The sequence below is a fragment of the Aphelocoma coerulescens genome, chromosome 15 (assembly GCF_041296385.1).
Source record: "Aphelocoma coerulescens isolate FSJ_1873_10779 chromosome 15, UR_Acoe_1.0, whole genome shotgun sequence".
Classification (NCBI taxonomy): Eukaryota; Metazoa; Chordata; class Aves; order Passeriformes; family Corvidae; genus Aphelocoma; species Aphelocoma coerulescens.
In genome coordinates, this window is record NC_091029.1 from 7740732 (window position 1) to 7808251 (window position 67520).

The 67520-nt window shown below is 39.6% G+C and overlaps 2 protein-coding genes across 7 annotated transcripts in view; one reads left to right on the forward strand and one right to left on the reverse strand.

The window, feature by feature from the left end:
* The window catches only part of COMT (catechol-O-methyltransferase), a 16600-nt gene extending 2616 nt beyond the window's left edge, over positions 1 to 13984 (reverse strand). Inside the window, exons 1-6 of one of the 5 annotated variants that reach the window (XM_069030542.1) lie at positions 13816 to 13984; positions 13073 to 13131; positions 12422 to 12474; positions 4496 to 4778; positions 2523 to 2716; positions 1159 to 1290 (exon numbers count right to left, since the gene is read on the reverse strand). In XM_069030542.1, coding sequence (XP_068886643.1) covers positions 1159 to 1290; positions 2523 to 2716; positions 4496 to 4778 — 609 coding nt within the window. In that variant the 5' untranslated portion in view covers positions 12422 to 12474; positions 13073 to 13131; positions 13816 to 13984. Of the gene's footprint in view, positions 1 to 1158; positions 1291 to 2522; positions 2717 to 4495; positions 4779 to 6097; positions 6229 to 12421; positions 12475 to 13072; positions 13132 to 13815 lie in introns of those variants that run through there. The other 4 variants (XM_069030543.1, XM_069030545.1, XM_069030541.1 and 1 more) reach the window with 4 other exon arrangements.
* A 5931-nt stretch (positions 13985 to 19915) lies between these two features.
* Positions 19916 to 53298, forward strand: TXNRD2 (thioredoxin reductase 2). Of its 2 annotated transcripts, none has more exons than XM_069030648.1 (17): positions 19916 to 20019; positions 21236 to 21301; positions 22008 to 22064; positions 22657 to 22801; positions 23120 to 23194; positions 24027 to 24105; positions 25043 to 25105; positions 25467 to 25537; positions 29053 to 29072; positions 29431 to 29522; positions 30830 to 31004; positions 39423 to 39559; positions 44865 to 44960; positions 45177 to 45269; positions 46038 to 46109; positions 47891 to 47988; positions 50238 to 53298. In XM_069030648.1, exons 1-17 carry the CDS (start codon positions 19947 to 19949, stop codon positions 50359 to 50361), a joined length of 1536 nt encoding a protein of 511 aa, XP_068886749.1. In that variant the 5' UTR covers positions 19916 to 19946; the 3' UTR covers positions 50362 to 53298. The 2 variants fall into 2 exon arrangements, with proteins under 2 accessions (XP_068886749.1, XP_068886750.1); XM_069030649.1 differs by lacking the exon at positions 19916 to 20019 and adding an exon at positions 20860 to 20874.
* Positions 53299 to 67520: the final 14222 nt, after the last annotated feature.

Genomic DNA, 67520 nt, shown 5'->3' on the forward strand with positions numbered 1-67520 from the left:
CTTACACAGGCAGTTTAAAAGAAAGCATTCTCTGAGTAAAAAATAACTGTAGGGAGTGAACATTTTCTTCAGCTACTGCTGTGTAAATTCAATACTAGCTGTTCGTAACCCCAAACAAATTTCCTTTTCAAACAGCTTTCTGGAGGACAGGGCTTTAAACTAAAAAACCAGGGGGCCTGGATCAGAAAATAATGTTGTAGTCCTCAGGCAGGGGTCAGGAAGTATTTGGCAGGTTCTCAATTTAAGAGGCAGGCTCAAAAAAAGTGGATTTATTTGTGAAAAAAAAAATTTAAAAATGGCACTTCCATAAAAACAGGCAGTTGTAGAAAATTTTATCACCTAGGAGAATATCTGTATGTGCTGTGTTGGTAGGTACAGGTGTTGTCAATCTCAGTTATTTAACACCTGAAAATACCTTCCTATCCAGAAGTCCTGGTAGTTACCTATCACTGCCTACTGCTGTTACAGCCAACTTGGTTTGTAATACATCCAGTAATGGTTAAGGCAGCTTGGGAAGAAATAAGCATAATTTTTCCACATTTGGGACTGGACATAGAGTTGGACAGCATTTCCCTAGGAAGTGCCTGGCTGGGGCAGTCTGCACTCTTCTTATCATTGCTTTGCAGCCAATTAATTAGGGGGAGTGTAAAGACTCCCAGACAAGTCATACTCAGCCATGCTACCAAAATAGTGTTTTATCAAGAGGCTCTGCTGGCACCATAGACCCAGGCAAAAAATGGGGTACTGAGGAAATAAGAGAGGTGGAGCTGGGATATGCAGGTCCCAAGTCTCACCTGCTCCCAGGATCAGGATGGGCTTTGGGTCAAGTGTTCTAGTTAGTGACCATGCAGGCACTCCTAGGGAGTGTAAGACTCAGGCCATGCACTCCTCCAGGTAGGATTTCTACTGCACACCTGTATATTCAGGAAGCAGAATGGTCCAGCAGTACTCACTGAGTCCTGAGCTATGTAGTGTTGGCAGTTGTCCTTAACAAAAGTTTAGGGTCCTGTCCTTCAAATCCTCTTTTCTTATAAGGCTGCTATTTTGGCTGCCAGTCTTCATTTTACAGGAGATGAGGTCCCTCATAAAGAGCGGAGGCCTCACAGACATCAAGGTATTCACTACTTTACTTTTAAGACTGGAATTATGCAAACTGACCTGAAGCAGGATGGTGTCTGGTGTGTATCTGTCTTTCCAGTGGTCCAGGAAGACAAAATCCAGAGTATCCACTTCATATTTTTTTTTTAGCTGGGGAATAATTTCCTCTGAAGGGCCTTCTAGGAGTTTTACCTGAAATACAAATCCATCTGATGAATTGCAAACCATTAAGAAAAATCACATGCTTCCAGCTCATTTTAAATTGTAGCCAGACATCAGAGATCCTGTTTATAGCTCAATATTGTGTCAGTTGAATTATTTGGTAGGGTTAGATGAAATGAACTTTTTTGGTTTTGGCAAACCAACTCAGTTATGTTCCAAAATATGAATTTGGGTGTTTTGGATTTTGTTGATTTTTAAAATAACAGAAAAAGTGGCTTGTTGTTTTTGTTGCATAATGGGTTTCTTTACTGGAAACATGGAAATCTCCTGTTGAAAACAGTGCTTTTAATTACTTTTTTTTTAGTTACATCTCAGTTGAATCTTGAAGTCCAAGGGAAGCAAAAAATGCAGAGAACAGGTTAGGTTAGAATAAAAATGGAGGCTACAGTATGTAAAATTGATATGGCCAGGAGAGGGAAGAAGCAAGACAGAGGTTGTTACATCTTCCTCACAGGTTTATTGGAGTACCTACTGTTAAACTGAAAGCAGCTGCCATACATGGATTTTTGTTAGGCAAGCACCATATAGTGTGAGAGGAGGAAGAAAGTGGTAAAGAAATGTCTGGTTTATGACTCATAGCTGATCAGGACATTAAATCAGATGGGGAAAATGCAGTTTTAGATGTCACTAGTACTTCAGGTTCTCTTCAAGAAGTTAAGAAACATATTAGAAGGTCCCTTGGTGGGACTTATTTCCTCCAGAGTTTCCAGCTCCACTGAAGTGAGATGTCTGCTGAAAGACAGGCACCTCTCAGGCATGAATCCCCCAACCTGAGGCGGGGGGAATATAGACTGGAAACACCTGCATCTTAACCACCTGTAGAGAGTCAGGACACCTCTAACTGCACAAAACTTAATTATATGTACTGTGACCAGCTAGATTTGGGTAAACACTTCTTATCTGAAGTCCACTGCACTTAATACAACTGATTCTTGTGATCTTTTGTAACAAATTGGACTATGGTTCAGTTTTTTGTAGTCAGTCTTGACACAAATTTGAACCTTTTAGTTTATACTGAGAATCCCAGTATTCTTCTGGCTTTTGGGAGGCAACGTAGTGAAGTCCTGCTGTGAGAGGTCAGGCACTGTAACTAAGCATGGAGCTGGTTAAATTTATAAGGCCCATGGGTACAAGGGGGAAAAAAAAGGAATGCCAAGTCTAACCAGTTTTGCTGAAGCGGTAACAGACAAAACGGTATTTACCTTATCTTGTACTCCAGCAAACTCAATCATCTGTTTAGCTACAGCAGCAAATTCTGGGTTGAACTCTACAGTGAGCAGACGAGCTCCTGCCTTCAGTAGCCGAGAAATCCTCACTGCTGAGTAGCCACAGTATGTTCCCAGCTCCAGGGCAACTGATGGATTGGCCTCTTCCACTGTCTTGTCTAGAATTAGACCTGATTAAAATGGGAAAAGGTTAGTTTTTGACAAAATCAAACTGGTTCATATACAGAAGAGCAAGTCAGTGACAAGAAACTTAGAAAATCCATGTACTCAGTTGCTAAGGACATTAAAAAATTAAGAGTTGATGTCAAATTATATACTGTATCCTTTGCAAACTGGTTTATTTGTGATCACGTTAATCATGGACATTTTAAATTTCAGAATTCAAACTTTCAGCTAAAAGAAATATTAGTTTCACAATATACACATTTCTGAGTAAGGAATTCCCTGAATATAACTTATGTAATTCCCTGAATTAACTAATTTATAGTGTTAGAAGGGGAAATGCAGTAATTTTTTCCAAGAACTTATTGCAGTAACTGGCCGTATTTGTGAAATATATAACTACTGGATTTTGAGGGCTCATGTTTGTTGCAAATGTTACATGCTGTGTTCTGATACAAAATTTCTTATCCTAAATATTCATCTTTAAAGGAAAAAGAAAAGTCTACTTACAAAGTTGCAAAATATTTGGTTTCACTACATGAATTTGTGGGATGGAAAGCATTAGTCAATTGTTAACAACAGAAAATGTTCCCAAAAAGAAGTGACAGTGTACTATATTCAGTCCTTTTGAAGAAAAGGATTTATTCGTGAGAAAACTATTTCCTCTTACTTGTATGGCTAGAAACTAGATAACTAAACTGAAAAATTAGTGGAAGGGATTTTATGCTAAGCCATAGTCATTAAGTGATATTTTTCTGGGTGTTGTTTATGAATATGATGATGAGGAGGAGGCACCTTGAGGCTATGTCACTCTTGAAATCTCAGGGCCTAAAGATGCACTAGCTTTGATGGCTCTTATCTGAGGAAAGGCCATCAGAGCAAAACTAGAGTGAAATTATTAAGAATTTAATCACAAATGTTAAAAGTTTAAAGCTTAAAGTATTCCTACTCAGCCACCACCCACTGTTTTGCTGGCCTAAGCACCCCAGCCAGGTATGCTGAGCAGCTACTTTCAAAAACTGTACCCATGTCAGAGGAGCATTTTTATTACAATGCTTACAGTTGTATTTCATTAGCTATGTTAATCCCAGACTAAGCAAATTTCCCCAGAAATTTCCCAGTAAGAGGTACTTTTGTTTATAATTCATAAGGGAACATATTAACATTTTGCCATTATAGTCTTTTGAAAAGATTGCTGCTTTCCTGCAGCTATGAAAAAAGGTTTTTGTTCCCATATTTTTCTTCAGGAGGCAAGAACAAGATGATTTATTTGCTAAATAGCAACAATGTCTGATACTGTATGACATGGATAGGATTTCTCCCTTCAACAGAAACTTCTAATTTATGCTTGCATACACAAAATTCATATAGTTTAACATAATTTGGGTTTTTTTTCAATTTGCTATCTTGTTGTTAAGGACCTGAAAGTATTTAACATAATAAATTATGCCTTAAAGGCACCCTGTGTAAAAAGTGAGGTATAATGCAACCCTAGATTTTTCCCATCAGTTGTCACTCTCTGCTTACACACTTGCAATGTGCACAACACAGAAACCCACATCTGGTCTTGTGACTTTGTGGATGAGTCACTGGATACCCCTCCTCCAAAACATCTGCACGAGCAGGCACCACTGTTCACAGAACTATTCAGCTGACCACAAGGCTGTGTGGGTTGGGTTTTTTGCAGCAGCAGCAGCAGATGGAAGTTGTGATGTGAATACAAATAGATGTCCTATACTGTTCTAGTCTTGAAGGATCTTTCAGATGCTGATCCCTGCTGCAATTACCTTTCTCATTGCCCACATTCATGGCCCACTCTTTCTGGGAGCAGTATTTATCTATAGTGGCCACCACACTACAGGGGTCCCCTCGGACTGCATTCTGCAGCACAAAATTTAAAATCCTCTGTTCTTTGCTCTGATTCATGATGAAATTGGTTACTTTCTCCCGGATTATTTCATTCCAGATAAGGGCAGCAGTGCCATTTCTCCTGATGAGCAACACAATGAGCAGCAAAATGAAGAGCAGGATGAAGACAATGAACAAAGGGACTGAAGAGCTCTCCAGCATCTGGAAGGAAAGAAAAAAACAGCCCGGGGTTAAGGTGGCACGAGAGAGGGCTGTCCTTTTTGTAAATATTGAGCTGAATAACCCACAACCAACCGTACTGAACAGGAACACACAGAATTTAATGATGACTGTGTCTAGAGTAGCTGTAAAAGGCTTCTGTCACTTGGTAATGGATGGTGCTCTATGGCACTTCCTTTAGAAGCCAATTTTACAGGCAGTCAACAAATAGCTTTATTTAATGCTCTGGTCCCTTCCCCCACACAGCTGCTCAGTCCTGGCTCCAAGCATGCCACTGCATGAGGAGCTTCCAGCATCAAATCTATTCTAGCTCAAATAGGAACTACAACATCCTCAAAAATTTTGCCTAAGTTCCCCAAGACCAGCAACAAAGGGATTATCTCATTCTAGGAAACATTCCCCCAGATCTCTTCCTACTTGTTCTTGCTTCTCCTTTTTGTTTCCCCAAAAGTTATCCCAGAAAAATCCTAATTTTTATGGATGGTCTGACCTCCATTCTGTAGTGGGACTCGGCATATACACACAGGAAAAATCTATCCTACTATTTAAATTTTGAATCATCATGCAGAACATTTTGACTTCAGAAGAAGACTGAGTTTCCATGGAGATATACTCAAGACACAGTACAGCTGATTTGGTTCACCCATCCTCTTATCTTAGTTGCAGAACAAGTATGATTGGTTTGGAGCTGTCAAAAGTCTGTTTCTTTTGCTTTTAAGCAGTCACCAATGTTAATAGTTACCTCTAATGCTTTTCTTGCAAAGTCTGACCTGAGACGTTTCCTTTCAGAGCCCGCCAGCGTCATTAGCACATGAAAATCTTGCTTCTTGGACCTTCTGAATATTTTTTCCTAGCTAATATGAGCCTGCTTCATTACTTCAACAGGATCATGAAGACCTGGATGTCAATTTTTCTTCTTATCCTCTGTGCACTAGTAGTTCTACTGACCAGGCCCAATTGTCCTGCACCTTTCAGATGGGACTTCAGCTCTTTCTAGTTTTTCTACATGAAAATGTTTGACATTATCTGTCCACTGAGAACTTCGATAGGGCTCTGAAAATATCATTAGTTTAACATTAAATATCTCTCTAGCTTCACTTGACTAGTCTTTACTTGATATTCATGACAGTTGATTGTATGGTCATTGCTGATGGATTTGGATTACTGACACAGGTAAGAGATAATTATTCTGAACTCCAATGAATGGATGGAGCCCAGAAACCACTTCCTGAGGCCAGCAGGTCTCTAACCTTCCTGCCTCTGGACACATGAAATTGTGACCCTGCACACCCATGACTCACTTGGTGGCAGTCCAGCTGTAGTCAGGTCCCTCTAGAACAGAAGACTGCTGGCATTCAGAATTACTTCACATTACTGCCTCATAATCCTCTGGTTACAATGGATACTTTGGCATTCTCTGAGTAGAGCTTGCTATAAGCTGTTGCTTCAGCACTATGAGATCCTGCCAGCATGTTTGGGGCTGCCCTTCAAAGACCTGTTAGACAGCAAAAGTGGATGAGAGCAGCAGGATGAACTAGGTGGTGTATTTTTGAGGGAACAGCTTTCCTCCTTTATTGCTTAGCATTGATACGAGAGCATTTAATGAGGTTCCTCAAAACAGGGAGAAACAACCTCTGTAGGCTAACTCAACCCTACTCCCTGTCCTGCAGAAAGGCTGAGACTTCTTTTTCAGACTGACTGAAACAAGTACTCGGAGGGATCCACTTTTTACAGTGCCTCAGATCTTTGCACTTGAATCCCACATGAATTCTACCACACATAAGAGGTACCACATGTAGGAGCAGAGCCCACCTGCCTCCATGGATCCTCAGAGGTTGCTCACAGGTAGAAACAACCTACAGAGTACGTGCTGATTTTTCCATTCCTAGATGAGTTTACTTATTTTTGAGGTATCAAGGAATGTTTTTCAACCACTGGGTCTTTTAATTATTATTAATATTTCTGTATAACACCCCACCACCTTCATAAACTGGCAGTGTGGGCTGTTCTTAGCACAGCTCTTTCAGGAGGCAATTATCCTGAAAACCACTTTCCAGAGAAGGTACCTTCTAAAAAGAGAGAAATGGACACATCTTGGTTTTCTTTTCATTTTTTTTTTAAACACAGTTTTTTTCAAAGTTTGTCCCTCTTAATTTCTGTCTTCTTAGGTGTGAAAATAAGTTTAGTGACAGCAGTAGACTGTAAAGGCAGTCTGCCAAGAGCAAGAGGCATTGGTGATGGTCATGCACCGAGAGGGAAAAAAGATCTGTACCAAAATAGGTAATTGCTTTCATATTCTTAGCTGGAAAATATTTGATATGAAAATTAAGTGTGTAATTCAACCAATTTAAAACTACCACTACCTAGGAGACAGTCATGTTATGACAGCTTTAGAAAATGCAACAGTAATTTTAGCTTTATTGTGGATTCATGAGATTCATTAAGTATGCACTAAAACTGAACTTGCACATAGTCAAGTTTCCCATAACCCCTTATTACAAGGCAGTCACTCTTATTATTTAATGTGTACACTGGGGTTCCAAATACACAGGCTAGCACTGCAACCTCTTCTGTTCTTTAGAAGCACCATAATAAAGTGAGCCTTCTCTTTGAAAGCTAAAATTTAAAGTGGAAAATAGGCAAATGAAAAATTCAGCAAGGGAATAAACAGAAAACTGGAGGGACAACATCATGGGAAGGAATGAATAACACGTATCAGTACATCTGTTCTTGAGAAGAGAGAGTTTAAAAGAAAACATATTAAAGTTTCATGCCCAAACCTGTCAAACTACTTATGAGTCTTTCTAAAGCACTGAGTTATTTTCTTATGCATCTAATCTTACTCATTTTGGCAGGTTTCATAAGACCAAATCATAACTTGATAGTGCAGCTCAGCAGTTTTCCCCTGATGCACACCATAATCAAACAATCAGCATTTGAATGGGAGTACCTCTGTTTCAGCCTACAGAGATTTAAAAAGACATTTTCAAGAGAGAAGCAGACACAAAATGTGGGAATCTGCTGCCCCAACTTACCTGCCTGTGGAGATAAAACACCTAAGTCATTCCAATGGCTATAAAAGAAACCTCAAGAGGTTTTTATGGCTCAGACTTAGGGATCTGCTATTATGCCAACAGATGTTAAGTTAGGGGATTCAGTATCCCCTTACTATCACATGATCTTCAGTTTTTCTAAAATCATAAAAATGCCCACATGATGGAGCCCAAACCAATACATCCTGTTCTTTATTCTCATGTGGCTGACTTCAGCCATTTCACCAAAGGTTACAATAAGGATCTTTCAGTAATGCTATTTATCAATCCTCCTGGTACATTTTTCCAACCTCTGCTAAAAAATAGTTGCTTTTAGAATTCCCTGAAGTGAAAAAATAAGGATTAGAACAATTGGTAACATCAATTTTTAAGGTAAGTCCGAGTAACCGGATTGAACTGGGATCTTTTTCAGTGTTTCATAAAAACTGTACAAAGTTTTCATAACATTGTTAGAGGAAGGTGTATGGAAACGTGATGTAAACTACTGATTGCAATTGTCTCTCTGATTCCAAATCAACTCCCTCTGCTAAAAAGTGATGTTTACTGAGAAGAAAAATAAGCATGTGAAAGTAAGCATCTTTAAATGGTCTAAGTTTTAACAAAAGCATATACCTTAGTGAGATTCACACTCAGTGGATTAAACAAGTATCAAATTTGACTATTTAACTATTCTGAAGCTTAGTTCACTACATTATGAGTAATTAAGAAGATGTCATTTCCTACAGATGCAAAAATAAGAGATGACAGATATTGAAATACTTGTGAGGTGGAAAACTGCTGGATAGAACATTTTTCTAATCAAGGTGAATCCTTCTAAGCCTAATTACAGAGCCTCTCATTACAGTTTCAGCTTGGATAAACTGATATTGCTTTGCTTTCTACTGAAAACTAAGTCCTAAACATTATCACAAAAAACTCCACCCTTTTCTAGAAAGACAGCACATACAAGACTGCTGTTCTCCAGGGCTGGAATGAGAGTAAGCTTTGTGACCCTGAGCCAGAGGACTTAGCTGTGAGTCTCATTTTGGCAATGTTTTTCTGATGTGGCCTTGGATGAGCTGTCTTGCCTTCCTCTGTGTTGCCACAAGAGTTAAAGTTACTGCCATGTGTGTAAATTTTCAAGGCATTGTAAAGCTGAATTAACCTTTTTCAGAAAAGTCCCTGCTATGAATATATGGATATATACCAAGACAGCAAATGCCTCTGTGACATTTTTATTCTAGAGTTTATGAACAACTGGGAAAATGTGGAGACAGGCAGTGCTTCAAATGCTTTCCTGAAGTGCTTTCAGCCTGCTGACAATTCAGGCCTTTGAGGAAAGCTGATGGTACATCCAGTCTTGCTATAATTTTTCATGCATTTAATCTAACTGCCAAGTACTGGTTGGTTGTTAAAGAGATTATTAGGAGTCTCCACGCATCCAGACAGTACTTTAGCATTCTGGTGCTAGAGGGTTTAGAATCTAATTTTGACTTTATTAGCTCACATAACTTGGTGAATGGGGAACGCTGGATAAGTTTATGTCATTCAACCTTTTTCAGCTTCTGCTGAAATTAAGCCTTTAGACACTGATGCACTAAAGTATGCAGAGGACTTGCACACTAGTAAGGATACATTAGCTGTTTATGCAGCATTGTGAAAACAATGCAGAAGAGTCAGCACATTTCTACACATATTTTAACAATGTCCTGCACTAGGCCAGAGGAGAACTGTGCTGTGCTGGGACTGAAGTTCCTGACTCTTAGTCCTATGCTGTCTTGAATGAGGCAATCTCTCTTTTGTGGCCTTTTGTTTTTCTTGATGTTTTCCCAGAGCAAGAAAGGCAGAGTATTTTGGTCGAAAGTCTAAACTAACTTCTGCCAAACATATTGTATCCTGTTGCTGTAGGCAACACAATTCAACAGCTTCATAATTTAGTACTTTTAAAGGTCAAAAAATATCTTTTTACCTTCTATTCTTTTGTTACTGTTTATGTATTTTCAAGTGAGTGCAACTGTTCTGTGAAGAATAATCAGCATATTGCCAAATGTGAATAGCTTGTATTTCAATGGAAACTTAGTCTGGGAGCTTGACATTCAGATTTTCCACTGACATCATGAAAACAATCTGAACAGACTTTATATAATTTTTCACTATTTCTTGCCTGAAATCTAGATTTTCCTCTCAGTTTTTTTCAAATTACTATGATTTAGCTTCACTACCATGACTACAAAAATTTCTGTCTTTCATAAATGTAAAGTTCAAATGATTATTTTCTGCCCCCATAGCCTTTTGTCATCTTCTTCACTCTTCTCAGCTTGAAAGGAAACAAATAGAAGTTTCTTCTCACTGAATGAAAGGAAAAGAACAGAAAAGTGCCTATTGCCTACTTGGGAACTCCATCAAATAAGCTTCATAAGGGTGTTTAAATCCATTCTCCCCACATAGATTTCAATTAGGATAATTGCTACCCACTTAAAACTCCCTTCACAGCAGCCATTCTCTAGATGGGATTTGGTGCTATTACCCAAAGCAAAAGGTTTATATAATGGTTATGTGCCCCATAAAGAAGTGCAGTGTTTAGAATGAACTGGCCCCACAGAGAGGCTTCATCTCCACCCAACCATCAGGTCCACAGGAATTTGTAGCAATCCGATCCAGACTGACCTAGTGAACACACTGCATGATTAAAGCCAGAGCTTGGGGTGAGAGAATTCTTCAAGGATAAGAAATGCACTTTACTGGGGCTTAAGCAAAGATAGCTTTTCAGGAATAAGACCTTTTCAGGTACCTCTAGGAAGTGTTTGTTTCTGATAGTCCTTATTCCTACTGGAGCACTCCAGATGTGTTTGTACTATTAGTACCAGTGTTTAAGACCAGTGGTTAGGGTGGCTCAGCAGAACTGTACAAATCCTACCTGGGAGGCAGTGGACTGACAGAAGTAGAAAGCGCTCTGCCCTGACAGCACACTAGGAGCTGGCCTGTGCAAAGTTTTCTAAGCTCATGTTCCCCAGGGGGTAAAATCAAGCTCTCATGGAATGATTTTGCCTCAAATGGAGGTAGGGAGAAAGCACTGGAAGAGGAAAGACCAAAGTGGCTAATGGTCCTCAGAACAGACCTGTTTCAGAGTCTCTTCTTTATATCACAGGGCTGAATCCTTAGTGTCCCAAATCCCCACTGCATGCTCCTGCCCTGCTTCCAAGGCTACCAGCTAATCTACTGTAAATCTGTCTCTCTCCCAGCACAGCTTTCTGCTGTCCACAAGCTGTTCTTCAGGCTAGGGGGAGTGCATGACTGAAACTTGGTAGTAAGGACACCCCCTGAGGGATCTGAAGGATTAGAAAGGAAATCTCTGCTGAAATGATGACCTATTTCTATGGGAACTAACAACTGGAACATGCCAGGCAAGGTGGGATCCACCACAGCACAGCAGGTAACCAAACACCGCGTGGGAAGAGGCAGCGTGAAACAGAGCAGGCTTGAGCACTGGTTTTAAATCCTGAGTGAATGCCCTCCCCAGAAAAGTGCTTGGTGTGGGCACAGAGGGTCTCTGGCTGGAAATTGCTTTCTGAGAGAGCTTTAGAATGGCCTCACACATTAAGATCTGTTTTCAAGAACTGCTGCCAAAATCATGTTTTTTCAAAAAATTCCCAGTCACTTTTAATTCCAGTGATCCTGAAGGAATGCTGAAAGACAGCAGTATGAGACTGGCAGAGATAAACTGGGTACCAGACTGCTGAGAAATATTGCTAAACTTGGGTGGCAAGCAAGTTGCTTGCAGTGTTAATGTGATCAAACTCTTTTCTCACTAATGCAAACTAAAGCTGTAAATCAGGAAGTTTTTCTTTTGCATTTCAATGCTGCAAAGCTGTGCAAATGCATGTGGTTCTGAACCTGAGGGCTTTGTTAGAGAAGTCCATGACTGAGTAAGCAGAAAAAAAGTAAGCTTAAGTGCAGAGACAAAGTAAAGGTTGTTTAAGGTTGTTTACAGAGTTTATCAGTGATGTGGTTGACAGTATTGGTAAATATGAGTTTGTTTTCAAAGGACAGAAGGTAAAAAAAATCCATAATGGGCATCAGAACAATGCTCTATAAGCACCAATATGGCTAGCAAGCAAAAGTACTTGCTTTTTGTCTCTTCTTCAGAAATATTTTGCAGTAGCAGAACTCCTGCTTGAGAATGAAAACCTCCATAAAATGCATCTGCAGCAAAACATTTATAAAAGCAGCTATTCAGTCAAATGTGACTGAACCGAAGCTTGACTTGCATTCAGCTCTTTCTTGAATACAAATGAATACCAAATTCCAGTATACTTATAGCCATAAATTACATTTTCACTTTAGTCAGGGTTATCTCATCTCACTTCTTTCAGCTGTCAAGATTTACAATACAGTACAAATGCACTACACACAAATATGTCCTACTCTTTCTCTGTGAAAGCTGTTGCTGCCCACGGACTGGCTTCCTGACAATGAGTGCCAGTCAGAATGTGGAAAACACCACTTTCAGATGCACTACTGTTTAAAATAGTGACATTATCTAAGATAACAAATCATGTCAAACCTGAGAAATAAGAAATCATAAATATGTACCTTTCTTAGTATAGCAGAAGCTGTTCCCTCCGATCTTTTCCTGTGCTGCTCTCCTGTGGATTTTACAGAATAAGAGTCCAAGAGCCTGCAGTATTCAGTCACATTCGATCACATCACAGGAATAGCTTATCAGTTCTGTTACACAGACTCTAAAAGGAGCAGTGTCCTTTTCCCCAATTCCTCCTTTCACAGATTCTGCACTCCTTAAAGGTGCTCGGTGCTCTAATAACCGTAGAGAAAGCTATTCATCTGTCCCCTAACGACAGTGCGCTTGTTACTTAGTTACAGCACAGTGAATGCTGACAAAGTCAGGTATGAGCCAAATCTGTGCTCAGTGTAAACGCAATGTGTTCAATCAAGCAACTTCAGGAATGAATTTGGCCCAAGGGATTTAGTTCTTTTTTCAGCTCAGATGTGGCATGCTACAGCCAGAGCAGAATTGGTAGGAGCAGGACCTAGGCATGTGGGTTAAATATAGAGTGTTGCTGGAGGCAGGGGAGGTATGTATAGCAAATGGCTTAATAGCAACTACAGGAGGAGCTGCAATCAATACATTATAAATAGCACATTTGAATTTCTGTGGCTTCTAGTTGGGAAAATATTCTGCTACAAACAGCTCTAAGAAAAAAGAAGAGGCTTATTCTGACAAACCTTGTTCTCAGCTTGTCTGTTTATATTGTTTCCTTCGAGGTGGGAACAGTATAATCCAGCTGCAATTAAATTACACCATCAAAGAAAATAAGAAGAAAAACAAAAACCCAAACACAATGTGGTAATAGTTCTCTCCTGTATTCTCACTGCAAAACTCAGACCTAGCCAGCAAGTGTTTGAAGCTCTAGCCTAGAAACTTTTTAAAGACTTAAAGAATGTGTTTGTACCAAATGTGGCAGAAACAGGAGCTGAAGTTCTGAGAATGTCACGCTTTGTCATGTGATAGGGGAGGTCCTTGAAAGAATTAGGGACCACCTGAGAGCATGACAAGAGAAAACCAAATAATTTTAAGCAGATTAATTGAATAAAGAATTGGGGGGAAAAATAGGTAGGTGAAAATTGAAGTGTTTCTAGTAGCTCTAAACAAAACGTAACTAAGACCCTGCAATACAGCACAGTCCCCAAGGTCAATACAGAATAACTTTGAACTATCCCTTCCATGTATAACAGAGCTTTACCTCTATAAATATTTTCTTATAATCCAGAGAGCAAGCAGAACAAAGAATAAGTAAGCAATACTGCACTGCAGCCTCAGTGACAGTAATTTCCTGTCTGGTCAAAAGCTGGTTGTGTCTGCACGATCCCTGATGCCACCCACAATTCAAATTAACAGAGAATTTTTTTTTACTGCCAGGCTGTGGAGAAAGGAGTTTAAAACAGTAAAACATACTCTAAGGACTGACCTTGTGTAAGTAAACAGCTGCTCTTTGGAGAAGTCGTTGCAGTTAACTACAAGTAGTTGTGGGTGGTGTCAGCCCAGCTTCTGCTTAGCAGCATAATTTAGTGCCAAGACGTCCCAGTTTGAGCAACATCCCATGACAACACTTCTAAAAGTCTTTAACTTGGAGCTGAATTGTATTCTTCAGGCTCGAAGCATGGGAGGAGCAAACTTGCTTCTGCCTGCCCACAACTATTGACTTGAGCGATAAAAGCTACGCCTGCAAGTAACCCTTGCTGTTGTCTACATATTTCATTACATAAGTAAAATTGGTGAATGGCAATAACTGCAAATTAGACAAAACTGGAGGTTCAGTTGGTTAAGCCACCCAAACTGTGTGATAATGTCCACAAATTACTTCCAAGTTAATAGAAAGTTGAAATCTTGTAGTATGTTATGGGATATCTTCTTCTGCAAGAAAAGTTTCTTTGGTAGCCTGATAGACATTGGTTTATGCCTTTTTTTAATTTACTTGTTAGCCCATGTCTTGGGGTGACTTTATGATGTGTATCCCATATCGCTGCCCTATGCCCAGAAATTAACTTTGTGCCTTTTTATGCCTCTAAACTAAGCCTGAGAGGGGGAAGGAAAAACTGAGCAAAACTTTTTCAAAGCAGTTTGCAGCTTGTTCAAGGTCACACAGAGATAGCAACTTTTTTTTCCCAGCTGCGGCAGGGGAGGGAGGAAGCACCCGGTTTGCTGCTCCCGGGTCAGCTTTTGGCCAGTTGTTCAGCTTCTTTTTCTCTGGAGAGAGACTGAGAGTTGAATTTTTTTTTTTCTTCCCTGGAATTTCGGATTTTCTCCCTTTTCTACTGGACTGCTTCAATATCAGAACACATCGGGAGGACTTTCCACCGAGCACAGAAGGCCTAGCCCTGGGCCAAGCCCCAGCTCTGAGGAGACCAAAGGGAGGACTCTGACACTTTCCCAGGTTTTTTCTCCACAGCAAGAGATTTTATTATTTAGCATTATTTTCCTTTTCTAGTGTGTTTGTTAAATAAATAGTTTTTACCTCTTTCACTTTCCTTTGAGGAAAATTTATTTCTCCCAAACCTGGTGGGGGAGGGGTGGTGACCTGCCTTCTCTCAGAGGATATATTTCTAAATTTGGCCAAACTGGTACAGCCCAGCACATGGTCTATATAAGTATGGATAATTTTGCAAGTTTTTACTAATGTACTAACAGTGCTACAAACTCCACAGTGCATAAACTTATATACTATTCATATGACTTAACCTTGTCTAGACAGTAAAAATCTGCCCTGATATTAATACATCCAGGTTAGAGAACTGTGGAAAGCTACAAATGTATTGGTGTAATACAATTTTTATATAGGGCCAAGATCCTAAAAGATGGGTTTGGTATTTCAGAATATCAGGTACTGGATTCCCAGGGCACACCTATGGGAAGATGTAGAACCAGGATGCATCAGCCTGGGAGCAACATCACATGAATGGCAGCAGCTCAGGATAACTGGCTGGTTCAGGCTGACTCACCGTGACAGTCGCCACTTTAGCTCTGATGTGGCTGCACAAACTTGAGCAGACTTGCTCATGGACAGAGCTCCCAGCTGCAATCACATGAGGCAGAGTGGCTGGGCTGTTCCCACTTGCTGCGCATAGCATGCTGCTAAAGCTTTTCCCCTAAATCCATGCCTGGCATAACAACAAATGGCATTCCCTTCTTCTAATAATCCTGGACAAAGACTGGTTTTTAAAAGCCTAAACAAAGGGAGACAGGAGAGCTAGCACATTATCATAAACCCCACAGATCATGTGAAACACTGAGTGGAAGAAAATTCTTTTGAGCTTGCATTTTCAGAATAGCAGGAGGGATTTTCTTTTATGTGAATGTGCTGTTTTCCACAATCAAATTAGTCTCTCTTGCTGAGAAACACGCAAAAGAGGAATTTTGAGAAGGGAAGCAACACTCATGTCTGAATCAGGAAACTGCTCGGCGATATCTAAAATAGGAAACAGCTAAAAGAGAAGAAAGGTGGCCAGCAAACTCGTACTCTAAATTTGAACAGATAATACAAGCAGTCAGACTATTTTGTGTTTACAGCACATCTTAAAAGGTTATCAGGCAGCTTGAAAAAACCTTTCAGCTTTCAAAGACTTTATAACTCCTCACGTAAACTTTGAAGCAGTTACGTCTACCATATTTCTCTCTCTTTTCTACCCTCAAGTTTTTTGGCAATATGTGCTGAAGCATTTGAATGAAGCCAAGAACTTGTGTTACTTGAAGCTTCATCTGTTTCTGCTGTTTTTTTCCCTTACTTGCAGTCCATTACTTGTTCAGGACAAACTATGAACAGAAGATCTATCTATGTTAAAGAAGGAAGGAAGAAATAAAAAAGCATAGATTAAATTCTGAATGAGTCCTACTCTGAGACAAATTTCTGAAAATAATTCTTAAATAATCTTTAAAAGAGAGTCCAATCAATCAAGAGAGATGGTAAGAAACCAAAAGGTCCTACCTCATGCAGAAACAGCTTAGTTCAACCAGTGCTCCAGTAGAGTTCACTAACACTTCTGTAAATTATTTATTAGGTCATGCCACAAAATGCAACCTCTGAGAGAACAGATTTCCCACCCCACCCACTAAAAAGGACACAAAGTGATGACTTCCAAAGACAGTATCTACCTGGCACCTCTCTTCTTCCCCCCCATCCTCCCTGGTTGCTGATATGGGAAAGTAAGACATAAAGGAAACTATGCCAGATGTAAAGTAAGACATAAAGGAAAAATGCCAGAAAAACAGGAAAGACAAGAAGATGTGCTTGAAAAGTCAAAATTTCTAAAAGTTTTGGTAGAAAAAGTATTTGGTCCTGGTCATGTTCATGAGGAAGAATTTCAGTAAGCCATTGATAAATGTAATAAAATATATTTCCTACAAAAGAAAAGACAAACAGAATTGCAAGCTGTCTTTACAATAAATTCAAAAGGAGAAAATTTGCCTGCTCACAAAACCAATTTACAACTTACAAAGCATCTTTTTTTTGTTCAATGGATTTATATACATTTCCGATACAGGGTGTCTCCTTTACCCTTTTAATACCACATTGTTTAAAGTATACTGAATAAACATCGCCCCCTGGAAATAACCCAAACCACATCTGGTGTATAAGTTAATTTATTACTTTAAACATGACCAGCTACAACTGACAAAATTCAGTGGAAATATGATGTTTAGCCTGATAGCTATCTTGGAAGAAGTTTTTTCAATCTCAGTTTTGGAAGTGTATACTTTCACTGCAGAAACACAAGGCTTTACCTCAGTGATTCTTGATAATAGAATGTATTTGCTGCTAAAGGACTTAATGCTTGTTTTCTTAAGAGAAATTAAGATATGTAAAAAAAAAAAGTGTATCACTAATTATCTAATCAACATAATTCTAACCACAAAATAATTAAAATAGGAGTAGACAGCTATGTGAGCTGAGCCAAAGATCCAGTAGAAACCACATCTGATAACCAGTATCTGTCTCCGGTCCCTGAAAACGATTTTTGAAGTGCAGCACAGACACACCTGCTCAGTTCTGACAGCAGGAAATACCAGGGGCTGCTGCTCTTACTGATACTGTCACCATGAGCACAACCCACTCCTCGTTGCTGCTATTGGCCTCTATCATTGTCGAGGATCAAGCCTGTGAGAATGAGCAAGAGCAAGTGGAATGGCACAGCACAGACTTTGGACTTTCTTCTGAAGCCGGTGGTCCTGATGAGAAAGCCTGTGGAACTGCACCGTGCTTTACCATGAGCTGTGGGATACAGCCAGAGGGCTGGGGACACCTGTGTCACACAGTCAGACAGTGGCACAGAACCAGCTGTATTTTCTAATACCTAATCTGAATCTCCCTTGGTGTTTTAAGGCCATTTCCTCTCATCCTTTCACTTGGGACACAGCGGAAGAAACCAATGCCCAGCTTCCTTTCATTTGGTTCAATTTAGTTTCACTTTGCCACATTTAAGGCTTTTCCTTATTAGCAGAATGCCATAATGCTGCAGGGACATCTCCTCACATAAACTTGTTCTGTGTTTGGGGAGACTTAATTCTACTCTTGATCCTACATGTCTGAACTAAATCTGTGTGAAGAGCATAACACTGCCTGATTCAACTCAGAATAGAGGCTAAAATGAAAAGCTGAAACGACTTTGCATGCATGTACATGAAAAGCACAAAAGATTATATCTGAATATGCTCGAGATTTCTTTAATTTAAAGGCCTCTCAGTATGCTCTAGTCATGCCTTTCTACTGCTGTTGCAGTGGGTAAGTGTTTCTAGTGATCTACTGATTAGTACTGCAGGAGGTAACGGGGTTTGCCTTCAGTTTTCTTGTATTTTTGCTGGGGTTTTTTTAATAGCAGTGATGCCGGAAAAAAAGTCATCAATCCACTTATTAAAGGGATAATTATTCCTGTTTCGTGTATTTTCAAACATTAATGGGGTGAACAAAAACCGTGAGACTACATTGGAGGTGAAGTCAGTTCAACAAAACTTTTTTTGGAGTATTTTAATTTCCTGCCATTTCTCCTCAGCTGTGGAGCAGAGGATTGACGTTTTCTGAAACAAAATGGTTGGATGCTGCCCCCTTGTGAGCTGGGCCCCTGCTCCAGAGCCTGAACCACAACTGCCTAAAACCTTTTTTCTGTAGAAAAAGCATCTGTTTCTCTCGTCCCAAACTCTGGTTCGGCTGTGGTGGTATTTAACATGTATGACCCACTACCTACAGCAGCAGACAGGGCACCTACTGAGCTTCAGTAAAGGCCAGCAGCCAGCACCTCTGAATGAGGAAGAACTCGTTCCCTTGATTTGTTTTGACCTATGTCAGCTTTGAGGCCTTTTACCTCAGGCTGTCAGAACACATCACAGGCATTAATAACTCTCACAGCTCCCATTCAGGATAGGTCAGCAGCATTGCCCTTCTTTAATCAATAGCTGGCACAGGGATAAGGAATGCTGCCGGAGCCTGAGGCTTTGGAGGTGCTCTGACAGGTTGTCCCAAGCAGATATCTGTCCCACCACAGCCCAGCCATGTGTGAAAGCTGGTGGTGCAGGTTGGGGTCACTGACCCACATTGCCTGAGCCCTGCTCCAGCATTTCAGCAGAGGAACCCCCTTCTCCAGACCCGGGGACTGCTCACAATCCTGAATGTGTCACAGTCACAGGAACATGGAGCAACACTGCGTGTTGCCTCTAACACCTCATGGAAGGGAGAGGCTTTGCTCAAATCATCTCCTCAGAGGTTTCTGACTGTCAGCCCTGCACCTGCACCATGTCTGCTACAGACAGATGGGCAGTTCAGAGGGGAAAAGACAAGTCCTGGATATCGGTGAAGGTTTTGGGCAGTCATCATGATCCTTGTCTTTCCCAAAAGGCCTTCTCCGAACCCTTTCTACAGCAAGATCTGGGGGGAAGCCAGTCAAGAAAACTGTGGGGTTTCTTTTTCTTCCAAATGTCTAATTTTAACACAAATTTTAACTAATTTTAATTGAGGAGCCCAAAACTGGAATACTGTGTCCAATTCTGGGCTCCTAAGTACAACAAAGACAAGGAGCTATTGAAGAGGGTCCAGGCCATGAAGAAGATGAGGGGGCTGGAGCATCTCTTACGAGGAGAGACTGTGAGAGCTGGGCCTGTTTATTCTGAAGAGAAGAATGAACAGGAATCTCATTAATGCATATGACAGGATGAGGAGCAATGGCCATAAACTAAAACACACGAAGTTTTACCTCAAAAGAGCTTTACGTTGGGGATGGCAGAGCACTGGACTGCCCAGAGAGGTCGTGCAATCATCCCCTCTGGAGACATTCCTAACTACCATTCCACCTGCTCCAGCTGGCCCTGCTTTGTACGGGGGGTTGGACTGGGTGATCTCCAGAGGCCCGTTCCAACCCTAGCGATCCTGTGCCGGTGTGTGTGATGCGCCAGAGCCTGTGCCGGCCTCCTCCAGCCCCGTGAGGGCTCCGGGCCGAGCGCTCCCCTCAGGTGGTTTTGGCGCGGGATCCCCACGGGGGCCTGCCGCCCTCCGCTCAGGCGCTGCGCGGCCACCCCGCAGGGTCCTGGCGGGCGCGGGGCCCTGTGCCGTACAGCATGGCGGCGCTGTGGCGGCGGGGGCGTTCTCCGGCAGTGTCGGGGCTGTGCCGTACGCTCCGAGCGCTCTCAGGTACGCGGTACCCGCGGGGCTCGGGCCCGGCAGCGGCCGCGCCTTCGCCACTCCCCACGAGAAGCGGCTGCCTGCGCTTTCCGACGCCCAAAGCGCCCGGGGAAGGTCCCCCCAGCCTTTCCACCACCCGCGGATGCCGGACTCGAGCGGGTGCTGTGGGATCGGGCCGCCTCTCCGCTCTACCACGAGGCGGGGCGGGCGGCGGCCGCCTCCATCCGTGAGGGCTCTGGCAACCACCGCTACTCCTGTCAGAGCCCGTCCCTTGGCCCCTGGCCCTGAGGGAACCCCGGGCTCAGGGCACGCTGCAGCGGAGTGGGGGCTCCGCAGAGGGGCCGGCGCTGTCCCAAAGGCAGCCAAACCTTTCCTCCGGAATTAGCGCCAAAGGGTCGCGGCCCTCCCCGTCCGCTCGGGGCTGCCAGGGGAAGCCCCCCCGCCCGGGGTCGGATGCTGCATGGGCTCAGTGCCCGCGACGCCTCCGAAAGCAGCAGCGACCCCGTGCCCTCGCTAAAACGAGTCATCGCTCACCTGGGCTGCTCCCGCCGCCTCACACCGCGCCGGGAGCCGGGGCTGTCTGTGCCGGGGCTGGGGCCGTCTGTGCCAGGAGCCGGGGCTGTCTGTGCCGGGGCTGGGGCCGTCTGTGCCAGGAGCCGGGGCTGTCTGTGCCGGGGCTGGGGCCGTCTGTGCCGGGAGCCGGGGCTCTCTGTGCCGAGGCCGGGGCTCTCTGTGCTGGGGCCGGGGCTCTCTGTGCCGGGGCCGGGGCTCTCTGTGCCGAGGCCGGTCTCTGCCGAGGCCGAAGTGGCAGCAGGGGCCAGCTTCTCCTCTGACCGCACCCGACGGCCCGGCAAAACACACACGGTACATAAAGCTTTGCGTCCGATAAGGTGATCCGGGGAAAAATATTTGTGTAGAACTGGCTGCTGTAATGCAGAGACCTGAACTGGATTTCGGTTGCATCAGTTATGAGTCTCTTGGGACATTGTGTAAAAATCGAATCTGTTTTCTCACTTCGTTGGAATTACTTTATTTTCTGTATCTTATTTACAAAACCAGAGTGGACAGTTTAATAAAAAAACCCACAGTGCTAGAATAAAGTGAAGAAAACCCAAATCAGCAATAATCAGTTGTAAAAATAGGTGTACTCTGATATTGTCCTTCTTACATACCTCTCCCATCTTCCTTGTCTCTTTCTTTTCCTTCTTTTTTCACGTCTTCACAGGAAAGAATGAGTATGATCTTCTGGTCATTGGCGGAGGGTCTGGAGGCCTTGCTTGTGCAAAAGAAGGTTTGTATGCATAAATAACTAACAGAAGCTTTGGTTTAGCTTCAGTGGGGTTTAGGGAAACTAAGGGAAGTGCTACTGATAATCCTAAAGCTTTTTAAGAAGCATAGTACGCTCCAGTACCTGCACATTAATCATTAACTTAGCTCCATACCTCTAATCTGCAAACTAATTCACACCCTCAGGTGGTGTAATCTTGTTTAGCTTTCCTCTTAGCCTTCTTAAAAATATTTCTTCTTTTGTTATGGAAAAAACTAATAAGCTTCCATTTCACTGTTATAAAAGTGTGCAGAGTACCTCCACAGATACTGTATTTTTTTTTTTAATACTATTTCTCATTTATGTGTTAAAACAACAATCCTTTCAAACTGTTTCCAAGAGCTGTTTAACTGCTGTAGAGAACCTTGCCCCTATGTATGTCAGGGTAACATGTTCGACAACCCACAGTGTTCTTAAACATCTCATTTGAGGTCAGGTTGCATTTTTAGGGTCAGTGGAAGCTGGAGGCCCCTGTCTGGGTTACTAAGTGTCTTCCAGAGAACTTGCTGACTATACAGGCAGGTTGATACCTGGTCTGGTATCTTGAGTTAGACAGAAAAAACACCAGCTGTCATCTCCTGTGTCTTATCTGTATCTATGCTACTAAAAATATTTATGTTTGTGTGTTTCTCCTTCCTCTAAATATCTTACCTTGCTTCTTTGTTTAAAGCTGCTCAGTTTGGAAGAAAAGTGGCTGTTCTGGATTATGTTGAACCTTCCCCACGAGGTATGGAAGAGAAATACTAGGGTAATAATTGGAAATGCATATAATTCAGTTGCTCAGGTGAGCAGGTTGCTCCAGACAGCAAAGTGTCCAAAGCCACACTGCCTGCTTTGCTTGGAGTAAAAGTCCTTAAGTCCCGCTTGTTCTACAGCTCGTTCTCTCCAAGATGAACCAGCTCTGCCTGCTCCCCTGCACATTAAGCTTGTTAGCAGTGTTTGACACTACCATTTGTAGTAGACTTTGGAGTTAAAAAGTGAGAATATTCCCCCTGTCAAAATGTTATTTACAATTTCTAAAAATTACAAATTGTGTCATGTTGAGGCTCCTCATGTACAATATATAAAATGAGATCTGCAAACATGGATGTTTAGTAACTGGATCTCCTGAGCTCTGAGATGGTTTGAATTTCAGAAGAAAAATATACAGAGATGGTTTTTATCAAAGCAAATGACCATAAACAAAGTTAGAAACTGATCTGTAGGAGATAGTAAACGGTCTTGTTACAGAACATTTTACCTACCATGTACCCAACTGCATTGTTACACTAATCTGATGCATTTACTTCTTTTTTCTTTTCTCCTTTTTTTGTCCCAAGGAACCACATGGGGACTTGGTGGAACTTGTGTGAATGTTGGCTGCATTCCTAAAAAGCTTATGCATCAAGCAGCCCTTTTAGGGAGTGCACTTAAAGATGCCCAACACTATGGCTGGAACATATCCCAACCTGTTCATCATACCTGGTAAAGACTTTTGCCCATCTCCACTCCTATGTGCTGCAAATGCATAGCAATAACCTTTTCCCACGTGGTGTTTATAATGGGACAGTTAGGGATGTGAATTTTGCATGGGAAATTTTAGCCTGGTACTTGTTTATAAGCAGAACTAGTTACTGGTTTCTCAGGGCAAAAATTATGTTGATTTGGACTCAATAATTTGCTTTTACAGCAAAAAAATACTGTAGATCATTCCTCATTTTTAGCAATTGCCTATGTCTTTTTGTTGCATAACCTGAATTTGTAATATGATGGTTTCATGTTCAGTTTCTTGTTTTGTGACAGGTCTGTGATGGCACAAGGTGTTCAAAATTATGTGAAATCCTTGAACTGGGGACACAGAGTGCAGCTACAAGACAAGTAAATAAGACTTTGAAGTTCATCTTTCTTCCCACAGTCAAGGAGGTGCTCTTGCCCTTGTAGAATTGCAGAATTGCCTTTGAAGTTTCTATCTAGAGCTAGTATTTTGAGTCTGTAAGTCTGTCCTGCTGAGGACTGTAAGTGGCCTTGTCAATGCAAGTGGTCTCTTCCTCTCCCATTTTCCTTTTCTTTTCTGTGAAATAGTGGTCAACACTGACCATACACGAAAGCTTTCTAGCAGTGTAGTGATGCTCTCTTTAGTCTGGAGAGGTTTTGCATTAATATGAAGCAGCCAATGTTTCTTAAGATACTTTTGATCTTGTCCCCCAAAATTTCTATGCCATACAAATCCACAGCTAGCACTATGTTAGAGCAGCAGATTTTTTTTTTTTTTTTTGCTTTCAGTGAACAAATGATTCCAAGTTTTTCAGCATGTAGTTCTTTTTATAGAGAAATTATATTAATAGAAAATATAACAGGTTCTAGTCTTGTTACTCCTGCTGAGTCCCTTTTGTGTGTTCTCAAATGGGCATGGTATTAGAAATGCTATAGATAATGGAAAATGTCTTTTTTGAAGGTCAATAGCCTGATCTCAGAGTTTGTTTACAAGGTTAGTTACTTTTCTGTATAGAGGAGTTAAGTGTGACACAAGAGTTAAGTAAAAAATTATGATAGAGCTGCAAACAGTCCTATGAAATGAGATTTCTTCCTTTTACTGCTCTATGCCTATTTGCTGCCTTTTTTAGCACTTAAATACAGAAAAAGTAGCTGATTGTATTTCATACCTATTCTTGTTCAGTGTGCACTGCTGATGCTGTTTTCTTCTAAACAGGAAGGTGAAATATTTCAACATAAAAGGGAGTTTTTCTGATCCACATACAGTCCGTGGTTTAACAAAAGCAGGTAAAGAGGTGAGCTGCTGTGGTGATTTCTGCAGGGTTTTTCACGTTGAGCATTTCAGGTTTTCTGGGAGCCACATTGTCCTTTTGCAAATTGCCTTAGGTATTCAGTATTGTTTTGGTGAGTGAGATTTGCATTTTCCACTTAGAGAAGTTGTTTATGAACTTGACTGGTGCCTACTGAGTCCCTGGCCTGACCTGTTAGATGCCATTGCTTTTCTCTGCAGATGGGAATGCTGAGATAAAAGATTTTGGTTTGATTTGGTCAGTTATCCTGATGCTTACAGAAATGTAAATTCTGAGCATTAGGTTGCTCTGAGCTGTTTCCCTCCTTCAGCTGATTTGTAGGGGTGATTAACTTGGTAATACCAAATTGTGTGTGGGAGGCAATTAGTGTGAATGCACAGCTGGGTCACCTAGGAATGGTGGCTATTGCTGCATATTTAACGAGGTCTGAACACCTTTTTAACACCTTTTTGAGGGTAATTGTTTAATGTTACTGGTTAATATCAGCTTGAATATCAGGTTTTTGGGGGAAAGTGCCTAGGATTTTCTGGGAACATTTTCCTTTTGAAGTAGCTTAACTTCAGGCCTGAGAGAATTTACTGTTACTATCTCGTTTTATCCTGACCAGAAATTGATTGTAAAACGTTGCCATTTGTGCATAACTATTGCTTCCAAGTAGTCATCAAAGTCTTGCTCAATGTAAGAACAATTGCAAGGGTAATATTAAAATAAAACCTGGTAAAGAATGGCTAGGAGAAACTCTTGCATGTATTAATTTTATCTCCGTTCTTTTTTTTTAATGCATTGCTGATTATTATGTCATGTAAATAGCAGATGGTAGTGCCAGCTTTCTCATTTATCACTCATTTGTACATAGATGAAATCCAAAGACAGAAAAAAGGATTGCAAATGCTTGATTTTGACTTTTTAATTTTTTTTGTAGACTATTGTTACTGCAGATAATATTGTCATTGCTACTGGAGGAAGACCAAAATATCCTACACATGTAAGTTACCCTTCCATTTGACAGCTCCAGTGCTTTGCTGGTTGAGTTGCAGAATACAATGAAGGAGGATAAAGAATGTAAAAATAAAGCAACATATGAGTGATTTTTGACTTGTGTCACACAAAAAATTTTCTTTATATAAAGAATGGCTTTTTAGAAAAACATTTCCATAGAAAACAGTTTGCTCCAATTTAGTATGTGGATGTTGCTCAGAGCTGTAGGATAATTCAGGTTGGAAGTGGGGAGCCCCAGATATATTCCCCTTGGTCTGCTGGCTATACTACAGCCAACACACCCCAAATTGCTATTAGCTTTTTTTGCTGACAGGATTTGCATTGTAGATTCAACTGTGTGATCATAGATTGCAGGTGCACTGGAGCATGGAATCACAAGTGATGATCTGTTCTGGTTAAAAGAGTCTCCTGGAAAAACGTGAGTTACCTTACCATGGCTGTAATAGGTGCTGGCATTCCTACCTTTTCTATATGGCAAGGTGAAAAATGTTCAAAATTGCCTTTTATACACCAATTTTTCTTCTGTTTTCCTTCTGAAATGTGCTTTGCATTGCATCAATATCATGCTACCAACCTTCATTAGTAACCCATAGATCTTCCCCCTCCTCCTCTTCTGAAATTCCCTTCTAAAATCAAATTACATACGCACTTTGACCGTGGTCGGTTGTGCTGTAGCGGTTACACCCCAAATCACAAGAGGGCAGCATGAACTCACCCAGGGGCTGCTCAGTCGCTGTTCCTCGCCACGCGGGTGTGAAAGTGTTCCTACATTAGGGGAGAAACTCCAGCATAATTTTGCTTTCTCCTAAGCTGTGGCAGTTCTGATAACAAAAGAAAATATGATGAGACATTTGGGTTACTTTTGCCATTTCTTTTTCTTTGGAAGCTATTGTTTTACTGAGATATTAAAACACTGGTTTTAATGGAAATACTAAGATACCATAGTTGTTTTTTACAGCACATAGCACAGTAAGATTCTGAGTAAACTCTAAACTACAGAGCAATGTTCTGATGAAAATAATTGTGATAGGAAATGCAGATTTGCTAGCATGAAAGTCAGATAATGCTATTTTTTTTGTTGTCTCTATGGAGAAATTCTAGAAAAAGCAAAAGACTTCAAACTATAATGCTGGTGTTTTTGCAAAGAAACCATAGTTGCCATTCATGGCAGTGACTTTCTGCTATAAAAAATGCACTGGGTTAAGCTAAACATCAAATAGATAAATGAGGCTTCTTAGTACAGTTTTAACAAGAAAGTAAATTTGCTGTTGTTTGTAGTGTATCAGTTACCTCTTGAATTTCAAAAACATGATTTATGCGAGGAAATCATTTTTAAGAAAAGCAACACCCACACCAACACCCCCCCCCAAAAAAAACCCAAACCAAAATATAAGATTTATCCTTGTAAGATATTTTTGTGAAAATGTGGCTTTTGTCCAGTTGCTGCTAATGCAAGTTGTAACAGTGTAATGTGGGAGTCTAGTGTTTATATGTTGCATTCCTGAGATTTAGTCAAAATAAGCCTGCAGGGGCTTACAGTAGCATTTCTGTGCTTTATCAGGCTATGTCTTAGTAAATGAAGGAGGGAGTTGTTAAAGGTTTGTTTCTGTCGGATTTGTTTCTATTATAAATATTCCCAAGGTTCAGTTTAACACCTTTTGTTTTTAGTCTGAGCTGTGTTGTACTTACTCTTTCTTTTCTCCCTTTCCAAATGTACATATCTCAGCTACAAATTACATGCCTGGAGGTTATAGAACTGTCAGTCCTGCAGTTATTCATATTTAAAAAAAAAAAAAAAGGTAAACCATTAACCACCTTAAAAGTCCCTTAGATATACAAACATGGGGAAGAAACTCTCACTACTGAGATGAAGGGTTTTGACAGAGTGACTTAGAAAAGATGCCTTGAAATGTGTTGAGAATGAGTGAGAGATTGAGCAGGTGTGAACAAGGTTAGGTTCTGCTTTCCTAACTTTTCTGTTAGACACTGACAATGCCCAGGAACCCCCGGTTTTGTACAAGAAAAGGTGAATAATGTGGGGGTGATGCTATGAATAAGTGCCAGTTGACATCTATTTTTCATCTAATGAAAAAGAAGAGCAAACATATGCCCAAATTACAGAAATTCTCATTCTTTTCCCTGTGTGATTTCTTATCCCTCCAACAGATATTTCTTTATGGGCAGCATGTGGCTTTTTACAGCACTTCCCAGGAGGTGCATGCTAATGAGGGAGTGATCATCCATTCACAGATGAATCAGATACCCTAATGCTGGAAAAATTATTTCCCATTATGTTAAATTGTTTGCCAAACATAAACCCCAGACTAGCAGATTTTAATCGCCTTAACTCAACCTATTTTCTGTACACCTTCAGAAGTTGTATGTTTTTATTGTAGGATAGGGAGATGTTATCTGGGGCTTTTTGTGAGAAAACATGTGTTGTACTGACTGTGCAGTCCCTGGGGCTCACGGAGCTGCAGCCTCCATGTCTGCACTCCTCAGAAGTTTAAAAGCATTGCTGTTAGAACTGGGAGATGCTGCAGATTGGTTTAGGGTAAGGCATAGGCCACAGGCCCATTCAAAAACTTAACAAAATACTTTGTTGTCAGTGGAAATACTGTTTGGGATGCATCTCCAAACTGTGAGATTTTAACAAGTCTGCGTAACACACGAACAGCAAAGGAGTACAAGTGCAGCATGTGCAGTAGCTGAGTATTAATGGCTGCCTGGCTGGGCCTGCAGCCTGCAGAACAGAGACTGAGCATTCTGCCTTTTGTACCCAGCAAATGTAGGGAACTGAGGATGTCGTCAGGAGAGAGAGACAACGGCTGCAGTGTAAGGGGCAACTGGGGACAGACATGGAAACTTCTGTGCTGGAGAGCTGATACACCTCATAAACTGAAAGTGTTGATGGGCCATTTCAATTATATTCTTGATTGAAAGGGTGTGAAATATTGAGAGAGATGGGAGCTGGAGTTTTATTGAAGAACTAAAGTGGATGTATTTGGTAAACACCAGTCTAAGTAAATCTATTAAAACCCATTTTCTATAATAGCATACTCAAATGTTTGAAGATAGGAAGGGCAAATATTTGGCATTTGGAAAAATACGATGATTAAAAAGCAGATGGTTATAAATCAAAATGAAATTTAGCAGTGAATAAAATCTTATATTGGGAACTGTAATCTACTTGATAGGAAGACATAATCTAATTGATAGACCATCCCCATGTGCTGAAAGATGAGCTGTCAGGGAAGAAGATCAGCCTGGCTGAATAGAGAGTTTTAGCTGGAACTCAGGAGAAAAAGGAGTGTTTATGCCTCTGGGAGAAGAGGGAGGACTGCAAGGATGCCATGAGGTTGTGCAGGGAGAAAATTGGAGGGGCCAAAACCCAATTAGAACTTAATCTGGCTACTGCTGTAAAAGGCAATAAAAATGTTTCTATAAATACAGAGCAACAAAAGGAAGGCTCAGGGGAATCCCTATACTTTATTGGATGCAGGGCGGGGGGAGAAGCACAGTAATAAAGGATAAGGAAAAGGCTGAGTTACTTAATGCCTTCTTTGCTTTAGTCCTTAATATTAAGAGCAGTTGTTCTCTGGGTACCCAACCCCTGAGCTGAAAGATGGGGACAGGGAGCAGAATGAAGCCCCCATAAATCATGAGGAATTGGTTAGAAACCTGGTACACTACTTGGACATGCACAAATCCATGGGGCCGGATGGGATCCACCCAAGGGTGCTGAGGGAGCTGGTGGAAGAGCTCACTGAGCCATCATTTACCAGCAGTCCTGGCTCATTGGGGGGTCCCAGCTGACTGGAAGATGGCAAATGTGACACCCACATCAGCAACTGGTTTTTTTTTTTTTGGTTGTGCAAGAATATGCACAAGCTCATTCTACTGCTTTATTCTTTTCTTCTTTTTATGTGACAGGTTGGTTGTTGGAGCCAGTTGTATCCTTTGAAAAGCTTGTGATGATCTATGATTATAAGTAGCATAGCTGTCTTTCCTGTGAAAGTTCAGTTTTCAGAATTCCTTTGCTCATTGGTAGGAGAATAGTAATAGTTTTCTATGCAGTAGTGTCATGGAAATTAAGATCAGCAGAGGATAAATTCTCAGGATCTTAAATCCAGTGTTAACTATGTTAACTATAAGACTTCCAAGTTTTATTCTATGTACAAAAACAAGCTAAAGATGTCTGTGTGAGGAGAACTTGGTATCTCCAAGTAAAAAGCCCACTTGTATACTACTCTTACATATTGTGTTTATACAAAATTATTGTTTATATTTGCTTAACTGGTGTGTCACCAGATGTTTCCCTGGAGTGTGCTGGTTTTCTAACAGGCATTGGATTGGACACTACAGTCATGATGAGAAGTATCCCACTTCGTGGGTTTGATCAGGCAAGTACAGAATATCTTACATCTCCTTATTTAGCAAATAAATTAAAAGATAGATTTGATTATTTTTATCTCCTAAAGAAAAAGTGTTGTTTGCTTCTCCAAACATTTCCTAGTACTCGCACAATTTTTGAGGTGGGAGTATTGTTGCTTAAGTGGCAGGGACAAACACCACTTTTGGTAGTGACACTAGTGACAGCTCCTGGTTGTATGTCACACTCTCCCACTTTGGACTGGCTTCCCTAAAACTAGCAGCTTGTATGCTTTAAAACTGGTGGCATGTGTTTGCAAAACACTGTATAAGAATAATTATTGGGATTTACACTCCTCATTGAAGAAATCTACCCCTGTAACAGCACAAGATCTGAGCATTCAGGGAATCGTGTGTGTGTGTGGCACTTGGTCAAACACTTACAGTAGGGTTTGCTCTGAGAACTTGATCCTCTGTAGGCAGGAAGAGCACAATGGCCATACCAAAGCAGATAAAGTATTAATGGAGATAAAATAATTATGTCCAGTCTGCAGCCACATTGAGTCTGATGGAAACTGATTAGTGAGCTCTCACGTTTCTGAAGAGACAGAACCCTGCTGTTGCCTTCATATTAGTTAATATCAACTTTGAAAATAAAGTTTTGTAAGCTGAGAGAGCTTGTGTGTAGTTGTTCTATGTGAGTGGTTTTGTAATAACATCCTTTAAGTAATAAACATACTCTGGCAAGGTGAAACCTGAGTTCCTGCGGTCAAGAGCACTGACGTCTTTGAATAAACCTGTTGATGCCACACTTTACTACTTGAGTGTGGTGTGGCATTATTTCAAACAGGCTCTTAGGAAAAAGTATTATTTCTTTTTTTTTTGCAGTAGAACTTTCCATGAAACCTTAGTGATTCATAGTCATTGCAGAGAAATGTCAGGTGTTATGGCAAAGGGGAATATTTATCTCCCACTGATTTATGAAAGTATTTAATTTTCATCAAACTACAAGAAAATGGTAATTATGGTAATAGTAAATTGAATATGCTCAAGATTGTGTAAACAAATGCTTTAAAAGCAACAGTTTTATTAATATACTGTTTTATTTTTTTGGAAAATAATTTGTGTATTCAGATGTAGGTGCCTCTTGGAATGGAATTGCAGGTCACAGTGGCTCCCTAAATTACTGTGTGTTAGCAATGCATAGTAACTAAGTGATAAAGACTGTTTGAAATGCACAAGGTATTTACTGAGGTTTCCTGAACCCAGCTGAAGGAGGGGTTTACATTAAAAAGGTCATATATCTAAGAAAAAACAAATTTGTTTCACTACTCAACAGCAAATGGCTTCTTTAGTAACTGAGCACATGGAATCTTACGGCACAAAATTTTTAAAGAGATGTTTCCCAACTAAAGTTGAAAAACTGAAGAGCAACAGATTGCAAGTCACTTGGAAAAATGCTGACCTGAACACAGAAGAAACAGATTCTTTCGACACAGTTATGTGGGCAATAGGTAAATATGATTATCTTAATATTTCTTTGCAATGCTTTCCATTCTGAAAATGAAGTCACTTCATCATGGGGTCAAACAGCTCCCCTCTCCCCCCTATATATTAAATATTTAATGACTTAAACATTGATAGTTGTTAAATTCTTTTGTTGCGTGCCTGACTTGTTCATTTACAGTCTAAAAACACATTAATGTAACAGTGAATGGAAGAAGAACTACTTTTGCATGAGCTGCAATAAATAGGAGACCATCTAGTCTTCCTCACTTTTACTAGAGTAAGAACATGAATTCCAGCAAGCTCTGTGTTGCAGGTAGTGTTCTCTCTTAAGTCCATACTCTAGAGTGATTCATGAAGCTCTCCACTATAACTGCATATTTATCCTGTTTAAGAGGCTACCATTTCTTCTAGGATTTTTTCTAAACTGTGCTGTTTAAGTTTGTTACTGCAGCCATCATCCAATTCAGAGAAAGAGAAGTAACTGTCTCTAAAAATCCAAGCTTATTGCAGGGAACCTTGAAACTCTATAGCTTTTTGAAATCTGGTTAGGGACTTTCATGTATCTCAGACCCCTTGGAACTGACATACGACGACTAAGAGTAAATCAGTTTAAGAGAATGGTAGACAAATGTCTATGAGCATAATCACCAGAAATGGGAATTAAATCTGGGGTTTGCCTCCTTCAAGACAAATGCTACTTCCTGCGAGGACTAACACACTAAGTGATATATGGTACAAGGCTCCAGACCACAGGAATGAAAATATCCCTTGGGTGTTGCCTCCCTAAGCTGCTCATTTGTTGCTGTTACGAGTCTGTGCTCAGTTCCTGTGTTGGTTCAGATGGGCTGTAAGCCCACCAGAGTAGGAGACCTCTTGTCTTTTGTGCTTATAAAGCTTTGTGAATATCTGGAATTCTAGATAATAATGCATGACTAAAGGTAGTAGTGGTATTTGGCAGGCAGATGATATCTGGCAAACAAAGTAAATCAGCTTAAACATACTGCCCAAGAAATGTTTTGATGCAGACGAATAATCAGTTTTACTAACAGCTTTAGCAATCCCCTTGACTAACTTCATTTTTATATTCTTTTTATCTGGCCACTACTGTTTTAGAGTAGTGGGGATGCATTACTCTTTCATCTGTTTATAACATGAATTTAAATTTTTGTGGTTGTAGAATAGATCCATTACAGGATCAGAAACAGATCATTTACAGCATTTAGTATTTTGCCCAGTGGACTTAGTCTATTGTCCAGTTGTTCCATTTCCCTGGTTAAGTCAGGTTTATATCTTCCTAATACCCCAAACAGAGAGCAGGTTGTGCATTGTGACAAATGTTTTCTTTTCCTTTCTGTAACTACTACTCTCTTAGAAGTGCATTGGGCTCTACAAATTGTGGAAACAGCCTATAATAATGGATTATTCTCATCAGAACCAATCAAACAGACTAGTGCTTGCCAAGAGCAAAAAAAGCTCATGCTATCTGGACACGTGACAATCCTAAAAACTGTAGAATAATATTTATGAGGTGAGATGAAAATGTTCCCAAAAAGTGGGTTTCTAAATGCTGTATTTGATTTTTCTTAAGCTTTCTGGTAAAAAACCCAACCCATCCTGTGGTTCGATGAAAAGTACACTGAGTTGGAGACACACATGTCAAATGTCAAATCAATTTGTTTACTTTTGTCTAAGATGGAAAAAAGAGTTATTAAGTTAGAATAATAATAAAAAATCTTGGTTTGCTGTTAATTATAATGGGATAAGGTTGCATGATAGACTATTGCAATCCAGTTGTAACATGAGTTTGCTCACTATTTCAGTGGAGGAACTACATTTATTACAATTTTTGCCATAGATTTGAGTTACAATCCATATTTAGAAACAGCAAAATGAATAGTTTAAGGATTTTGTGTTGACTTTTTTTAGTGTTCAAATTGGCATTCCACCCTTAAGGATTAAACACATTAACAGTTAAAGTTGGTTAATTGGTGTGCAGTCCATTTGATTCATTGTTTTGCTCTGTATCAACACACCCACACCAGGTGTCTCAGATAATAGGCTGGGAAACTTGGTGGTGTTGAGGATTTCCTGTCTGCAGATGTGCCAGTTACAATACTGATTGAAGCAAGTCAGCTTGTAGAGTTGGTTAAAAAGCAGCTGCTTTTGTTAACTAATTGTAGCCTAAATTATAGTACATATTTCCTTTATTTTTGCCAGTGCATCATGGAATTTTAGTAGGATTTTATGAATAATGTTAAAAACAGTTACTGACAGTGGCACAGTTTAATAAGCTACAGTACTGTCTCTAAATGTCAACCCTTTAAAAAGAAAATTAGATTGTGTTTCTATGAGGAGTCTTGTTTTGCTGTTGGAATGTGTGATTTTCTGCTTGTATGGATAAGCCAATAAAAGCAGGCACAATGCTCTCTTTGTTTTTCTAGCAGCTTTTTTTAACTAGTCAAAATATTTGAGGTGGAAAAAAAAAGAAATCTCATTTTGATACGTTTTAATGTAATTTAAAAGTTTTAATCCTAAGTTTTGTAGGTAACTGTCATGGACCTGTGATACTATATACTGTTACATTCCAACTCAGTGCAAGAGCTTGTTCTTGACCTTTATTTGATTTTTCCAGTTTAGCTCTGTATGTTCCTCTGTCTTACTAGTGCTGTCTTTGACTTTTAGAGAATTCTCCTGAAATGATAAGATTTTGAGGTTTTTTTGTTCAATGTAGAACCAATAAACTTTTACTATTATAAATATATATCTCCCTATATATATCTCCCTGCCCTTAAGGACATACAAAAAGTATTTGTTAGATACCTAATTTACCTGAGCTCCAAAGCAATGGTAAATGTGTGCATGTACAGATTAAATATGGGGTCTTCATCCAAAAGGAGTAGAGATTGTCACCTTTGTAAAGCAGAGCTGCAGGGCAAAGTTGCAGGAGATCAGGCTTTGCAGGGAGGGTTCATTTCAGCTGTTGAAGGGCTGAAACCTGTGGATGGAGTGCAGCAGTTGCAAACAGCTAATATATAAAAGGAATTTGTGGTAAGTAGTATTTCCATGTGAGTTTGCTATAGATGTCAAAAAATCACTGCTGTAACTGAAATTTGATTATTCACAAAATCCTTAGAAAAGATACCAAGTCACTCCATCTCCAGTGGGGTCCAGCTGTCTAGAGGAGCAACACTGCATTGATTACACTAAGCAGATATTTGCAAAATAGCGTAGAATTAGTTTGTCAGAGAATGTGAGGTAGTGTACTTGTAAACTGTAACAAAAAGAGCAATGACCAGCAGCAGATTTTAAGTTTAGCTTTATAAAAAGAGTTTTCTCCCTCATGAGGGCAGTGGAACAACCATTCTCAAATTTCAATGCATTTGTAAGCTTAGAGGATCCTGACTTTGTCTTTCAAATAATATCATCTTTGCTGTAAAAAAGAACTACAGCTCTAGGTCAGTGTAAAGCTGAACAGGTATCAGGTGTTGCACATCATAGGCTATCAAGCACACTGTCCTTTGTGTCAGAGTGGACATTGGGCAGATTTATTTTGTTGTGCAGTAAAATAGAATCCTCACTGTTCAGTATCAGAAAGGGTTAAGTACATAACATTTTTTGTAATAGTTTTCTTCAAGGCTTACAACCAAACCGGTTTGAATTAATAAGGGAAACAAATTTTGTTTGGAGATTTTCTGTGAAAAGTCCCATATGGTAAAATATTGTTGTCAACTCCTGTGAGCACATCTCTGCCAGCCCCTGTAGAAAGGGGAATGGGCCTTAGATTTGTCTTGGCAAACAAAATCTTGCCATCGAGTTTTTAACCTTTGAACCATTCTGTGAAAAATAATGCACCTTGGTTCATCTCAGAGAACTCTTAATGCTAATGTGTTGTGGTTTGCTGAGGCTCTTGGTCTTTGTTCTGAACTTCCCATGTCTCTCTCTTTCTTATTAACGTAAATTCATTACTCTCTTGGTAAGATATGGTTTCTGCAATCCTAATGAAAATTGTCATTCCCGTTATATCAGGCAGTGCTTTTAGGTTTTTTCCCAATATCTAGTTTTAAGGACATTCAGTCAGACTTTATTCAAGAGGGCTATTTTTAATGTACTTTTCCCTTCGTTTGTTTAACCAACCTATAAACATTGAATGTAACCTTTATTTTATGCTACTTACTTTACCAGCCTGTAACTACAAAAATAACTTGTTCGTGTGCTAGGCTATGCCTCTGAATCTGCATGTGAAGAAGGTTGGATTCAGAACTATTTCAGCACTAAGGTGCTATTTGAGTTGATAGGTGATGCTAGTCTTTACCTGAATAATGGTATAAATAGATTAAAAAATGGCAGAAAATTACTCCAAAGGAATTTCTTGGAAACAGTATAATTACAGTTTGTGCAGAATACAGGTTCTGTTCACCCATAAGTGCCAAGGAGATTGAAGCCACCTACCTCACTTGGGAATGGTGGTTGAGTACTGGGTTTTGAGACTGCCAAGCCATCCTTTGAAACCAAACCTTTGGTTAAAGCAAGCTTTGTGTGGGAGAATTAATGTAAGAGTGAACTGTAGATTTCTTCTCAGAAAGTGTTTCCAGCCCACTTCACTTTTTACAGGACCTTGAGAACAAGAGAAGTAGAATTTTAGAAGCCTGTCCCATGCTGTAAGTTTTTTATTTGGTTACATGTCACTTGCAGTTGCTTTTGTTGTTAACTCCAGGTGTGCAGGGGATGGCCATGGCCAGGTTTTTGCACTACAAGCTTTCTGTTGAGAGGACTTCTCTGTGTAAAAATTATTAGCCAGTGCTGCAGGAGAGAGTACAGTGAGCAGCCTTGGCAGAGAGCCAGTTACTGCCCTAGCACTGACTAAGGGCCAGATTTTTTTTCAAATTGTGGCAGGCATTCTGGAGGTTTATCAGTAATGGGTGTAATGTTCAAAAGCATCCTTGTAAAAATGGTGCACACTATCAATGTGATAAAGGTTCTGAACTTTTTTTAACCTTGCTTAATCTTACTCTAGTCAATATTTTCCTGTAATCTGAACAGTAGTTACACTGAATTGGTTTTATTAGTCATTATCAGCTGGTTATGTTTTAGTGAACATCCAGTGGGTTTTAGGGGACACTTGAAGGAGGAAAGATTAGTGGTCTTGAAACTAATTTGGGGGATGTCTCAGGCGCTCAGAACAAAGAGTGCAGAACAGAGAAGAGAGTATTGAGACTGGCAGCACAGACAAGATTTTGATTAAGGTCTGACTGAGGTCAGACTGGATAAAGTTAGAAAATGATGCGTCAAAATGCCAATGTATAGGGAAGAAGTGGAAAATACTATTGGGCTTGAGCTTTATTCCAGAAAAACTATCCTGTCACCCAGAAGGATCCTCACAGTGGCCATCTACAATAAAACGCACGGTTGGCTCCAATTTGGATTTTTCAAATGTTGAGAGGCAAACAGGCATTCCAGTTTCTGTGGTTAAGAAACTCTGGAAGACCCATTATAAAATTCTGCTGTCAGCTGCAGTTTATCACCCTGGGAAATCTTACTGGATGCAAGAGTATGCTATCACTCATTTACCACTGCTACTTACCTGACTGTGCCTATTCCTCTGGCTTCTTCAGAGTTTAACTGCTTCAGTCTCCACTGTTGATGGTCCTGCACCTAAAGGTCACAGCAGCCTGATACTTCTTCCCTTGTTCTGTGTGCAGGTGTGATTACCAGAGGCCCTGGGTGATGGGGCACAAATGCCACATCACAACACAGCCAGCCTGGCCAGTGTCTGTAATGGGAGCTTCAACCACTCTCCTGTCACTCCCTGCAGCTAAACTGGCTAGCAGCCCCTTTAGGAAGCCATGTTGTTGGATTTTACAAAAACAAATCAAAAGTTGTTTTTTTCTTTTAAAGTTAAAAGCAAATGGGGACAGGCACTGAAAGCAGGGTTCTGTGTGGTTTTCACAGCTGGGTGGTAAGTGTATGGGTCTATGAAAGATGAGATTATGGTCTGCTATTCGAAGTGCAGGAGGCAGGTAACCTTTTCAAGGGTCAGATTTGAGTTGCACCTTTCTGCTAGATGTCTGGCATATTATTTTGCTGGTTTGAATGAAAGCTAAATGTCATCTTATGTCATATACAATCATACGCTCCTGTTCTTTGGCAATTTCAGGACATCTTCAAACTAAAAGCCATGTGCTGATTTTAGGCAAAGGGTGGGTTTGTGTGCCTGGCAGGATTTGGGATCTTAGAAATAAGCTGTGAAGTCATGCTTTCCTGAATTTGTAAATGTGAAAAAATTAGGAGTTATGGGTATGAAATGAAAGTCCTACTGAGAAGTGGTGAGAATTGATTCTATAGTAATAAACAAATGTTGGGAAATACCAGAATTCCCTGAATTTGGCACTATAACCTACCAAGACATGCTGTATAATAATGAGCCTGAGCTACTGAATTTGAGATGAAGCAAGATCAGTAAGTATAAATCTGGTTGATGGAGGTGAACCTGCACGGGGCTAAAGGCCAATAAAGCTTCAGTTCAGTGTTTTAAAATTTTGGTTTTGCTTTCAGAAATAATAGTTAGGCAGTAAAATTGAGAGAGAGACTTCACTGTGAGAAGCAGCTCATTTTTTTGTAACTCTTAACTATTAATACCAGGCTGTACATGTGTTAAAATAGACTGGAATGGAAAGGTTAAGTGTTATCCTGCAGATTTGATAGACTCAACTGTTGTTGTCACAGGTCTTTAAATTACTCTATTGACAGTTTTTCTTTTTTTCCTCTTTTAGTGCCTGCCATTGCGTGCTAAGTTTTCTCTTGGCTCTGCCTGGCAGGAAAAAGGGGAAACTAGAAAACCCCATTAGTTGTCCATTTGCAGAATACCCAGGCTTTACTCTCAATACACAAAGAAATACAACGGTAGGAAGTTGTTTCACATCCGAGCCAAGATAAGGTCCTGGAGGTTTATTATTTTTGTTGCCTGATAGCATCAGGACTGGGGAGCAGGGGGCAGAGAAGGAACAGCAGATCAGCATCCCATGGGGACAACAGAAGGGAAGACAGACAGATAGCCAAGTGCCGACAGCTTCAGTCAGTACTCCCAGAGGAAGTGTTGGTTTCACCAGATGAAATTAATACACAGAAGTCTTTACAGAGGCATTCAGATGTGACATTGTTTGAGGGGCCTGGCTATATGGCAGATGTATAAGGCAGTGAATCATATGTTTACATATAATTAGGTCTGTATTGACAAGCCAGGTTTTCCTTTTGTTTAATAATTTCCTACCTTAACATCAAAGAGGTTGTTTTTATAATGAAAACACATTTCCCTTTTTGTTTTGCTTTGCTATAGCTCTGTATTATCATCAAATGCAAATCACAGCTCACACAAAGAAGACCTGTATGTGTAGATATATCCATATTCATTTAAAGCCTCTAAAACAGATACAATGTTATAAAATTTCCTTAATTTGGATATATTCAGGTAATTTTTTTTCTATGTGATCCTGTGTAGCCTTAAAAATTTTGTGAGTACCTCATAATTTCACTGTGCTTATTAACTTTCAAACAAGTTAGATAAGCTTTAAGATTCTGATTTCTGGGTCAGGAATTGCTTCCTTAGATACTTTATAGAAAGCTCAGTGTAATGCTATTAAGACTTTGGTGATCTAAGGGGTAACTGTGCAGAAAACTACAAAAATATGTTTTTAAAATATGAGATAATTTGATATCATTGGAATAGGAAGCTGTAATAAAATCTGGGCTTGGTTGGATTTGCCTCATTTGTTTTTAAATACATTTGAAATAATGTTTCTAAACTCTAGAGAAATAGCTCAAGTACAGTTTGAGATAACTAAATCAGCATTAAGGACTTGAGAGTAAAGTTGATAAAATTTTTCATCTAAGCTGAGGGAACTAAAAATGTTTTAAGATAAGTATATTCAGATTACAAGAAACAAGGACTTCAGGAATGTTTAACACTGAACAGCATTATTAATAATTTTTATCCAAAAAACATACACAACACACTGTTGGCAATGAGTGCCATTCAGTTAATGTTTATTGGAAATTTTCAGTGTAGAAGTTGCTTAGTTTTTATATATATATTTGTGCTACATTAGGAAACTGAATTTAGAATGTTCAATAACTATGAAGTCGTGTGTATTTTGCACTTTTTCCAGTGGGTGTTGTCCTCCATATTTAAAAAGGATAACCCTCTGAAGTCTGAGCAAAGGCAATAATGATCGAGCTCCTTTCACACAGAGTGTCATATCCATACTTTCCGCCCCTGCAGCTTTTATAAGTTTTGTCATGTTTCTGCTTGGACTGTCAAATAGCATGAAGTTCTTGGAGACCCACAGTGGAGGATGCCAGCTTTTTAGATTAACACTGCTGAAGTTTTTCAACAGCTTTTACTTCATTTTCTTTATTTTTTTCTTAAGGCCGAATCCCTGACACCAAAACTCTCAATTTGGACACAGTTGGAGTGAAAACTGATTCTGAAACTGGAAAGATTATTGTTGATGCCAGTGAAGCTACTTCTGTTCCTCACATTTATGCAATTGGAGACATAACAGAGGTACTGAGTCTACATAAACTATTTTACAATAACAGGAAGCCAACTTTGTTCCTGACTAATAACTAGTCCCCAGATGTCGTCATGCTCTAGCATATATCTTAGTGTTTTGCACTTTTTCACTTGGCAGACCTGGAGTGTTTATGCCAGCCACCTGGGCCAGTAATTTCCTTCACAGAGATCCTGTGAAGTATCTCAGCATGAGAGATTACTGCTGATGTTTATCAGGGAATGCATCATTGGTCACAGGCTAATAATGATGTCTTTATCACTTCAATTATCTTTCTAATAATGTTTTTATCACTTTTGACATATGACTTCATACTGCCTGTGAATGCTGAGTTAAAGTAGTTCTTACCTTCTGTAGCTGAATACATTTACTGGGAATGACCGTGACAAGTTCTGTGATTGCATTTGGAGTATTTTGGGTGTTAACAGAGACTAATCACAAAACAGCTTTTTAGCTCTCTGATGCAAAATGCTTCTGACAAAAGTTCCTTCCTCTAGAATAAGAAAAAGGAATTGCTGGAAATACTGAATGCATTTGACTTTTGCTCATGATTCATGAATGATTATACCAAATAAACATGAGGGGTGTGGGGTTTTGTTTGGGTTTTTTTTCTTGTTTTATAAGGAGGGGACATTATAACTTAAGCAAAATAATTTACTTGTTAGAGAGATAAAACCAGATTCTATGGCCTTATTCTAGTGCTATTGATAATCTATAGTCATATATGGCAAGGATATCTTGTTATGATAAATGTGCACTTAAATACCTTCAATCTGCCAATTTTCATTCTACGTAAGAGCTCAGATTATCTATTGTAAGTTGGGCATCTTCAAATATGTTGACTACATAAAAAATGTTAGTCTGGATTCTGAACTGTAGATTTACAGGGGAATGTTGTCATCATCTGTCCGCTGTGCCTGCAAAATTTGGGCAATATGTAGAATACAGAGGCTGGGCATTGCAGGATGCAGAGTTCTCTCACCTGTTACTGTACCTTATGGAATTGAGGTCTTCCTATCAAGATTGTTTTTCATATAGTGCAGGCATCTGCTTTACAAGTCTGGTAAAGCTAAATACTGTAACAATATCCAAACACTATATATAGTATAATTTTAGAGAAATTTAAAAGATTTCTCATTCTGCCATGTTTAAAATATTTTAAAAGTCTCTCAAATGTATAAACCCTACAGGTGCTTTTAGTTTCTGAAGAGATGTAATGGGTTAGATGATGACTTGGGAATAGCCCTGCAAATTTCTGGTTGGACTCTGGAGCTGCCAGAGACACTTAAATCTCATAAATCTGCTGACCACTCCTGACCTCTTCCCTCTGTGTAGACATGTGTTTCTTCCTGTCTGTCTCCATCTTCATTTGAAGGATTTGCCATTTCCTTTTAAATTGTGTTAAAACTCTTTCCTTCTCAGGTATTCTCCTTTTTTTTCCCTCCCCTATTCTACACAACTTCTGTCCTGTTGTCCTGTCCAGTCACTCAGAGCTTTGGGATTTTGTAGAGTTCCTCTCCTTTCTTCTCATTTCACATGCAGATTCCCTCTGTATTTGTCACTTCTTGCCCTGGGATATTTCCTAAAGTCCACTTTCTGCTCACAACAACCTCCTACACCTGCTTATTCCTGATACATATGCCTTGGCTGGGCCTCCTGCTTTCCAAAATTTTCTTTTTAATTCCATCCAAGAAGCAGTTGTTAGAGGCAATGCTGGCAGGGCTTAGATTCTCTTGCTTATTTTGCTGCCAATCTGCAGTGTTATTTTGGGCAAGTAATTTCCTTTTGGATGCTTTTTGTCTTCTGCCCTTTGAGGATTTAGTTAAATAAGAAATATAAATTTGGAGGCAGGATGCTCTCCTCTTTCATACCCTGGATCTAAAAAATCATGTCTTCATTTATTTGTCGTTTTCATTTTGTTGTTAAAACTTGGATTTCCTTTTCCTGCTTTTGTCCTTATTAGTGCAGATTTTTGAACTTGAGTGGTTCAATAGACACTTCTAAATATAAGTGTTAACAACACAGTTCTGCGCTGTGTCCAGTGTACAATTGAGGGAGAAAATGAAAAAGTTAAGTCAGTGCTCTGCAGAAATATTCCCTTAAGCTTTTATCTGCATATTGGCTCAATGCAGGGAATTAAAGAGATTGTCATATAGTACTCATACATTCAAGTGTTTAGAGATAAAAAGAATTACTGCTGCTATCTTATCTGACTTCAGCACAATGTAATTCCACTTGCTAAGCAATGAAATTTATTTTATTTGAGTACTAAAATTAGTTTAGTCTTTTTTTTTTAAAGCAGAATTAATTTAGATAATAAATTTCATTGGCATGGGAACCAGCACTGAAAGAAATTTCTGTGTTGGTGCACATCTCATTAACACACACACAAGAATCAAGTGCATCCTGCTAAGAACCACAAAGCTGCAGAGCTTGGTTGTGGTACTTTCTGGGTGTGACCTACCAAAAGAGCACAGGAAGGGCAATCTTGTTTCCTGAGAGCGAGCATCAATGATCCCTAAGAATCATTACAGGAATTATTTTTTCCTTCAGTGTTCCTGCTCAGGATTTCTCTTTGCTCTGCTTTGTCCCTGTCAGAGTTTCTTTGCTACCATAAAGTGCTTCTGCTCAAATTTTGCAAGTAGTTCCCAAGCCCTCCTCCCTCCTTTACCACTCCACGCTGAATAAACACTAAATTGCTACCAAAAAGCAAGAACTACTTTTTTGGTTTGAATTCAGTGCCCTGGCTGGAAGGGGAGTGAGAGAGGGGGCAGGTGTTTCCTGATTGCTCAGAGTGACTGTTTTCATTTGGAAGTCATACCCAGCCGGTACGAATGGGAAACTATGTGTGCATGAGTGTCTTGTTGCCCCCCGTATGACAAATGGAATCCTAATGTTACCCAAGATGTTCATATGGAAAAAAGGGGAAAAAAAATCTTCCAGATGTCAGTCAGTTTGTGTACCCTCAAAAAACATTTTTTGTGTTTTGACAAAATATTATTTTCAACTGACAGGTGAAATTGCATTTCAGCATTTTCATTTTCTGTACTCAGGAAGAGGAAGATCAAGCTGGAATTTTAGTTTGAATCTTTTTTTTCAGTGCCGATATAAACCCTCTATGTTAAAATACTTCCTCCAGTAGTGTTCTTGTTGAAAAGCATGGCACACACTCTAAAGACATTTTCTCAGAAGGAGGTTTATCACGTGGTCAGGCCACTCTACATCTGTCATATTTCAAAGGGTGTTACAACAAAGATGTGTAGAGAAAGTGGAATGTACAGTATGTTGCTTTGAATAGAAATGAGACCAAAAGGAGTTGTGTTAGAACAAATACACATTACTTCAAAGCTTTTTAAACTCTCTTAGGACCATCACAGTTAAATGTATAATCCATTGGAGGATTCTTATGAGCAATTTGTATCCATAATTATCAGCAGAGTAGTTCTACACATGACTGCAAAGTGAATGTTCATTTCAAATATTTACCAAGGAAGGTCTTTAAGTCATTGTTTATGAGGAATTGGGCTTTATCTGCGTGGATGTTTTAGTAATTAGTTGGGTTTTATGGAATGCATGGCAGTGCTTTCACAATTTTATCTCTCGTTCCAATCATCTATTCATTTCTGGAATGCCAAAACAACATACATTTCCTGCTACAGAAATGATTGGCAGACATGTTTCAGGCAAATGTGTATAAGAAAAAACAAATTTCATCTGGTAAATTACATTTACACACTTGAACATCAAAATGAAAAATTGTGACTTGACACAATGTGATGTTAGAAGGAAAAAGGGGTAGACTTGCAGTTTTGTGATTTGTCATGAACTGTGGAGGAAAAATAGATTAGATTAGTCTTCATTAACAATTAGAATTGTGATTTCTGTTATCAGGTTAGATATAATGTTTCAGATTGCTTTTTGCAATGGAACTTTTAAGTGGTTATTAGTACAGATTAAAGTCTAGATGCCTATTAATATGTAGATAATTTATATGGTATGTGTACTGAAGAAAATGGTAGCTAAAACCATGTACAGCGTCTATCTACCAGTGTAGAAAAAAAGATAAGCTGGTAAAGAAGAATGGATTCCAGTAAATGCTAAAAAACTTCAGGATAATGAAAAAGAAGTGAAAAGCTTTGAATGTGTGTGGTGGGGAATCCTTATTTTATTTTCTGCTGAGAACTGATTTTGAGAGCTTATTGAATGACTGCCTCCAAGTGGGGCTTTGCAGGAGTGTGACAAGTGTGGTATTTAAATAGGACCTGTGTGAATCAAAACTTCACACATTTTATAAAGCATTCCATGTTGTCCCACAAAGGTGTTTCTCAGTTATGGCTTTCTTATGTCTCCACATCATTCCTTCTGGATTTGTGACCTCTTTTCTCATGTCAGACAAGCATTTTGATGATATGTATTGGATGAACTCTTAATCAATGGGGCTTTTTTACTAGATTTATGAATTTTGTTTGGTCTCATTAACTTATATGTACTATTATGCCTTGGACTTGAAAATATTCTCCTGTAAATGCCTTACTTCAATTTGCAAAAACTTTCAAGTTCTTTAAAACTGGCTCTGCAGTTCTGATGCTCCAGTGGTAGTGTGCCAGCACTCAGAATTAGGGTTCTGGCACATCCATAGCCCTGTTTGGATATAGAAAGTAGCCAGGACTCATGGTTTGAACTGGAGCACATCCTGGTCATATCCTGCTATCGTTCCATTTCTCACTTGCAGGAGGTTTGCATTTGCCAATAGCAGTCCCTTTCAAGCCCCTCTGTAATAGCAGAGCCTGAGACTGGGACCAGCTCACCCCATAGGTCAGGACCAGCACAGAAGTCAGTAATAGTGTCCACAAATAGCTAGGTTTTGTGCCTGTGTTCTGTAAAAATGTGTCAGGCAATAATTTTTTTTAAAGGTCTGATATTATAAAAACACCGTTGCTTTAAACTAGGCTCTTCCTGCTTTAAAAAGACACTCTAAAAAATGTCTTCATGGCTTACTTTGGAGAGAAGGGGGGAAGTGAAAAGTTAGCACATGAATATATGCTGCTTTTCAAGAGGTGACATGATAAGATATAAAGATTTGACATATTTGTGACATTTTCCCTCCATTAAGACAGATAGTAAACTCAGACTTCAAGGCATGTTTGGACAGAAATTATTATTGCTTCTTCTATTTGGAGCCCTGGCTACCAGGCTGGAATTCCAAAGATTTGGCCTTCCTCTGACCATTGTCCCAGGAGAAATCTTTGGATGCCGCTTCTCTTTTAGTTCAAACAAAGCTTTGTGCTCTTTTCTTAGGGCCGTCCTGAATTAACACCCACAGCAATAGCTGCAGGAAAACTGCTGGCTCAGCGTCTTTTCGGCCAGTCTTCAGAACTGATGGACTATGACAATGTGAGTTGTTTTGTCTCTTTTCACTAAGAAAAATCTTTGGCTTTTTTCTTGTAAAGAATTTTTAAGGAATTGTGTTTTATCACCTGGAATCCAGCTTTGACAGCAGCCAAAGTGGAGGTGTGTGCCCGAGCTGCACCCCTCAGTCATGCACAAGTGTCTGACAGGCAGCTGCTTCACATGGTTCAACAGTAACACCTTCTGCTTCCTCCTGAGCAGGTGCCTACCACAGTCTTCACTCCCTTGGAATATGGGTGTGTTGGACTGTCAGAAGAAGCAGCTGTGCAATGTCACGGATCAGATAATATTGAGGTATGAAAACATCTTTAATTTTCTAGTTGGTGTCAGAGTTGCCCTGTGGAAAGGCAGAATTTTCACTGCTGTATCAGGTAAAACTTTTGGTCCCCAAAATACTGTGTTTACAGTTAGGGAGTTGGTGTCTCCAGAAGTGCTCAGAATTTTGGTAGTATTGCAGCAGGTCACAATGGAAACTGTTACCTATTGGGTTTAAAATTGCTGATAGGGTGTGACAGCTTTAGAGTAGCTGCCATTTTAGCAAGTTACATTGTGCAGCATCATTAAATAATGGTTATGTTGCTTTCAACAAGTCACCCTTGAAAAGATATGTTGCGTTACTCGTACTTGCCCCAGGGAAAATCATTAATGAAAAAATAAGAATTTACTATTCAGAATGCAAAAATTACAGTTTGGGTTTTGTTGTGGGACACATTATTATAGATATGAAAAGATCCTTGGATTTGATATTTTCAGTAAACAAGGCATTGAACCTTTGGGAGAAGCTTAAAAATGCTAGTTTTTTTCCTTTAATTTGTCCGAGTAGCATTATTTGTGAAGTTTTTTTCAGTTTTGTTTTTAATCTAATGATTTTCTGAGAAAGGTTTGTGTTAAGCTCTTACTGTGCTTTCCGTATTTTTCTTTAAAATAATGAACAGGTTATAAATAAATCAGTTTTTGTATAACGGTATAAGTATGTAGTAACAATAGTTATTATAATAATAAATAGCAAGTTTTGATACAATAGGACTCTCTAACACAAAATGTTATTGTTTTTCCTACCAGGTGTACCATGCATATTACAAACCTTTAGAGTTTACAGTGGCTGAAAGAGATACAACTCAATGCTATGTGAAAGTGAGTTTTGTGAGCTTTTAACTTGCTTTTAACTTAAAACAGGGGATATGATACAGCCAGCTTTAAAGAGGACTGTTTGGCAAAAAAACATCTCAAGATGGATATTTTCTTGGTGACAGACATCTCAAAATTGCTATACAGATATAAGCATTTTTCAGAACTGACATTCTGCTGATTAATACCATATTTGAACTGCTTTTAAGATCCTAAGAAATATTTTAAATTCTATAGAGATCAATCTCTGCTTTTCCCAGCAAAGTTCTTAACTGGTTACATGTAATACTTATATTAGCACCTCTTGCCAAAAGTATGATACCTTCAAAAAATTAAGCATAAGGCTTACAAAACTACATTAACTAGTCAGTCTCTACTCATGAAAACAAAAAAGCTCCTGGTTTAGACCAAAGTGTCAGACCTGAAAAGTGCCTTCTGCAGCAATCCAGTTGCTTCGGTGTTGGAAAGGTTTTTGATACTCTTGCCCATGGTAGAGAATCTTAGATAAGATGAAGTGTAGCGTTGGTAGAGTATATAGCAATTTTCTTTTTCTTTCTTTTCTCCTCAACATCAAGGAACAGTCTTTTTTGCATAAATAAGTCCATCAATTATATTATATGACATTATATTGTTATTGTTAGGTAAGGAATGTCCATTGTCAATAATTGCAATCAGTTTTTCTGGCTGTATTTTGTCACATCTGAATTATGTAAGTGCTTGCCTTAAGTGTCCTAAGTACAAGTGTAACTAAAGTGATGATGTTCCACTTTATGTATTCCCTTTGAATTATGTCAATTAGAGTAAATATTTAAGGGTGAAGTAGTAATAGCGTAACAGTTGTTGGATGATATTTAATATAGTCCTTACTAAACTCTCAAAACGTATAAACAAACATGTAACTTGAGTGTTTCAAACTCTATTGCAAGAATTTTTCCTTTAAAACTCCTTAATATTTAAAGTCCCATATCAGGATTGCTGCAGTTCCTGGCATTCCTGATGAAAGAATGTAAGCTTTTACTGAATAGCAGAACTTAGTAGGTTAGTGATAATTTAATGCTTGATGGGAGGATGCAGGGAGAGACTGACTTTCTTTTCATAATTATAAAGATGGTGTCCTTACAGGAACTAAAAAGTTTTCATTAAGTCCTGTACTAAAAGTTAAGTGTGCAATGACTCAGGCTCTCCCAGATACTTATTAACCTTCATCTTTGGCTGCTTCTGAGGCTCGACTCCTTTTTAGGTGTGTGGTAAATGTATCTCACCAAACATGCTGCTGTAAGTGTTGACTGACTGAGTCACAAAGGCACAAAATATCCTGTAATTAGAAGTGGTCATCTGTGAGAATACAGCTGATAGTGGTAGTGGTCATCTGTGAAAGAACAGCTGATGAAAACAACTACACAGGCTTGGAGAAGTGCTGAGGTGGCCACTCAGTGGAAAAGAGCACTGGTCTGGTCACCAGACTACAGAAAGTACTTAGAGGGTTTCATACAAATGGCAAACAACAAAGTATTCAACACATTCAATTAGAAATTATTGTTGTCAGTGGCTCCCTCAAGTCTGAAAGAAATACACTAATAAAGCTTCAATTCAGGAAAGTGCTTAAGGACAGTAAGAGTAAGAGCTATTCAAGTCAGTAAGACTTAAGCAAGTGCATAAGTTTTTGGCACACTGGAAATAAGCAGCTGAACTAGGATCTTGGGGCACTCCAGTTTCATTTAATTCATCTTCATGCCTTATCTTTAAGTGTTCTGAGAAAAGATCTCTATGTGATGTATTGTTTTCAGATGGTGTGCTTACGAGAGAGGGAGCAACGAATACTTGGCCTTCATTTCATTGGACCAAATGCAGGCGAAGTTATTCAAGGATTTGCTCTTGGAATCAAGTAAGTACAAAAGAATGTCTCTAGCTTCTAAAGCCTGCTTCTTAAGTTATTGTAAGATTATAAAAGATAACTGCCTAGTTTTGGCAACACTATAAAGAATGCATGCTTTTTGTTACTTTTATAGAGTATTGCACATATTTTCACTGAAAATACTGCAGTTCTTCATTAAGATGTACTGGATTTAGTTAGTGTAATACTGGATATAGTTAGGGAACAACTGAGGAAAATATATTATTATTTGATATAGTTAAAGCAAAAACCAGAATTGTGCATTAACTTAGTAATGTTAGTTTTTTCCGTGTAGCTTCTTTTGCATTCTGTGCACAGGATAGGAAATCACCATACAGTTTTGCAAGCTACTTCTTTAAAAAGACATCTGTGCTTTTGAGAAAAACCTTTCTTTACAAGCATTTCCTTTCCTAATCTCATCTTTAAATTTGCACAGCCATGGCTTCTTGAAAGTTCAGGAAGGATTTGCATGAATTCTTATATTTCTGGGGTAAAAACTAAATATAATATAGTAAAAAAGAAACTTCTGTAGGATGATGGGAGATGGAAGGTACTTTTGTTTGAAGCAATCTGATAATTGCAATAAAAACTTATCTTTTGTGATCTGATCTTAAGATTGTGCTCAAATATTAATATAGAAGTCCTCCATCTGAAGGAATAAGGAGTGATTCTCGGTCCTCTCTGGTTAAATGGAAAATTCCTGCTATGCTTCTTGTGTGCTACAATTATTTCTTACTTGTTTTTTAATTTCCCTTTCTTATTGCTGATTCACATCTCCAGAAATGTTGATTCCTATATTTACCTTACAAAATTATAGTTTTTAACTCCCTCTTCAAAGAAAGTAGTCTGGGACACAATAAATCATTGCCAGTTGTGGTGTCAGTTCATTTTCCTAAATTTGATCACCATTTTACTGCAGTTTTAGTCTTACAGTTGTGAGTGACTATTATAAATGAAAAGCAGAAAGGATTAAGAAGGCAGGACCGCAAGTATCATGTGAGGAATATCTTGAAAATCACTGATTGCAGTGTACCCTCAGTACACATTTTCAACATGTGTTTGTAGTCCATTAATTGCCAGTGGTGTAGATTCTAGAACTACATTTTTTAGGATGTCATTGTTTTGAAGTTTTATCCAAAATAACCATTGAAAAGGAAGCACATGAAACTGGAGTGCTTTTCTGCCTTGCTTGAGGGAAATGAAAACTTTAGCCACAGTAAGAGGTTTTCAGCAGGTCAGATTCTTGTATTAGTTTCTATTGCATTGCACAAATCCAGAGCTTTCAGTGTGGAACCCCCACTATAAAAGCTGCTCTTCTCCTTTTGTCAAATATTAGGTCTTGCTTCAGCCTCTCCAAAGGATGATTTTTCATCTTATTTCCCCACCTAGCATTCCAGTAACATCTGTGGTCAGCAAAGATCTTTTGCTTGTCAGTGCTTTTTTGGATGTAAGAGGAGGCACCAGAAGGCATCTATGGCTCCTTTCCCTGTATTTTGTAGAGGGAGAGAACATTATTCCATAGAGAACTTGAAATAATTCTTAAATTTAGGGCCATTTCAGCTATTCTTACAGCATGACCTGCCAGGAATAGCAGTTCAAAAGAAAGTCATCAAGTCTTAAGAATGTTACTGGGCAAGTAATGGAATTAAGCAAGTGGGATTGTAGCACAAGGGGGTTTTAGTGGGTTTTGGTTGGTTAGTTGGTTGGTTGTTTTTTTCAAATGAGAGACTTTTTTTCCTCTGCTTATAACTTTGGTATGTTCACTGTAAGCATCAGAGACTTTAGGTTCATGGAAGAATATGCTGGTATTACTTCCTTCAGCAGATTCTTTCCAGCAGTTCTAATTAAGTTTTTCTTCCTCTGTGTGTATGTGTGCATTTTTTTCCATCTGGAGTTAGTGAAACACACATGTATGTACAAGAAAAGCTGAAGGTTGCAGTTTTGTCATATGTTTTTGCCACAGGCTCAGTTGTGACTTGGGGTAAATTGCTTAATTCTCTCTGTCTCAACTCTTACGACAATTCTTTCCTACCTCAGTGTTGTGAAGCTGGGCGTCTACGTGTTGTGTAAGTGCCTGAGAAATAATAGACAGCAGTGTTTGAAGAGCAAATGCAACTCCTCTACCCGATAAAATGGACAAGAGCAGAATTACTTTGATGTTTTAAGCACTTTCTAGCTGCTTCAGGTGAATAGCATTTGACTTTGTGGGTCTTTCTTTTTTTGTTGTTTTTTTTTGGTAGATGTGGTGCTACATATCCTCAGCTGATGAAGACAGTTGGCATTCACCCTACCTGTGCTGAAGAAGTTACCAAGTTGCACATTACAAAGCGTTCTGGCTTGGATGCAACAGTCACAGGCTGCTGAGGTTAAATACCATCCCTGGAAAGAATGAAAAAAAGTGCAAAAACGTATTTGTAAAGAAAAGGGGCACTTAGAGTTGAAACAGCTTTAATGGTTCATGTTACGGGAATCTTTCTCATTCTCCTTGAAGACAGCTTTTTCTCACAGCCAAAAAATTTTCCTTGCACCATCACAGTTCTAAAACCAACATAGTCCTGCTGCAACAAATGTCTCTTTCAAAGTGCCTAAAGCTCTTCTCTTGCTGGGAGCTAGGGATAATCACAGTATTTTATATAGAAATATAACTAAAGCTCATGACATCTGAGACTATCTACAAATGAAGCAGTTGTCATTTGGGTTGCCCTGTTGGCATGACTGACTGCCAGCAGAATAGTCTAAAATGCTGAGAATCAGACAGGGCATCCCTTAGAAGTTTGGTGGGATGCTTTGTCCTGCATGCTTGGATTGCTCATTACTGATTCTGGGTAAGCAGTCATCTTTGGGTTTCTTTCCTTTAAAAGGTAATGTGTAAAGGAATTTAATAGAAAATCACCTGAAGCCATACTGCTGCTGGAAGAATCACAATGGATTAATCAGCAGCAGCCTGGTAACATTGTTGTGGTGAGGACCGAGAATGAATGATCTCAGAGGTGCTAAAGGAAGTGTTGGATTTTATTGGGGTGCCTCTGCCTACTCCTGAAATTTTTAATTCAGCTCAGTCCAAACTAAATTGATGCATCTCACAAATTACTGCTTGAACAGTGTATATTGAGCTGACAAGTAGAGTAAAACCCACTAATGATCCACCTTATGCAGCATTTTCTGTTTTATAGAATGCAGAAATATGGCTGAAGCTGAAGTATTTTCTTGGTTTGTTTTTAAGACTTTCTTGCTGATGAGCTGGAGACTATATCTGAATTGACTTATGTCTGGCTTTAATAAAACACATTGCTGAAGGGAACTACATTAAACACTGATCCAGAGAAGAAATGGTCCTGCTCTGAGCAAAGATATAAAATAATCATCTGCAACTTTTTTTTTTTTTCTTTTTTTTTCCCCCGTACTGGCCCGAGTAAGAAAGCATTACCCTGTTGCACATTCCTGCTGATTTTCGGGATCTCCAGAAGGGGGAGGTGCTGGCTCATCTGTGGCAGGAAAGGAACAAATCTGAGTGAAGCTTCTTGGGCAGAACCCTGTTAAGGAGGTAGCCTGACAAAGGCAAACACAAACCAAACTGCACTGAATTTCAATCCCAATCTCAGTTGCAATATTTTGATGTGCACAGTCAGAGTTTCTTGCACCCTTTACAGCAGAATAGTGCACATTGGAAGAGACCAGCCTGAGATGAAACAAAATATATCCTTTTTGCAGTTAATTGATATCAGTGTTTGATGTGTGGAATTTGTTATTTTCATTCCAAACTTGTTGCAGTTTTGAAGAATAGTCTGATGATCATGTATATATCTGCTATTTTAATTTGATTGGTATTTCACTGCTGCAGCAACACAGACAAATGGTTTGTTTATATGAAGTGTGAAATCATTTTTACCATGAGAATTATACCTGTCTGAGAAACTATTAGAAAAAAAGGGATCAAAACTTCCTTGTAAAATAGGATGTAACAGCATTTATCAAACTCTCATTGATATGAGAATATTAAATTTTCAAATATTTGTTTTAACTTAATAACAAAAGAAATCCTAAATGTTTTCTCTACAAACTTTCCTGATTTTTTTCGGTCCAGGTTTCTGGTCCATAAAATAGGAAGGAGTGATACAGTTTGGCTCTTAAGTGGCATTCCCTATCAGATCTGCTGATGCCATTTTTCATCTGTGAAGTCATCCATAAGTTTGTAGTTGACAAGAAATATTTGGATTGGAAGTGTAGTTGAAACAATGCCTGAATTTTGCAGCTGCCTTTAGAGGAAATGATGAAAACTTTGTATCTATAAAAATAGGTGCATACCTGCACATTCAGAAGTTTGTTTCCTTTAATAAAGGTCCTTATGACTATGATGCAGCAAAAACCCTTGCTAGATTTTCCCCAGCTGCTTACAAAAAAAGAGTTCATAGTAAATTAGGGTTTCTTAAAATGTTTTACTTAATATTTCAAAATACAGAGGTACAGTCTAAGAGAGATTTTGCTGTGAGAAACAGCTCACCTCTGACAAAACTTTAAAGTGTATTGCCTGCAAGATTTTCTTTCTAGTGTTTACCTATTATAGTTCCTTTTGTTTCTCACAAATGAAAGCATTGGTGTTTAACCATGTAAAATCTGCTTCTCTTCTCTGCCCTACCAATGTGTCCAGCAGACAGAGTTGTTTGTCCCTACAGACAAATCAGTGGAAAGATGAGTAAATTTCATTCATCATAAAGTTCAAATTAATTATTTGGGACAGCAAATAGAGTGATCTCAAGGAAATGTGTCCTCAGTGTATATAGAGTGTGAAACTAAGGCATGTCATCATTTTCAGAAGAAACAGAACTGTCTTGGTTTTAGAATTGCTGAGTGGCCTGCATGAAATTGTTCCGGTCTCTTCAACAGCAGCCTGGTTCTGTTCCTCATTTAGTGGAAAATTCTGTTGCCCCCTGAAGTAAAACTAAACATACCATCACACCTACATAATAATGTCAGAATCAACAGCAAGACAGAATAATGACACATACTGTGATTGTGCTTTTTTTCCTGAAGAATTCACCAGGGATGGTGCTTAAGAATTTTTTTAAAAGCCCGACTAATGTAAATTGAAACAACTGATCTGCATTGCAACTTACTGATTGCATGTGAAAATGTAAAAAAAAAAAATGTAGTCAGGCTTCTCAGGATGCCAGCTGATGAGGATTTGTTTGTCAAACCACACCATGGTGCAAACAAGTCTGAGCTTTGCTGGGTCCCTCATATCTGTGATCCCAATATTTATTGTGTTGTGAATTAAATAATGAATAAAGAATATTTTTTTCTAGTAAATGTGTGATTGTACTTGCTTAATTTTGTACATATGATTTCTGCTTACAATAGATACACTTTTTGATCTTAATGCTGTCTCTCTTGGTTGAAGTATGTGTTAAGGAAACAAAGAAGTAGACAGACTCAGACCTTTTATTAAGGAAATGTTGATACCTCTCTGTTTCTGTGTGTAAACTGAATAACCATTGAGATTTTTCCAGGCTGGATGGCCTCTTATTTTAAATTTAAATTAAGAGAACCAGTAGACTCGGTAAGTATGGTTTCAGATATTGCCTTGTCTATTCCACCTAATGAGGTCTAACAGGTATTTTCACTGTCTCTGCATGCTGACGGGCTTCTTGAAGTCTTGTCAAGAGTAAAATCCCTGAGTGCAGTCAGAGCATTATACAGGGCTAAAGTATTCTATGTGAGCTGTTCACTTTGGGGTTTAAACTAGAACACAGAGTGGAGAAAATGCATTGCAACAAAGCCTAGTAGTAGCTATGGGTACTGCTAGGTAAAAATATTAGAAAATTAATAGAAAAATGACTAGCAAAACATATTTAGAACTCTGAGAAACTTCTCTGTCAGAAAAGTAAGGGACTACTTTGTTCAATTCATCTCAATTTTCTTTTATAACTTTAAATCCACTGTTTTGATGAGAAATTCCCATTAAGTCAGGTGATCAGGTTCTAACTAATTAGGATAGCTAGTAACAGTGGCTAAAAAAGGGAATAAGGTAAGCATAATTCTTGATTTTTTTTTTTTTTTGCTTCTTATTTTCATATACCACTTAATCCCAAAGCAAAAATAATAACAGACAAGCATACAGACAAAATAAATTAGGAATAGAATTTAGTGCATTATTTATATTACACCTAATGGTAGCTGGTTCTCAGTGTTAAGGTATTATGTACAATTAAGTTTTGCCTTTTCCCATTTCTACAGGTACTGTATTTTGTTACATCAACTGAAAATTGTTTCTACAGTTTAGATTATTCCAGACCAGGAGCTGGAAAAAATACTTCAGTACAACAGATAAACATTTTTTTGCTAGCATGGTTATTCTGATAAAAACATAAAAACCGTGGATGCCGTGGTGCAGTGTGTTTCTAACCAAGGCAGTTGAGTATTGTTAAGACTTTTGAGTTTGAAGAATTCTCTTCAGGGCTCATGTCTGTCCAACAAAGTAGGCAATTCTGTGCCCATATAAATTGCCGTTTTTCTAAATGCCAGTGACATCAGTGTACTCAAAAGTTAAGGTTGGCCATTAATTTCAGTGGGATGCAAGTATGTGTCTTAAGTGCTTTGTTAAAGGGGAATCAATGTAAGCATATGCCAAAATGTCTTTCATTATTACAGTTGGGGAACAGGCTGCAATTATGATTCAAAACATAAAAGGTACAATAGACATCTATGATTAGGCAATGAAATATGCCTTTAATAAGCATAGTGCAGACAGTTTGTTTTGCAATACGTAAACTTGTATAAAATTCATTGACTTTTTCATTCTTTCAGATCTGTGTGCTCTCTTTTAAGAGAGGTTTTTTACTTTTATGCACAAAGTTTTCCTGATGTTCTTCCAGCAGAAAGGCTGGGTCTGTATGCATTTATTCTAGTGCCAAACTTGGATTTTACTGGGAAAAGAGGAAACAGCAGAGCGGACCTTTTTTCTTTCTTTTTTTTTCTTTTTCCCAGGGCAGCATGCAACAGATATGCTGTAATTACTCTAACTGATTTTTTTTAAAATGGAATATTTCTGTCCACTACATGTCAAAGAGCTAATTATGTTTCCGTTGTGGTACTCAAAGTCAATATTGTCAGTTCTTCTTAGTTCTAATCCTCTACATTGAATTTTGATGGGCCAGGTGAAATATCCCCTTCAGCGCCTTACTGCAATTCTTGTCAATCATCTTGCCATGAAAAACATGCATATTACAAAGGCTTTGGCAGCACTGCATCTGATTTCAGTCTTTAATCTTATATGCACCTTAAGAAAACATCATTCCAACTACTGACATTCTGTTTGGGACATGAATAGGAGCCCATTTGCTGTGGGAAACAAAAGAAAATCATCTAATCTTTAATGGATATAATGGAACTCTTTGGCCATCACAGTGTAAAGGCTTAGTAAACCACACATCTACGAAGAAAAATAATTATGAAGGTGAAGGGGTGCAGAAATTAAGCAGAATATCTCAGGTGAATAAGTAAGAAAATGCACATTTATTTATTCATAACTTAATTGTAAAATACCTCACTTCAGGCATTGTTGGACTGAGGAGAGTGTCTTTTCTTGGAACCCTTAGACTTTCTGTGCAAGGAGTGCTGTTCACTATGGCCCATTTCTGAGCACGGTACTGTGTGTGCCACTTTTTTTGTTGTTTCTTATAGACAAGATCTAGCACATCTAAAATCTTCTAGTCCTACAATGGAAAATTAACATCATTCCCTAAGAAGCTGGAATATAAACTAATAAGGCAGATTTCCAGAATCTGATTGCATCAGTCAGAAAGATATAGTATGAAGAGAAAAGTGGATATTCCCTGGGGGGTAGTGTGAAATGAAGACCAGTCTTGTTTGAACAAGGTGCTGTGCATTGTTAGCTGGGTAGAGATACTGGGAGCTGCAGCCTGCCAGAACCAGCATCTCCAAGGAGGGGGTGGGGGGAAAATTTTTCCAGGTAGAAGTCTCAGCAGTTTGTAATAGAGTATGTCCAATACATTAATACCTTTATTTAAGGAAAGCCTTTATACTCCATGAAAGATGAACTATATCCTTACTGCACCTCCTGCTCTGTTTTCTTTCAGATCATACAAAAACCAGAAAGACTGTTGGGGTTTTCTGTCCTTCTTTCCTTTACTTTAAAGTAATATGGGAATCAGGCTTGGTATTCCTTGTTTCAGCATAAAACCAAAGAGCAAGATTCCTCTTCTTAAATCTTTCACAAGGAGACTTGTTTTTCCCAAGGCTCTGCAAGGAATTAGCTACGTGGTAACATAACTCCAACAAATCTAAGCTATAGATGCCTTTTCAGTCCTTGTCTATTAGAATGTTATGTAACTCCAGTAAAATAAAATACCAAGGGAAAGAAAACAGTGAAAAAAAGACAGGCTTTAGGCTTTAAACAAAAATTGAGAAAATAAATAAATGTTCCCTTTTTTGTTGGCTCCCTAAGAGGAAAGGCCCAAATGCATTTTTCCATAGTGTACTCCCAAAAAAACCAGTTAAAATTGAAAGCTTGTTTTACTTTTATCTCTTACTAATGTGTGAATGAACTGTAATGCAGCCACCCAATATTCTGTTCACACTGTGTGAGAGCAACAGGTTAGAAAGCAGCTTTTAGCTTTATGCAGGAGGTTGAGCTCAGCAATCTTTATTTAAACACCTTTGTTCAACAGGGACAAAGATTGAGCTTTGGCATTTTTATTTAATCTGGATAATCCTTTTTTTTGTTTCTCTCAAAGGATCAAGAGGAAGTGCATTAATTTTCAACTTCACACAAAGGCAAGTTGTACAAACATAGCTGAAAACTTCAGGAAACCCAAGCATTTTCTGTAGAGAAATTGAGGTAACTAATGTTCTGCTGGCAGTAGACTCCTGGATAATCAGGAAGATGTTGTTAGGCACAGCAGTTTGGGCAGCAGGGTGTTCACACTGATAGCTCTGTTCAGTTTGGCTATCTTAGGTGAACGATTCCTGTAATGTAGAAAGCAGAGATTATTAACCATTTGACAGGAAGTAATTTAAAGAATACAGGCTGCTTTGGAGACTTTAGAAATGGCTCTTAGATTGTCAGAGGACATTTTTAAAATTCATTTAATTTATACCAGACTGAGATCTAATTACATCATGGCAGCAACTTTTGATTTTTGCCTCTTTACTTTTCATTGAGTTTATTTCTTAGATATATTTCAAACACAAGAGAATAAGGAGAATTCTCTTGACAGTTCAGACTTTGGTTGCATTTCTGTCCTTGTTCATTCTACATATATCCAGACTTTCTAAGAATTTCAGGTCAGGACTTTGGTTCTCTTTCTTAATTAAGGATTTTATTGTAATCCTTGATTTTTTTCTTGTTCCACCTTTTTGCAAGAGGTTCATTCTATTTTGCTTAGCTACTTTTAGCCCTATTTAAGTGTTAATAAGTGAATTCCCTTTTGATGGGGTAAGAGTCCAATGTATTCATAAGAGAGCATTTTGGGATTTTCTGCTTGCATGTTCCTTTAACTCCCTTGTACTTTCCAAATCTGGAAAGGCCATAGCTCCAGAGGAGGCAGTTCTAAATAACTCCTGTCCATAGCTGTGGTATTGTCCCCCTTGAACAATAGGAGACCAACCAATCGTGAGTGTTTAGAGCTGGACCTTCTGAAGGGCATCATCTTTCCTTAATGACAAAATGCATCAGATTCACAAGCTGTGACAGCAGTGCCTCGGGGTTCCCATGACAGTGGCAAAGGGGAACATCTGATGAAATTTGCTTGTGAAATGCAAGGCTGCCTTTTTTGTCACTGAGGTTACTGAGAGAGAACTCTGAGGTCTTGCAGTTTTTGTATTGAGCAGCAAACTCTCAAAGTGCAAAAAGCTACCCTGGAGTGATGAGATTGTTCATGTGTGGGCTTAAACATCCTTGTAAGGCCACCTCATTGTTTTATGCTCTAATTCTGGAAGTCCTAATATTTCCCAAGTTCACAAGTTGGGTGAACATTTGCTTTGAGCTATTGTGTTGATCCTTAGGAACAGCAGAGGGGGGTGCCCCCTTGGATCTACATTATTGATTGAAGCACTCTCCCTCACTGTACTTCAGTGAAGTGTAGCCAAGAACAACAAGATAAGAATTAATGTAAGTGACAAGGGAGTTCCTCAGACTCTGCCTGTGCACATTAGCCTGGCTGAAGAGAAAGAGAAGCTGATACTTGAGTCTTTTGAGTTGTGAAGGGTCTGGTCAGTCCTTGAAGGGGAAGCACATGAATGGCCCAGTTGTCATCGCATTTTATTTTTCCTCCAACTTTGACTAATGGTGCATTTCCTCTGGCCTCCCACGGGCCATCCGTGGCTGACTTGCTTTGTCACTCTTCACATCGAGTCGCTGCCTTTACTGTCCACGCTGTTCCCATGGTGGGAACCCGGTGTCCTCTAAAGAAACGCACAGGCACGAACCATCTGTCATTCTTCCACTCCTCTTTCAAGCCACCACTTCCCATACTGTGTGGCCTTGCAGGCTGAAAGCAATCTGCCTCCCCCTACATGCCTGGAGTACATGCCAGCTCTCACCCCACTTAATAAGGGACCTCCCAAAAACCTGCCTGTAAAAATACTAATGGGCATCTCCCTGTTGATAACCAGCTCTGCCTTTTTATTGTGTTCATGGGGTGATAAGTTGTCTGGATCAACAAGGAATTGTCTCTTTTGCAGGCAAAGTTGTTAGGGTCAAATTAGGTGTGAGTTGTGAAATTAATCATTGCAACCACAAATAATTTGTAGTGTGCTATGGACAAAGGGAAAAAAGAGAGACTAGAAGAGGAAATTATTGTAGGGCACAGAGAACCAAAGTGATTGGGAAGGAGGGAGGAGAGACTGGCTGGCAGTGCTGTACAGGATGTTGAGCTAGGTCTGCAGGCTGTGCTGGATTTGGTCTCCTGCGCCTGTGCACTGTGAAATAATAGAACAAGGTTCTTTAATGTCATTTGAGAGTCTGAATTAATCCACACACAAGGTGTCTTAGAGAGAGGAAGATACCTGACTTTGAACCAGAAACAGCACTTTTATGCATATGTAAGTTGATTATATTCCTTGCACATCTCTAGATAATCTGACTCACGTCAGTCTAGTCTCTGCTGGAAATCAATAGTGCAACACCTACCGAAAAGCCTCAACTTTGTTTTCTGGGGTGAGAAGCCTGAGTTTTGTGCCGAAAATACAAATCTGAAGGTGTGCTGAATTTGCTTGGAAATGCTGCAAAACTATTCTCATTTCCTGTAACTCTTGCAAGGCTGGCCCTTTTCCATGGCTAAGCCTCAATTCTTAGCCAGCCAGAATGAAGTGGAAGGAGAAATTCACTCCCTCTTTCATCTTCTAGTGTATTTAGGAAAGCAAGAACCAAGATTTTGAACCATTAATTTCTAAGTCTGTGACTTGATTTGGTGCAGTAGAAACTGTGTTTTAAGAATTTTGTCTTCTCTTACCAAAGCTAATTGTTAATTGCATCTTCTTTTCTCCAGCCACTGCCACAAGGAATGACTGCCTTCTGTGCTGATGACAGATCTGCCCCTCTGCTATCAGACACTGTGCTTTTGCCATCTCAGTTTCCTAAGAATTGCCTCTGCCTGGGAGCCAGTGGAGTGGCAGTGTTGGGGGCAAAGCAGTTCTCTGAGGAGGATGGTGATGGATGACAGAGTGATTCCCTTCGACATGGCTGGGGCACTGAGGTTGGGTTAATTTTTTATCCCCTCCCCGATATCCCCCTTTTCCTGCTCTGAATTATTAAAACAAATCTTGGCTTTGCTGTATGAACAACATACAGATGCTAGTGACTTGAAAAAACATATTTTATGGCACAGGATGCAATGCATCCCTTGGTCAAAATTGTCAGGAAAGAGATAATTGCTGCAGGTGGTAGAGGCTGCTGGATGGCCATCAGAGGGTGCACAAAGAATAAATTTGAATGCCTCTGCAATTTTTAGTGTTTACACCAGCAACACTGCTTCTTTTTCTCTCATTACTGTCATGTGTGCGATTTTGCTCCAGCTCTCATACTGGACTCCCTCCTGTGCTTAGGAAAGAAGCAGGTCTGGCACTCCTACTGCACTGAGGTTCTCTTGGGCCCTAGGGAATGGGTTTGCAATGATGTAGCTACACTGGCACAAAACTCTGGCCATGTACCAGCACAAAGCAAAGTTTGTCTGGAAGCAAGTTGCTCTGAAAAGTGTCTGCAAGCAGTACAGATACCCTCATGGAGATGGGTTCTCAGGACTGGATCTCAGCCATATTGAGAATCAGCTTTGTGTTGATGTACTTCCCTGCCCTGAAATATTCTTTAATAGTTGAATAGTCTTGAGTGGAGATCATATTTCCAGTTTGGGATTCCCTTTATACATCTTTCATTAATACAGGGATTCTCCGCAATCAGAGACCAGCACCGCAGAACAGCTGGATCCATTTTGGCTTGACAAGGGGCATGGACATTTTTTTATATATATTTATGGCTTTTGTGAACATTCAAAATGTTTTTTATAAATATTAAAAATAATCAAGGGTTCTGGAAAGAATTCATCCTGCATTACCATCATCTGCAGGAGTTCTTCCATCTTCCTCTAGAATATGTATTACTAGCTGACACTGTGAACTAACTGGTCCAGTCTGGGAATTCCTAGCTACAGCTCTAGGAAAAGGGAGGCTGTGAAGGGAATTGGTATCTCTTGATCATCAGAGAGAGCAAATACAATACAGGCGGCAGTCTGGCTGCCCCTGGAGCAAGTCAGAAGCAAGAAACTTGCAAGCAGGCACCTCAGAGAGCTCCCCAGAGTTTTGCTTTGCCTGCTGCACCCGCTGTGGTTACTTGGTAGGTTACTTGCCCTGCTTGTCTTGAGGTAGCTGGAGTTGAGGCATCTGTTTTCCATTTAGAGCTTGGAGGATGCCCAGGTCTGACTTGGCATGCTGTCTGCACTGGGCATCAGTAGTACAGATGTGGAAACCACAAACCCGATTAATATGAGCCTAGAGTAAAAACTCAAATAAGCTTATAAATAAAACCAGACTTGCAGATTATTTGTTTCCATATTAGTCTATAATAGACCCTACTCAATATGTTTGTTTTATTTGGTTTGGTGACCGACATAGGTATTTATATTTCCAATAAAAATTTAAATCAGAATACAACAGATGAAGTAAGCTTAAATTATTTCTGCAGAAGATGATTGCAACTGTCTGAAGCATGTAATTCCTTACATGAAATGTTAGCCTGCTTTGAACAGAGATGTGGCAGACTTCTCAGTATTTAATTTACCATTCCATCATAGCTCCAAATCCTACATTTATATATTAAAATAGACTCCTAAATGGACTCTAACACTCAATGAATAATCCAGAGGTGTTGGGTGGCTTGGTGGGTCTAATTCTTGGTGTAAGGACCATCTGTGTGATCTTGGGTGAGTCACTAAATGATCCCCATGTCCTAGCTCAAAGTAGTGACTGTCTTTTTATCCCTGCCAGGCTCCTGCTGAGCTCTGAGCTTGATGACCTCAAGTGCTCCTTTCCAGTGCAACTTCAGCTGCTCAAGTGCAGGTAATGAAACCATCCAGAGAAGAGAGTTCCAAAAAACCATCTGAGAAGATTCTTCAGCAGTGCTGACAGACATTTTACTCAGTGGAGAAGATGTCTTCCCAGGAATGGATGGCTCTTAATGCAAGGGTGAGATTATCTTGATTCAGCTCCATTTAAACACAGCTGTACCAGAACAATTCTATGGTTCAGCAGCAGTAGGACATGTAATTTATTCTGCCTGTATTGTGACACTCCAGATGAGACACCTGCACAAAGCCTGACAAATCTTTGAAGTGAGGCCTTGTCTGTGCTGAGCAGTATCTCCAAGTGACCAATGAGGCCTACCTGGCTTTCAGACCCTACCATGGTGGCATAACTGGAATTGTCCCTCACTCCCCTAAACCTCCTAAATAGACAATAGAGGGAAATAAGCACTTCCACATGCTGGTTTGGATCTCACAAGGGAGCATAAAGTTCTCAGAGGGATGAACCTGAGCCTTGGGTAAGTACTTGCAGTGACTTCATTGTGCTCATGGGGCTCTAAGACAAATGAATAAACAAACAATGCTCTCTTCCCATTTCTGCCTTGCAAAAGCATAAGAGAAAAAACTTTTACACCCTTTGTAAGGATGTCAGTGCCAGAGGAAAGAGACCAGCCGTTATTCCATTCAAATGTCCAGTTTTCATTTCCAGCTGTTTCTCTGGACTCTCTTTTTTTCCTCCTCTTCAGCTGGTTGAGCAATGGCCTGTTCTTATAAAACAAGTTTTCAGCTTTGTAACAGTCCTGACTTCTCATTGTTTGAAAGGCAAGAGGGTCATTCAAAGTAAACTCTCTCGTGCTAGATAATGTTTTTCCACATGGAAATGTTGGAGGGCCACTCTGTGCTGTCAGATTAGAAAGGCCAGAAGATGCCTTCAGACTCCCCAGGTGCCTCTGTGTTTGTTTTCTAATGTTTTTGCACACACAATATCATTAATATTATGTCCAAAGCTTGTCTTTATAAGCAGAGTCAACACATCTAACTTATTAGTCAGCCATTGGGAAAGAGGAAAGGATTAATCAACACTGTGAGGAATTAACCCTTTTCATTGCCCACAGAAGAAATCAAAGATGATACAACCTCTTGAAACTTGCAAAAGGGACTTGATTGTTTTCTCTCACAAATCAGTGGAAATATTTCCTCTCACTTTGGCACTCACATGTAAAAGGTGTCCTTCAGGACTTGGAAAAGACTGGTGACTTACAAGACATGATTCTCTTTCCCATGGTATATGCCATTGAAGGACAGGAAAATTCCCTCCCACCCACCTTCTTTTTTTTTTTTTCAATCTCCATTTCCCTTTGGGCTGCCTCAGGTACTGGGCTAAGCTTGGCATGTAGACACAATTAGAAATAGAGGCGAGACTGCATGGAGCAAAGTGTCCAAGTGCTGAGTGAGTGCCCAATGGGCCGTAGCAAAATGCACAACCAAGTCAAAGAAAAATGGAAAATATTCCATAAAATTCATCTTTGCATCCCTTTTTCCTCTCTTGATATATGGCCCCTTATTCACAGCTGCCCGGGCCCCGGCCTGCGTGTAAATATGTCAGTGCAGCAATGAGACGGAACACGGTCACAGAACGCCGGCGGCTGCTCCCAGATAAAACACTGAGCTGGAGCCCAGGAGTTTATTGTAAATAAAGATCAAGGCAAAGCAGCAGCATTTCTGTTCGGCTCGAGCCTGCCAAGGTTGCTAGTCCAGCTCCTTTCACGACTACCATATGTCCACATGGATTTCCCCTTCCAGAAAGTGACACGTTCCTCTTCTCACAGCTCTGTAGCCTTTGCAAGCTCCCCGATAGCTTCCATGTGTTGTTTTACAGTGACCTGGAAGCACTGGTGGCAGATGGGACAAGGGGTGGGCATGGAAGTGAACTTCCAACTGTTCTGCTCCAATACTGCTCTACCTGAACACTCCCTTTGTGGGCCTGGGACATGTTAATGCTTAGTTCGGTTCTACTCAGCAGAGGGCACTGGATCCTCCTGTAAATGGGAATTGATGCCGGGAAGCACGAGGGTCTGATCACTTTTGCAGATGGACTGATTTTTTCCTTCTGGATACTGGTGGTGTGGAAGAGAAGTCTGCAGCTGTCTGCTGCACGCTGATTGACTGAGAGAAAACCATGGCATGTGTTAGCAAGTGATAAACTTGTCATTTACATATATTTTTATTTTAATTAAAGAGGTAGCCACAGAAATCAGTTATCTGGAAATCAGGCTGGGTAAAGTACCAGCCATCTGGCATCCTTCTGAAGAGCAACACCAGCCAGCTGACACAATGCAGAGAGATGCAAACACCTACAAACTAGAGCCTGAATAGCCAGACTGGGGTGGAAACTGGTTGAATTGTTCAGGCTTGTTCCTGCAGCCCACAGGGAAAATACAGGAGTGGTCTGAGGAGAGCTGGCTGGATCAGGGAGTTTAGCCTTCTTAGCCTGTAGCCTTTGATCCAAAGTCCACACAATTTCATTATAAAGTTATAATTTTTTTCAGTGGCTTCATCTTGCTCTCAGCAATACCCACAAACAATGCACTGTCAATCCACTCCACTCTCCCTCTTTCATTACTGAGTTCCCTTTGCTGTGTGCTGGGATTTTCATTTTCTTCACTCATGGCTCTGATGAGCTGTAAGCCAGAGGGACTATCAAAAAAAAAAAAAAAAAATTAGGAATGTATTTTTTTCAAATTATTTTTTAACTTTAGATGGATCTTATGTATGTGTGTTGTAACATAACATAACTCTTTCAATAATAAAAGTTTTAATGCTGATAAAGAACATATATTAAAAAAACTTGCTAGGTCTTCATCTGGCACTACTCTAATATGCTGAAGATTTGGCACAATTTACTCATAAAATTCAAAAATAAGAATTCATTCTCCACACTGACAGCTACTAACCTAAGTTCTTGAGCTGACCTAGGATGCTTCACATTAGATGACAGCACCAAACACAAGAAAATTGAATACTACCACAATACATGCTTTAGCTCTGCTGAAGAAAACTACAAGGCAATGCTGTCTCCCAAAAGCAGCTAGTAGTTATTCAGGGTTTTATACTTCTATAGCAACACATCTCACCACACCCTAGCATTTGCCAGACCCAAACTAGAGGTTAAATGTGCTGGGAAATGTGGCAGTAGCTTCCAGCATTAGCTGATTCCTGAGCTTATTAGGACTCAGGCATGCCTGCCTTGCATAGCAGCAAGATCAGTTTCAGAGCTGGGAGAGAGGAGCAGCTTTTCTTTCACACACCCTCTCTCCACAAGTCTGAGCCTCTGCCTTTGCCCTGGCAATGCAACATACGGGGTTCAAGGGCTGCCCATGGCCTGTAGTGCTGTGCCACTGTTCCCATTTACATCAGATAAAAGGCACGATTGCTTAGGGTTGTAGGTTTGATCTTTTTTTATTAAATAGGTCAGCAGGCCCTAACAGTTGGCAGCCATCTCCAATCCCAGAGCTGTGTGATGAAAGGCCATATTATGGCAGGCTCCAGTGTATCTTTTTATCTGTCCTGCCTGGTACAGCATGTTCCAGGTGGAGATTGGCAGGTGCTGGTGCTAAACCCTGCCCCTACTGCTGCTCCCTAGTGACAACAGCAGCACCCCGTGTTCAGACCCCAGCTCGCTCTGACTGCTGTGGAAACTGCTGCTCCCATCACAGTTCTTTGAAACATTGCAAATTTCAGACTCAGGCATGTTGTTCTGGGAAGGGAGAAACTCCTTTGCAAACAGATGTGTCTTGAAGTGCTTCCTGTAGTCTTCATTAAGCTAAACCAAGTCTACATTTTGCAACTTCACTTTCCACTTCAGAAGCTTGATCCTGTACCTTCATTTTTGGTACTGTACATCATTATTCCTTAACTCTACTCAGTAGAGATGTATGTAAATGATAAACTTGGCTATAAGTTTTGTTCGGTAGCAATTTCCCTCAGCAGTTTTAAAGTGTGAGTTTAGGGGTTTTTTTATCAGTTCCTTGACAGGTTAATGGAGTACCTGGACAGGAGACTTCTGCTTTATCCCCTGCAGCCCTGACAATTTGGGGTGTTGCCTGGCTCAGCTCCTAGATGTGAGAGGAAGGAATAACTTGCACTTCTCCCCAGTGATTTCCTGATGCTACTGGTGGATTACAGATGTGATTCACTCCAGAAGGTACTGCTGAGTGTTCCCAGGTATCTGATCTGCCAAGCAAAGCTGGTAGCATCAGGTCTCATGAGAACTCCTTCTCCTGAGGAGAGGCTAGTGTCAGCCCAGAGACTTGACATCGAACGGGGTAGAGTTTTGTTAGAAGCCAGCTGAAAACGTGGTGCTGTTATTATCTGACACCAGCTGAAACAAAAGCCAAACGTTGATGAATGTCTGATCCTAAAAGTAAACAGTTTGATTTTTTTTTTCCTTTGCAAGTCAGGGGCCCTCTAGGGTTTTATCTGATTTTGGCAATCTCCTGCACATTTTGGGGCCTGGAGCATGGTTTTAATTGTTACATCACAAAAGTTGCCAAATAATGTTGGATGCTCCTTAAAAACTCTCTCAATTTTATGGAACTTCTCAACGGCTTGACTAATACAATAATTACTGGAACTCGGCTATGTTGCCTAGTGGCAAATGGAATTTTTTCATAATGATCCTGTCTGTCGTTAATAGCAGGATTTGTTCTTTCTCTCAGCGGGAGAGAGGCCAGAAAGCCATGGTATCTGTCTTTTTTAATGACAGCCAACAGCAAACGGATAAAATAATCAATTATATCCACAGATAGGTAGATAAAGTATAATTTATCATGTCAAAAACCAAAATGTTTTTAATTGGGCTGTTAATCATTTTGTAATTTTAACTAAAGAGATGGGGACTCTGCTTTATGCTCAGACATCACTAATATTTCATACAACATTAGCTGATCTTATTATAGCTTTAATAATAGTATTTACCACTAACTGCCAAAATATAAAATATGATTTCTACTTTCATTAGCTGGAGCCTTTGCAGTTAGAAAAAGATGCCCTCCCCTTCTACTTTTCTTCCTCTAGAAAGATCCAGGAGATAAAAAAGGGGGGCCAGTGTACTAATCAGCTGTAACAGTTTCTAAAATACGCTCATCTTTTTGTTTGATTAAGTTCCCATACTAGTTACCAACAAACATGTTACAGAAACAATGATTTTTTTTTTTTTCAGCAAAGCATATAAAGAGATTAGTATAACACAGCAAAAATTAGAAGCTTGGAGTTTTGATTTCTAGCCACACCTGTGTTGTCTTGTGGGAAGCTGGGCAGATTAATCCCTCCTAACTTGTTCTCCGTGTGTGTAATGTAGGTATTAGATAGCTGCATCATCAGTCTGCTGTGGAGTATGTAGGTGTTGTAAGATGCATGAAAATTTGTAATAAAGATGGCAAACATCTGGCTGGCTGGCTGCAAAAGCAGCCTCTTGGATAGCTACCTCTCTGAGAAAGGAAATGCAAAGTTTATGGCTGGACCTAAATCTTCCACATATTATAACTGAAAATGTCATCATAATGCTGCCTGATTTCAGGATCAGTGAGGAATCATCTAGCAGAAAAATCTCTCAGCACTGGGTGCTTTGGCTGTCTACTCTTTTGTTATTATTCCTGTGTGCCATGAGCAGATGCTGTGTGGGACCAAATCTCTATTTTGCCCATAAATTCTACATTTAAAAAATGCCATGCTAAGAAAAGAAATGTGACTCTTGACCACCCCTTGCCTCAAATACACTGAAATTAGTTCCCTGCTTCAGAAGTGTTTCACAGAGGGAAATTAATCTCCATTTCTCTAAACTTGGTTTCCTTCTGAACAGCTCTACCTGCCTTAAATCAAGATCCAGCCTCTAGAGTACCTGCTTGGGAGCAGAACACGCACTTAAGGTAGTTGGGCAAGAGCAGATTTCACTTTCAGTGTTATGGTGGATGTTTTTGGCTACGGGTTTAA

Excerpts from the sequence above, each read along its gene's own strand:
- TXNRD2 (XM_069030648.1), top strand. The coding sequence starts at position 19,947 with ATGGCGGCGCTGTGGCGGCGGGGGCGTTCTCCGGCAGTGTCGGGGCTG. Across the intron at positions 22,802-23,119 it reads CAACCTGTTCATCATACCTG|GTCTGTGATGGCACAAGGTG; the intron begins GTAAAGACTTTT and ends GTTTTGTGACAG. Across the intron at positions 23,195-24,026 it reads AGAGTGCAGCTACAAGACAA|GAAGGTGAAATATTTCAACA; the intron begins GTAAATAAGACT and ends TCTTCTAAACAG.